This window comes from Arachis stenosperma, chromosome 5 (genome assembly GCF_014773155.1).
Source record: "Arachis stenosperma cultivar V10309 chromosome 5, arast.V10309.gnm1.PFL2, whole genome shotgun sequence".
In the NCBI taxonomy this organism is placed as follows: Eukaryota; Viridiplantae; Streptophyta; class Magnoliopsida; order Fabales; family Fabaceae; genus Arachis; species Arachis stenosperma.
Genome location: NC_080381.1, coordinates 64,462,333 through 64,534,421, shown reverse-complemented (window position 1 = coordinate 64,534,421; position 72,089 = coordinate 64,462,333). Strand labels below are relative to the sequence as shown.

General features: G+C 38.7%; 2 non-coding genes across 2 annotated transcripts; both read left to right on the top strand.

Moving 5' to 3' along the window:
- Window positions 1-26,346: 26,346 nt before the first annotated feature.
- LOC130983420 (small nucleolar RNA R71) lies at window positions 26,347-26,450 on the top strand. Its single transcript, XR_009087412.1, has one exon. It is a non-coding gene; the product is annotated as a small nucleolar RNA R71 (small nucleolar RNA).
- Window positions 26,451-50,203: 23,753 nt separating this feature from the next.
- On the top strand, window positions 50,204-50,307 carry LOC130984360 (small nucleolar RNA R71). The gene has a single exon (XR_009088300.1). It is a non-coding gene; the product is annotated as a small nucleolar RNA R71 (small nucleolar RNA).
- Window positions 50,308-72,089: the final 21,782 nt, after the last annotated feature.

Below are 72,089 nucleotides of genomic sequence, written 5' to 3'. Positions count from 1 at the left end.
ATTAAATGATGCGCAGTAAAACTATACTACTACAGAAAAGGAGTTACTTGAAGTGCTTTATGCCATTGACAAGTTCAGATCCTACCTAGTAGGATCTAAAGTCATCATCTATACCGACCATGCCGCTCTAAAGTATTTTTTTTCACTAAATAGGATTCTAAGCCCAGAGTCATAAGATGGGTATTACTCCTGCAAGAGTTTTGATATAGAAATTAGAGATAGAAAAGGCACAGAAAATCAAGTGGCTGATCACTTGTCTAGGATTGAACTAGTGGCAGGAACCTCTCCTCCCTCCACTGACATATCAGAATCCTTTTTAGATGAGCAAATCTTCGCCATCCGGACAGCACCTTGGTTTGCAGACATTGTAAATTACAAGGCTATAAAGTTCATTCCCAAGGAGTTTACCAGGCAGCATGCTCGAAAACTCATGCATGATGCAAAGTACTACTTGTGGGATGAATCATATCTCTTTAAGAGATGTTCGGATGGAATGATTCGATGATGTGTGTCTGAAGAAGAGGCACAGAGAATTTTATAGCATTGCCATGGTTGAGACTATGGAGGACATTTTGGAAATGAGCGGACAGCCACCAAGGTTCTCCAAAGTGACTTCTACTGGCCCAATCTCTTCAAGGATTCTAGAGAGTTTGTCCGTAACTGTGATAGTTGCCAGAGAGCTGGTAAGCTCTCTCATGGTCACGGCATGCCTCAGCAAGGAATTCTAGAGATTGAGTTATTTGATGTATGGGGTATAGACTTCATGGGACCCTAAACTTTGAATGTAAAGTAGTAAGAGAGAAACGGCTGCTCAAACTAATGAGTTGGATGAATTCTGCTTAGCTGCATTTGAAAATGCAAAGATCTATAAGGAAAAAGAAAAAAAGGTGGCATGATGAGAAAATATCTTCTAGAGTCTTTGATCCAGGATAGAAAGTCATACTCTTCAACTCAAGACTCAAACTATTCCCTGGAAAACTCAAATCCCATTGGATAGGACCGTTTGTGATTACCAGTGTATCACCTTACGGGCACATAGAAATTCAAGGTAAAGAAAACAGGTTCACTGTGAATGGACAAAGGATTAAGCATTACCTTGAAGCAGATATAGAGCCAGGAGGCTCAACACTATTTTTAATTTAAGTACAGTAGTCCAGCTAAAGATATTAAAGAAGTGCTTATTGGTGGGCAACCCAATGATTACTCATATATTATTAATTGTCTAATTATTTCTATTTTAATTAGTTTTCTTCCTAATTAGTTTTTGATTAAGTTTTAATTAGGTTAATTTTAATGTTAGTGATCAAGAACAGTGTTTAAACAGAGACAGAATGATGCAGAACAGCAAACAGAATACCCTGGAGAAGGGATCTCCCTGGCGTTAAACGCCAGAAAAGGGTGGCAATTCAAACGCCCATGGAGGTAGCAAGCCTAGCATTAAATGCCAGCCAGGGAGCCCTGGCTGAGCGTTTAACGCCCAATGGGGAGCACAAGCCTGGTGTTAAACGCCATCCAAGGAGCCCTAGCTGGGCGTTTAAACGCCAGCAAGATAGCATGGAAATAATTTCAAAATTCTTAGCTTTGCTTTATTCAATCTATCTTTTTCAAATTCAATTTCAAATATTTTTTTTATTTTTAAATCAAATCTTGCTTAAATATTTTCAATTTCAATTTCAAATTTAACATATTTTCAAATCTTTTCAAATCTTTTTCACAATCTCATATCTTTTTCAACTAGTTTTCAAATCCTTTCAAATCTTTCCTGCTCTTTAGTAATTCTTATTCATATATTTTATTAAACTTTAAAGTCTTTTTTTATCTTATCTTTTATATCTTTTATATCTTGTTCATATCTTTTTCTTATCTTTCAAATTTAACAACTTATCTTTTCTAATCTTTTTCAAAACTTTTTTATCTTTATTTAAAGATTATTTTCGAAAATCCCTCCTCCTATCCCTATATATATGTGTTCGTGCCCCTCTCCCTCAGTCACCACCTCTCATTTGAATTCTATTCTCCTCTTCTCTTCTACTTCACTTTTCTTGTTCTTCCTTTCTTACCTTTTGCTCAAGGACAAGCAATTCTTCTAAGTTTGGTGTGGAAGGAGCCCTGTCTCTCATAAAAATTTCAAATCCCATGACTCCAAGAAGTGGCAAGATCGCCCCAAGAAACAAGAAAGAAGATAACTCAACAGTTATTTTCAAACCTGTTCAATTCCTTACCAAGCAACATGAAGAATATTCTCACAAGATAATGAGTAAAAGGCCAGTAATCCCTGAGGTGGGATTCAAATTAGGAGAAGAAGAATACCCAGAGATCCAAGAGCAAATTCGAAGGAGATGCTGGGAAATTCTAACTAATCTTGAGTTTAATATTGGATACAACATGATCCATGAATTCTATGCAAATCTATGGATGACAGATAAGCAAAAGAAAGATGGAACAACATTCCATACCTTTTGCACTATGGTCAGGGGGAAGATAATATATTTTCATCTGGATAGGGTGAGAGAGATCTTTAAATTACTCTTGTAAAGGGATGACCCTGAATCATACAATAGAAGGGTGGTAGCCAACCCAAAGCTGGATCAAGTCCTAGAGGACATATGCTTGCCTGGAACTCAATGGATTGAGAATGCAAAAGATAAGCCAAACCAGCTAAAAAGGGTGAACCTCAAGCCGATTGCTAGAGGATGACTAGACTTCATTGGGTGCTCTATACTCCCCACAAGTAACTGCTTTGAAGTCAGTATTCCAAGAGCTGTGATGATTCACTGCATCATGATAGGGAATGAGGTAGAAGTCCACCAAATAATCCCCCGTGAGATCTATAAGTTGGCAAATAGGATGTCTAATAATGCAATGCTAGCTTATCCAAATCTCATCTTTCGCCTATGCCAAGAGGCCAAGGTTTTGATCCATGTGGACAATTTTATTCTAGTGAAAAGCCCAATCACCAAGCAGGTGATGGAGAGTAACAAGATACAAGAGGATCAACCCAAAAGGAAGGCACCTGAGCCTCCCCAAGAGATCCCTCCAATTGAGTACTGGGACCAGCTGAAGGCGTCTGTGATACACTTACAAAGCACCTTAGATCAACTCAGAGAGGAGCAGAAAGATCAGACTAGCATGATTTGCAAACTGATCAAGGAGCAAGAGAAGCAGGGGCGTGAGATGGAGGAGTTGAAGCGCCAAAAGCTCTCCCCTGAAGAGCACAGCGCCCCTCAAACTGAAGAGCCCAGTGCCCCTCAAGCTGAAGGTTGTTGAGTTTCAACTCTGTAGCTATTTTAATTCCTATTTCTCATATTTCTGTTATTCAAATTCCTATGTCTCATATTTAGGTTTACATGATCACTAGTAGTATTTAAGTCTTTATTTCTTTTGTCTTTTAATTTTTAGAATTAAATAAGCATTAGTATTAATTTTTATTTTTCCAATTAGCTATAAAGTATTCCTCTTATCATCATTAAACATGAATAAAATAGTGGATTTTTTAGAAGAATTAAAGTTGCATAAATTTTCGAGTTCTACAGTAAAGAATAGTCAATTATTTTGATGTGGTGGCATTGCTTTAGTTTTTGAATGTATGGATAAACAGTGCATATTTGAAGTTGAAATTAAGGATGCTAGCTCTTGAAAGAATGAAGAAAAAGGAAAAGTATTATTGATGATTTGAAAAATCTAAAATTTGGTTCTTGAAGCAAGAAAAAACAGCAAAAAGAAAAGCAAAAAGAAAAGAAAATAGAAAAAAAGAAAGAAAAAAGCCATTAGCTCTTTAAACCAAAAGGCAAGATAAAAAAGCCAGTAACCCTTTAAACCAAAAAGCAAGGGTAAAAGGATCTAAGGCTTTAAAAAAATCCTGGCCTAAGCGGCTCAACTAAGCTGTCCCTAACCATGTGATTGTGGCGTGATGGTGTCAAGTGAAAAGCTTGAGACTGAGCGGTTAAAGTCATGATCCAAAGCAAAAAGAGTGTGCTTAAGAACTCTGGACACCTCTATCTGGGGATTCTAGCAAAGCTGAATCACAATCCGAAAGGGTTCACCCAGTTAAAATGTCTGTGACATTTATGTATCCGGTGGTAATGTTGAAAAACAAAGTGCATAGGGTCACAGCCAAGACTCTAAAATCTGTGTTCAAGAATCAAGAAGAACTGAACTAAGAGAATCAATAATATCATCTGGATTCTAAGTTCCTAAAGATGCGAACCATTATGAGTTTCAATGGATAGTGAGATGCCAAAACTAGTCAGAAGTAAAAAGCTACTAAGTTCCGCTCATCTAGTTGAAACTGAGCTTTATTGGAAACTCTGGGATTTATTGTATCTTACTCTTCTTTTCATCCTATTTTCTTTTTAGATGCTTGGGGACAAGCAACAGTTTAAGTTTGGTGTTGTGATGAGCGGATATTTTATAAGCTTTTTAGCATCATTTTCATATAGTTTTTAGTATGTTTTGTTTAAGTTTATTAAGTTATAATAGGTTTTAGTGTTAATTTTATATTTTTGGATTCTACTTTGAGTTTGTGAATTTTTATGCAATTTTAGGTATTTTCTGGCTAAAATTGAGGAGCTGGAGCAAAAGTCTGATTTAGAAACAGAGAAAGCACAATAGATGCTATCTGGATCTGACCTCCTTGCACTCAAAAGAGCTTTTCTAGAGCTACAGAAGTTCAAATAGAGTGTTCTCAATGGCTATGCAAATCTGACTTCTTGAGCTTTCCAGCAATATTTAATAATGCATACTTTGCTTCAAATTAGAAGGCCCACACTGGCGTGCAACGCCAGCCTCCTGTCCCATTTCAAGCGTCCAGCACCCAAAGATAAGAGACCAGTGCCCAAACGCCAAAAGTGGACCCCCTAGCCAGCGTTCAATGCCCTAGAGGCCTCATAGCACGTGGATCTCATCAAAGCTCAACCCAAACACTCACCAAGTGGGCCCGAGAAGTGGATTTTAGCACTAAAATGACTGTTTTACCCTTACTAGTCATTAGTTTAGTATTTAAAGGAGAAGATCAACCTTTTTTAAGGAGATCTACCATCTCTTCCAGCATATTTTGAATTCTATCATTGTATTTTATATCAGTATGAGTTTCTAAATCTCCTAGGTTGAGGGGAGGAGCCCTGCTGAGTTCTATAAATTAATAAAAGTATTACTGTTTCTCTTCAATTCGTGTTTGATTTAATTCTATGATGTATATTCGTTCTTCAACATGGTGAACAGGATAATCCATGACAATCAGCTCCATTCATCATACTAAGACCACGTGCCTGACAACCACCCGTGTCTACTTGGGTTCGTGTGAATACGTGACTGGAAAGCATCGAACCGCCAGCTTGATTATACATCTCTCAGAGGGCTAATCCATGACTTCGTTGGGGACTTCTCGAGACACCAATTCAGCCAATTTACGGGGAGATTATGGTCTCTATGGTAAAGTCTAGAACCCAAAGGAGCAGAATTCTCTGATTTGGAAGATTCGGCCTTATCTGTGGCGTTTTGAATAGGATCACCAAAGAGAATGAACTGCTAGAACTTCACCCTTGTTCAGATTGGATGACCGCGGCCATACGGTGTTTGATCTGAAGCATAGGAGATTAATGACTGCGGCCATACAGCGTTGATCACATACAGCCTGCCATAGAAGAAATCATACACAATTTAAGGAGATAGTAAGACCATAGTTAATTTAGAAAGATAAAGCAACTCCAATCTTTAACCATCTTTTTATCACTGGTTCCAATTAAATTTACAAAGTATTTGATAAACTATTCCTTTTATGCTTTCAACCACATTCAAACCAGAGCTTGCATCAATGCACAATCCTCGGGTTATCAACCCTGATTCACTCAGGTATTACTTGAACGACCCAGTGCAGTTGCTGGTACAGCTACACGAAGTGTGGGGGATTCGTGCACCATTAGCAGATTAATATGATCTCTCAGCACTTGAGTGGGGCATAGAGCTCAGTTACTTATTCTCCAGAGGAAGCACATGGAGGAGGTGAACTACATGGGAAACTCCTCCAGAAACTCCAACAACAATCCCTATTCAAATACTTTCAATCAGGGATTGAGGAACCACCCCAACTTCGGGTGAAGAGAGCAGCAGAGGCCTCAACAAGGCTTCAACAATAATCAGGGTGGAACAAAACAGAACAGGTTCAACAATAGACCATTCCAACCCTCTCAGCAGCAGATGGAAACACCCGCACAGAGCCTCTCTAACCTGGCTACCATAGTCTCTAACCTCTCCAAGACCACTCACAGTTTCATGGCAATAACTAGGTCTTTCATTCGGAATCTAGAGATACAGGTAGGTTAGCTGAGCAAGAGGATACCCGAGGCTTCCTCCAACACTCTTTCGAGCAACACTGAAGTAAACTCAAGGAAAGAGTGAACGGCCTTCACTGTGGAAGCTGAGGCCGAATACAAAGAGGAGTCTGCTACTGAGGAATTGAAGGAGATCAAGGCTCAAGAGGAAACTGGGAGTGTCACTGGTGGACGAAATTGTGATTCATTATTTTCTAACTCGAAACGATCCCCGGTAATGGCTCCAAAAACTTGGTGCTCAATATCACGGTGTCTAAAATTCAATTCATAACTCCGTACAACTAACCAGCAAGTGCACTGGATCGTCCAAGTAATACCTTACGTGAGTAAGGGTCGATCCCACGGAGATTGTTGGTATGAAGCAAGCTATGGTCACCTTGTAAATCTCAGTTAGGCAGATTAAATTGGTTTATGGATTTTCGAATAACTAATAATAAACAAAAAATAAAATAAGATGGAAATACTTATGTAAATCAATAGTGGAAATTTCAGATAGGCGTATGGAGATGCTGTGCTCCTCTTGAATCTCTACTTTCTCATTGCTTTTATCCAATCCTTCTTACTCCTTTCCATGGCAAGCTGTATGTAGGGCATCACCGTTGTCAATGGCTACATCCCATCCTCTCAGTGAAAATGTTCCTATGCTCTGTCACAGCACGGCTAATCATCTGTCGGTTCTCAATCAGGTTGGAATAGAATCCCTTAATTCTTTTGCGTTTGTTATCACGCCCAGCCTTCAAGAGTTTGAAGCTCGTCACAACCATTCAATCCCAGAATCCTACTCGGAATACCATAGACAAGGTTTAGACTTTCCGGATCCTCATGAATGCCGCCATCTATCTAACTTATACCACGAAGATTCTATTGGGGAATCTAAGAGATATGCGCCCGGCCTAAGGTAGAACGGAAGTGGTTGTCAGTCACGCGCGTTCATAGGTGAGAATGATGATGAGTGTCACGGATCATCACATTCATCAAAGTGTTGTGCAACGTATATCTTGGAATAAGAATAAAAGAGAATTGAATAGAAAGTAATAGTACTTGTATTGAAACTTGAGGTACAACAGAGCTCCACACCCTTAATCTATGGTGTGCAGAAACTCCACCATTGAAAATACATAAGTGAAAGGTTCAGGCATGGCCGAATGGCCAGCCCCCAAAACGTGATCAATAGCCTCTTCAGATGAAGAATAAAACAAAACTGAGACCAAAGATGTCTAATACAATAGTAACTTATCCTATTTATACTAGACTAGCTACTAGGGTTTACTTGAGTAAGTAATTAATGCATAAATCCACTTCCGGGGCCCACTTGGTGTATGCTTGGGCTGAGCTTGATCTATCCACGAGCTGAGACTTTTCTTGGAGTTGAACTCCAAGTTATAACGTGTTTTGGGCGTTCAACTCCGGATCATGACGTGTTTCTGGCGTTTAACTCTAGACAGCAGTATGTACTTGGCGTTCAACGCCAAGTTACGTCGTCAATTTCCGAATAAAGTATGAACTATTATATATTGCTGGAAAGCTCTGGATGTCTACTTTCCAACGCCGTTAAGAGCGCGCCATTTGGAGTTCTGTAGCTCCAAAAAATCTATTTTCAGTGCAGGGAGGTCAGATTCCAACAGCATCAGCAGTCCTTTTGTCAGCCTTTATCAGAGTTTTGCTCAAGTCCCTCAATTTCAGCCAGAAATTACCTGAAATTACAGAAAAACACACAAACTCATAGTAAAGTCCAGAAATGTGAATTTAACATAAAAACTAATGAAAACATCCCTAAAAGTAGCTTGAACTTACTAAAAACTACCTAAAAACAATGCCAAAAAGCGTATAAATTATCCACTCATCACAACACCAAACTTAAATTGTTGCTTGTCCCCAAGCAACTGAAAATCAATTAGGATAAAAAGAAGAGAATATACTATAAATTCTAGAATATCAATGAATATTAATTATAATTAGATGAGCGGGACTTGTAGCTTTTTGCTTCTGAACAGTTTTGGCATCTCACTTTTTCCTTTGAAGTTTAGAATGATTGGCTTCTCTAGGAACTTAGACTTTCGGATAGTGTTATTGACTTTCCTAGTTAAGCATGTTGATTCTTGAACACAGCTACTTATGAGTCTTGGCCGTGGCCCTAAGCACTTTGTTTTCCAGTATTACCACCGGATACATAAATGCCACAGACACATAACTGGGTGAACCTTTTCAGATTGTGACTCAGCTTTGCTAGAGTCCCCAATTAGTGGTGTCCAGGGCTCTTAAGCACACTCTTTTTGCTTTGGATCACGACTTTAACCACTCAGTCTCAAGCTTTTCACTTGGACCTTCATGACACAAGCACATGGTTAGGGACAGCTTGGTTTAGCCGCTTAGGCCTGGATTTTATTTCCTTGGGCCCTCCTATCCATTGATGCTCAAAGCCTTGGATCCTTTTTACCCTTGCCTTTTGGTTTTAAGGGCTATTGGCTTTTTCTGCTTGCTTTTTCTTTTTCTTTCTAAATTTTTTTTCGCCACTTTTTTTTTTTTCGCAAGCTTTTGCTATTCACTGCTTTTTCTTGCTTCAAGAATCAATTTCATGATTTTTCAGATTATCAATAACATTTCTCTTTGTTCATCATTCGTTCAAGAGCCAACAATTTTAACATTCATAAACAACAAGATCAAAAATATGCACTGTTCAATCATTCATTCAGAAAACAAAAAGTATTGTCACCACATCAATATAATTAAACTAATTTCAAGGATAAATTCAAAATTCATGTACTTCTTGTTCTTTTGAATTAAAACATTTTTCATTTAAAAGAGGTGAAGGATTAATGGATTTTATTCATAGCTTTAAGACATAGTTACTACATACTAATGATCATGAAGTAGAGACACAAAACATAGATAAACTCAACATATAAAAAACGAAAAGCAGAAAGAAATAAGAACAAGGAATGAATCTACCTTTAGTGGCATCTTCTTCTTGAAGGACCAACAATGTTCTTAAGCTCTTCTATGTCCCTTCCTTGCCTTTGTTGCTCCTCCCTCATTGCTCTTTGATCTTCTCTTATTTCATGGAGAATGATGGAGTGCTCATGATATTCCACCCTTAATTGTTCAACATTGTGGCTCAAATCTTCTAAGGAGGTGTTGAGTTGTTCCCAATAGTTGTTGGGAGGAAAGTGCATCCCTTGAGGCATCTCAGGGATTTCTTGATGATGAGCTTCCTCATGCATCTCTTGAGAACCGTGAAGGGTCTCTCTTGCTTGCTCCATCCTCTTCTTGGTGATGGACTTATCCTCTTCAATGAGAATGTCTCCTTCTATGATAACTCCGGCTGAGTAACATAGATGGCAAATAAGGTGAGGAAAAGCTAGCCTTGCCATGGGTGAGGGCTTGTCGGCTATTTTGTAGATTTCATTGGAGATGACCTCATGAACTTCTACTTCCTCTCCAATCATGATGCCATGAATCATGATGGCCCGATCCACAGTAACTTCAGATCGGTTGCTAGTAGGAATGATGGAGCGTTGAATGAACTCCAACCATCCTCTAGCCACAGGCTTGAGGTCCAGTCTTCTTAGTTGGACTGGCTTGCCTTTGGAGTCTCTCTTCCGTTGAGCTCCTTCCACACATATGTCCATAAGGACTTGGTCCAACCTTTGATTAAAGTTGACCCTTCTAGTGTAGGGGCGTTCATCTCCTTGCATCATGGGCAAGTGGAATGCCAACCTCACATTTTCCGGACTAAAATCTAAGTATTTCCCCCGAACCATTGTGAGATAATTCTTTGGACTCGGGTTCATACTTTGATCATGGTTCCTAGTGATCCATGCATTGGCATAGAACCCTTGAACCATTAAGATTCCGACTTGTTGCACGGGGTTGGTTAGGATTTCCCAACCTCTACTTCGGATTTCATGTCGGATCTCCGGATACTCATTTTTCTTGAGCTTGAAAGGGACCTCAGGGATCACCTTCTTCTTTGCCACAACATCATAGAAGTGGTCTTGATGGCTCTTGGAGATGAATCTTTCCATCTCCCATGACTCGGAGGTGGAAGCTTTTGTCTTCCCTTTTCCTTTCCTAGAGGATACTCCAGCCTTAGGTGCCATTGATGGTAATGGAAAAACAAAAAAGCTTATGCTTTTACCACACCAAACTTAAAATATTGCTCGCCCTCGAGCAATAGAAGAAAGAAGAGAAGAAGAAGAAGAAGAGAATATGGAGGAGAAGGGGAAGTGTAGGTTCGGTCAAGGTATGGAAGAGAGGGTTGTGTTGTGTGAAAATGAAGTAGAATGGAAGGGTATATATAGGGAGAGGGGAGAGTGAAGTTTCGGCCATTTAGGGTGGGATTGGGTGGGAAAATGTTTTTGAATTTTGAAGGTAGGTGGGGTTTATGGGGAAGAGTGGATGGGTGTGAGTGGTGAAGGGGGTGATTGGGAAGAGGAATTGAGGTGATTGGTGAATAGTGTTGGAGAGTGTGACATGGGGAATACAAATCACAAAAATAGGATTAGGAGGTAAGGTGGGAATATAGTAGGTGGGGATCCTATGGGGTCCACAGATCCTGAGGTGATCCTGTGGGGTCCACAGATCCTGAGGTGTCAAGGAATTCCATCCCTGCACCAAATAGGCATGTAAAATGCCTTTGCACACCATTCTGGCGTTTAAACGCCCATTGGTGCACGTTCTGGGCGTTCAACGCCCACATGTAACATGTTTCTGGCGTTGAACGCCAGTTTCATGCTTGTTACTGGCGTTCAGCGCCAGTTTTTCCTCTCTAGGCACATTCCTGAAGTTCAGCACCAGAATGTTGCTTGTTTCTGGCGTTCAGCGCCAGAATGATGCTCTGTTCTGGCGTTGAACGCCGGCCAGATGCATCTTACTGGCGTTGAACGCCAGTCTGTGCTTCCTCCAGGGTGTGATTTTTTTATTCTGCTGTTTTTGATTCTGTTTTTAATTTTTATGATTTTTTCGTGACTCCTCATGATCATGTACCTAATAAAACACAAAATAACAATAAATAGAATAAAATAAAAATTAGATAAATAAAATTGGGTTGCCTCCCAACAAACACTTCTTTAATGTCAATAGCTTGACAGTGGCTCTCATGGATCCACAAGGTGATCAGGTCAATGTTGTATAGTCCCAACACCAAACTTAGAGTTTGGATATGGGGTCTTAACACCAAACTTAGAGTTTGGTTGTGGCCTCCCAACACCAAACTTGGAGTTTGACTGTGGGGGCTCTTCTTGACTCTGAACTGAGAGAAGCTCTTCATGCTTACTCTCTTTTGTCACAGAGGGATGGCCATGTGCCTTAAACACAAGGTAGTCCCCATTCAATTGAAGGACTAATTCACCTCTGTTGACATCTATCACAGCTCCTGCTGTTGCTAGGAAAGGTCTTCCAAAGATGATGCAATCATCCTCTTCCTTCCTAGTGTCTAAGATTATGAAATCAGTAGGGATGTAAAGGCCATCAACCTTTACCAACACGTCCTCTACTATTCCATAAGCTTGTCTCAATGACTTATCTGCCAATTGTAATGAGAACAAGGCAGGTTGTACCTCAATGATCCCCAGCTTCTCCATTACAGAGAGTGGCATAAGATTTATCCCTGACCCCAGATCACACAGAGCTTTTGCAAAGGTCATGGTGCCTATGGTACAAGGTATTAAGAACTTGCCAGGATCTTGTTTCTTTTGAGGTAGAATTTCCTGAACCCAGGTATCCAGTTCACTAATGAGCAAGGGAGGTTCACTTTCCCAAGTCTCATTACCAAACAACTTGGCATTCAGCTTCATGATAGCTCCTAAATATTGAGCAACTTGCTCTCCAGTTACATCTTCATCCTCTTCAGAGGAAGAATAGTGTTCAGAGCTCATGAATGGCAGAAGGAGATTTAATGGAATCTCTATGGTCTCTATATGAGCCTCAGATTCCTGTGGATCCTTAATAGGAAACTCCTTCTTGCTTGAGGGACGTCCCAGGAGGTCTTCCTCACTAGGATTTTCGTCCTCCTCCTCCCTTGTGCATTCGGCCATATTGATTACATCAATGGCCTTGCACTCTCCTTTTGGATTTTCTTCTGTATTGCTTGGGAGAATACTGGGAGGAGTTTCAATGACTTTCTTACTCAGCTGGCCCACTTGTGCCTCCAAATTTCTGATGGAGGATCTTGTTTCACTCATGAAACTGAAAGTGGCCTTTGACAAATCAGAGACTATATTGGCTAAATTAGAAGTGTTTTGTTTAGAATTCTCTGTCTGTTGCTGAGAAGATGATGGAAAAGGCTTGCCATTGCTCAGCCTATTGCGTCCACCATTGTTAAAGCCTTGTTGAGGCTTTTGTTGATCCTTCCATGAGAAATTTGTATGATTTCTCCATGATGAGTTATAGGTGTTTCCATAAGGTTCACCCATGTAATTAACCTCTGCCATGGCAGGGTTCTCAGGATCATAAGCTTCTTCAAAAGCTGCCTTTTTAGTACTGTTGGATGCATGTTGCCATCCATTCAGATTTTGAGAGCTCATGTTGACCTGTTGAGTCAACACTTTGTTCTGAGCCAATATGGCATTCAGAGCATCAATTTCAAGAACTCCTTTCTTCCGAGGTATCCCATTATTCACGGAATTCCTCTCAGAAGTGTACATGAATTGGTTGTTTGCAACCATGTCAATGAGTTCTTGAGCCTCTTCAGGCGTTTTCTTTAGGTGAATAGATCCACCTGCAGAATGGTCGAATGACATTTTCGAAAATTCAGATAGACCATAATAGAATATATCTAATATGGTCCATTCTGAAAACATGTCAGATGGACATCTTTTGGTTAGCTGCTTGTATCTTTCCCAAGCTTCATAGAGGGATTCACCATCTTTTTGTTTGAAGGTTTGAACATCCACTCTCAGCTTGCTCAGCTTTTGAGGAGGAAAGAATTTATCCAAGAAGGCTGTGACCAGCTTATCCCAGGAGTCCAGGCTATCCTTAGGTTGTGAATCCTTAGGAAAGAATTTATCCAAGAAGGCTGTGACCAGCATTCTCCTTGCATTATTATTATTGGGTTCGGCTGCCATCTCCTTCTCTTGTTCGAAATTTTTTGAAAGGTTACTTTTGGATTGTTGTAATTTAGCTTCTCTTAGTTTCCTCTTCAAAGTCCTTTCAGGTTCTGGATCAATTTCAACAAGAGTGCCTTTTTCCTTATTCCTGCTCATATGAAAGAGAAGAAAACAAGAAGAGAAGAGGAATCCTCTATGTCACAGTATAGAGATTCCTTTATGTTAGTAGAAAAAGAAAGGGGGTAGAAGAAATAAAAGTGAAGAATCCAAACACAAGGGATATATTGGGTTCGGATTTTTAGATGAAGAGAGATGAAGAGAAGTGTTAGTAAATAAATAATTAAATAGAATAAGGAAAGAGAAGGGAAATTTTGAAAATAATTTTTAAAAAGGGATTAGTGATTTTCGAAAATTAGAGATAAAATGTAATTAAAATTAAAACATGAAACAATTAGTTAATTAAAAAGAAATTTTGAAAAAGGGGTGAGATGTAATTGAAATTAAAATTTAAAACAATTAATTAATTAAAAAGAATTTTTGAAAAAGAGAGAGGTATTTTCGAAAATTGAAGAGGGAAAAGTAGTTAGGTGGTTTTGAAAAAGATAAGAAGATAAGAAGTTAGATAAGATATTTTGAAATCAATTTTGAAAAAGGTAAAATTTTGAGAAGGATAAGATAAAAAGATAAGATAAAATTTTAAGAAAAAGATATTTTGAAAAAGATTTAATTTTTAAAAAGACTTAACTAACAAGAAACTACAAGATAAGATTCTAGAATTTAAAGATTGAACCTTTCTTAACAAGAAAGTAACAAACTTTAAATTTTTGAATCAATCTCATTAATTGTTAGCATATTTTCGAAAATTTGATATAGAGATAAGAAAAAGATTTTGAAAACAATTTGAAAAATACTTTTGAAATTTTCGAAAATGATAAAAAAAATGAAAAAGATATGATTTTTGAAAAAGATTTTAAAAAGATAAGATTTTTAAAATTGAAATTTTGACTTGACTTGTAAGAAACAACTAATTTTAAAAATTTTTGACCAAGTCAACCCAAAATTTCGAAAATTTGGAGGGAAATAAGGAAAAGATATTTTTTTGATTTTTGAATTTTTTTAATTATGAGAGAGAAAAACAACAAAAATACTCAATGCATGAAGTTTTTAGATCAAAACAATGAATGTATGCAAGAATGCTATGAATGTCAAGATGAACACCAAGAACACTTTGAAGATCATGATGAACATCAAGAACATAATTTTGAAAAATTTTTGATGCAAAGAAAACATGCAAGACACCAAACTTAGAAATCTTTAATGCATGGACTCTAAAAAACGAAAAATGCATATGAAAAACAACAAACAACACAAAACAAGAAAACATCAAGATCAAACAAGAGGACTTATCAAGAACAACTTGAAGATCATGAAGAACACTATGAATGCATGGAATTTTCGAAAAATGCAAGAAAAATTTTTAAAGCATGCAATTGATACCAAACTTAAAAATTGACTCAAGACTCAAATAAGAAACACAAAATATTTTTGATTTTTATGATTTTCTAAATTTTTTTGGATTTTTATTAATTTTTTTTCGAAAATATTTTTGGAAAAACGAAAAAGAAAAGAAAATTTTTGAAAAAGTTTTTGAAAAGAAAATTACCTAATCTGAGCAACAAGATGAACCGTTAGTTGTCCATACTCGAACAATCCCCGGCAACGGCGCCAAAAACTTGGTGGACGAAATTGTGATTCATTCTTTTCTAACTCGAAACAATCCCCGGTAATGGCTCCAAAAACTTGGTGCTCAATATCACGGTGTCTAAAATTCAATTCACAACTCCGCACAACTAACCAGCAAGTGCACTGGGTCGTCCAAGTAATACCTTACGTGAGTAAGGGTCGATCCCACGGAGATTGTTGGTATGAAGCAAGCTATGGTCACCTTGTAAATCTCAGTTAGGCAGATTAAATTGGTTTATGGATTTTCGAATAATTAATAATAAACAGAAAATAAAATAAGATAGAAATACTTATGTAAATCAATAGTGGAAATTTCAGATAGGCGTATGGAGATGCTGTGCTCCTCTTGAATCTCTACTTTCTCATTGCTTTTATCCAATCCTTCTTACTCCTTTCCATGGCAAGCTATATGTAGGGCATCACCGTTGTCAATGGCTACATCCCATCCTCTCAGTGGAAACGTTCCTATGCTCTGTCACAGCATGGCTAATCATCTGTCGGTTCTCAATCAGGTTGGAATAGAATCCCTTGATTCTTTTGCGTTTGTCATCATGCCCAGCCTTTAGGAGTTTGAAGCTCGTCACAGTCATTCAATCCAAGAATCCTACTCGGAATACCATAGACAAGGTTTAGACTTTCTGGATCCTCATGAATGCCGCCATCTATCTAACTTATACGACGAAGATTCTATTGGGGAATCTAAGAGATATGCGCCCGGCCTAAGGTAGAATGGAAGTGGTTGTCAGTCACGCGCGTTCATAGGTGAGAATGATGATGAGTGTCACGGATCATCACATTCATCAAAGTGTTGTGCAACGTATATCTTGGAATAAGAATAAAAGAGAATTGAATAGAAAGTAATAGTAATTGTATTGAAACTTGAGGTACAGCAGAGCTCCACACCCTTAATCTATGGTGTGCAGAAACTCCACCGTTGAAAATACATAAGTGAAAGGTTCAGGCATGGCCGAATGGCCAGCCCCCAAAACGTGATCAATAGCCTCTTCAGATGAAGAATAAAACAAAACTGAGACCAAAGATGTCTAATACAATAGTAACTTATCCTATTTATACTAGACTAGCTACTAGGGTTTACATGAGTAAGTAATTAATGCATAAATCTACTTTCGGGACCCACTTGGTGTATGCTTGGGCTGAGCTTGATCTATCCACGAGCTGAGGCTTTTCTTGGAGTTGAACTCCAAGTTATAACATGTTTTGGGCGTTCAACTCCGGATCATGACGTGTTTTTGGCGTTTAACTCCAGACAGCAGCATGTACTTGGCGTTCAATGCCAAGTTACGTCGTCAATTTCCGAATAAAGTATGGACTATTATATATTGCGGGAAAGCTCTGGATGTCTACTTTCCAACGCCGTTAAGAGCGCGCCATTTGGAGTTCTGTAGCTCCAAAAAATCTATTTTGAGTGCAGGGAGGTCAGATTCCAACAGCATCAGCAGTCCTTTTGTCAGCCTTTTTCAGAGTTTTGCTCAAGTCCCTCAATTTCAGCCAGAAATTACCTGAAATTACAGAAAAACACACAAACTCATAGTAAAATCCAGAAATGTGAATTTAACATAAAAACTAATGAAAACATCCCTAAAAGGAGCTTGAACTTACTAAAAACTACCTAAAAATAATGCCAAAAAGCGTATAAATTATCCGCTCATCAGTCACCATACACGTCCCTATAGAGACCAAAGAACCTGAAGAACAATCCTCTCCAGACATGCAAGAGGAGCCCGAGGAGGAGCAACTTGCCCAGTTCTTGGCAATCCTCAGGACACTGCAAGTCAATGTCTCTTTCGTAGAGGAATTAGAGAAGCAACCCCCCTCTATATCCTGTCTGAAAAATGCCATCTTTGAAAAGAAGGCATTGAGGGAAGATGAGACCATGGTACTAACAAAGGAATACAGCACCTTGGTCTAGAAGAAGCTACCTCCGAAGATGCCAGATCCCAGAGGCTTCTTGATTCCCTACACTATAGCGACCATAACCTTTGAGAGGGCATTGTGCGACCTTGTCTCTAGTATTAACCTGATGTCTCTCTCTATAATGAGGACGCTGGGAATTCAAGACGTACAACCCACTAAAATCTCATTGGAGATGGCAGATAAGTCCCTGAAACAGGCATATAGCTTGGTGGAAAATGTTTTTATAAAGGTTTAAGACCTTTACCTCCCTGTAGACTTCGTGATACTAGACACTGGGGAGGACAAAGACAACTCTATCATCCTTGGAAGTCCTTCCTTAGATACTGTAAAGGCCTTGATTGATGTGGAAAAGGGAGAGCTGATTCTAAGGCTCTAGGAAGATCATATCTTGTTTGAGATTCCCAACCCTCACTCTCTCTCAGATAGAGGAGGTACCACTGTGCAACACTTAGTGTTTCAGCCCTCTCTCTCAGTGTAGAGTCTTATAGAGCCCCATGACATCAAACCTAAGTTTGGTGTTGGGCATTCATCACCAGCTACTAAGGAAGGAGGCACCAAGAAAAAGGTACCCAACGGTTGGAGGAACATGAAGATTCCAACTGAAGACCTATCACCTGGCATGAGAGTGGTCTTCACTAAAAGTCCAGTCATTCCATACAAAATTAACAGAATCCTGTTTCTGGAGCATGTTGATCTAATTCATGAGAGTACAGGAAGAAAGTTCACCATGAAGGGTGAAGATTTGAGCCCCTATCAACCTACGTAAAAGAGCTGTCCATCAAGCTAAAGATGGTAAAGAAGCTCTTGTTGGGAGGCAGCCCAACCATACGTATAATATTTTCTTCCTTTTTGTTGATTTTAGTTTCAGTTCATGTTATTTTATTTTCTATTAATTTCCATAGTTTTTCGTCACTTTTTAACATTTGTGATCCTGTGTAGCACCTAGAGCAGAAGCAGAAATGCTGAGGATTGAAAATAGAACACCCTGGAGAGAGCCCCTCACTGGCGTGAACATCAGAATTGGTGCTCAACGCCAACAAGGGAAGGAGAGCTAGCATTCAACGCCCATTAAGAAGCTCTGGACCATTTTCTTGGTCCCTTTTGGGTGTTCAACGCCCAAACCTGGCATTGAACACCCTATCAACGAAAAAAAAATTTCCCTACCTGGCGTTCAACATCCATACTTGGTGTTGAACGCCCAGGAGGGGGAAAAGGCAGTCGAAGTTCGAAACTTTCTAAGCTTGTGGGTCCCACCGAATCTCCACCTACCGTACTTTTCATTCACTCCTTTCTTTCTCTCTCCTATTTTTTCATCCTTGATTTTCACACCCTACTTTCCTTCTTCCCAATACACACTCATCGATACACAATCATCTATCCTATCAATTCTTTTTCCCACCAACCTACCCACTTCAAATTCAAACCTTCCCCCCATTATTCCCTCCTATATGACCGAACCACACTCTTAACCATCCCTATAAATACCCATTCTTTCTCTTCTTTCTTCTACTATTTTACTTTTCTTTTGCTACTTTTGTTCGAGGATGAGCAAAGTCCTTAAGTTTGGTGTTGAAATTGCACAACACAAATTCCTTCGGCAAGTGTACCGAATCGCCAAGTAATAACTCACTATTGAGTGAGGTCGATCCCATAGGGATTGATGGATTAAGCAATTTTAGTTAGGTGATTTATCTAGTTAAGCTAACATTTGATGATTTTGATGTATTTGAAAGAACAGAATGTAATTGAGAAGGAAAGTAACTATACTAAATTTAAATTACTGAAGAATAAAGCGCTAAAAGTAAATTGTGAAATGTAAATGGTGAAAACTTAGATGACAAGAAACTAAAGAGCTGAAACTTAAATGACAAGAAAATAAAAGCAAGAATTTAAATGGCTAGGAAAAGTAAATTGCATGAATTGTAAACGGGTTCTGAGCATTGGGAATAAAAGAAAACAAGAAATTCATAGCAATTGAGTGAAAGAAAGATAATGGGTATGATTCATTCGGGTTTGGAGATATCATAATCCATCATGAATCAATGTGTCTCAACTTCATTCTCAATCATATGAAGTAGATCTATGGCGAATTATAGTAATTGAATCCCAATCATTTGGAGATTCAATTTCTCTTAAAACAATCAATTGCCAATTCCTTGATCTAATTGTTCATGAGAAAAGGTGAAGTTCAATTCTCTAATCCATAAGCCACACAAGTTCTCAGGATCTCAATTCAAACCAGTAATTTATTGATAAAGAGAGTTGTGAGGGAAAGAGGTTCAAACTGAATTCCATGATCCCTCTTCCAAGGCTCACATGAAGATTCAAGTAGATCTAATCCCCCTTCCGGTAGTGAATAGATCTATTAATCGCAGAAGTTTTCCCTTAGCTACAACAAGCAAATTGAGAAGAAGAAGAATTTTATTAATTCATTTGAATTACAATAGAGCTCCTCTCCCTAATGATTGGGGTTTACTTAATCATCGCTCTAAGAACAATTACAGGAAATTGAAAGTGCATGAAAATAAACTAAGCCTTAATACAAGCAAAATACAAAGTTGCAAAATATAAAAGTGTGTAAAACTAAGAGTCCTAAGCTAAGCTCTCTGAAGTATCCCCCCCAGTGTCCTTTTTTCAAGTTCAAAACTCCTCCTATATATACTACTCTTCTGCTCTTTAAATGAGTTTTCCAGTACTTGGACGTGGGCTCTTGGCTTTAGTTGAAGCAAGTTAGAAGTGGACCTTTCTGAAGTTAACACTAGCGTTAGCTCACTAATGCTCCCATACTTTCATGAGTGCCCCTGGAACTGGCGTTAGTACTGGCGTTAACAGCATTGCTAATGCCACAATTCTCTTCCAAGCTGGCGTTAACACTGGTATTAACACACTAATGTGGCCATTAACGTTGCCTTCAAACCCATTCTGGCGTTGCTACTGGCGTTAATGCATTAAGGTGACCATTAATGCTCTTCTTGTTGTGCGTACGCATACTGCTTCGTGCGTGCGCACACTGGCTAATTTTCCTCTTGTGCATACGCACACTGCTCCGTGCGTATGCACACTAGCCAAATCTTCTAGCCTTAACTTTGTGCAATGATCAAATTCATTATTGTGCTAACATTGGTGGCATTAGCACACTAACGTTGGCACCTTCCTTCTTGTGTAGTGGCGTTGGTTAGTTAACTTTGGTCACTAATGTTGCCTTTCATCTTGAGTCACATTGGTGCTGGCGTTATTGGGCTAACTTGGCAACTAACGCCAACTTCTTCTTTTTTTGGCAGCGTTAGTACTGGTGTTAGTGGGCTAACTTGGCCACTAATGCCAGCTTCTTCTTCTTCAAGCACGTTAGCACTGGTGTTAGTGGGCTAACTTGGCCACTAACGCCAGGACCTCTTCATTGGCAACGTTGGCACTGGCGTTAGTGGGCTAACTTTGCAGCTAATGCTAGCTTTTTCCTCCTTGTAGAGCACGTTAGTACTAGCGTTAGTGGGCTAACTTTGGCCACTAATGCCAGCACCTCTTTATTGAGCCAGCGTTAACCATGGCGTTAGTGGGCTAACTTGGCCACTAACACAACAGCTTCCTTGTTTTCCTCTGCCTCTTCTTTGCTTCTCCTTGCTTATCATCAATCAAACAAGTGCATCAAAGCTTTGCCATAATCATAAGATAATGCATCATTCATTGCATCAAGTAATGTTTTGGTGGACGAAATTGTGATTCATACTTAAATTGTTGTTCGAAATTGATTCCCTGGTAATGACCCCAAAAACTTGGTGCTCAATACCATGTTCTAAACATAATTTCATAACTTCGCTCAACTAACCAGCAAGTGTACTGGGTCGTCCAAGTAATAAACTTTACGTGAGTAAGGGTCGATCCCACATAGATTGTTGGTATGAAGCAAGCTATGGTCATCTTGTAAATCTCAGTTAGGCGGATAATAAATGGTGATAGAGTTTTTGAATAATAATAATAATAAATAAACAGAAAATAAAGATAGAAATACTTATGTAGATCATCTATGGGAATTTCAGATAGGCGTATGAAGATGTTGTATTCCTTTTGAATCTATGCTTTCTTACTGCCTTCATCCAATCCTTCTTACTGCCATGTAAGGCATCACTGTTGTCAATGGCTACATCCCATTCTCTCAGTGAAAAAGGTCCAAATGCTCAGTCACGGCACGGCTAATCATCTGTCGGTTCTCGATCATGTCGGAATAGAATCCCTTGATTCTTTTGCGTTTGTCATCACGCCCAACAATCGCGAGTTTGAAGCTCGTCACAGTCATTCAATCCCGGAATCCTACTCGGAATACCACAGACAAGGTTTAGACTTTCCGGATTCTCATGAATGCCGCCATCAATTCTAGCTTATACCATAAAGACTATGATCTCACGGAACGGAAGGCTCGGTTGTCAGGCGAGGGCAACCATGCATCGTGCATCAGGAATCCAAGAGATACACACTCTAGCTTTCGCTTGTAGAACGAAAGTGGTTGTCAGGCACTCGTTCATAGGTACGGATGATGATGAGTGTTACGGATTATCGCATCTATCAGGTTGAAGTACGAATGGTCTCTTAGAACAGGAATAAATCGAATTGAATAGAAAATAGTAGTAATTGCATTAAAACTTGAGGTACAGCAGAGCTCTACACCCTTAATCTATGGTGTGTAGAGACTCCACCGTTGAAAATACATAAGTGAAGGTCCAGGCATGGCCGAATGGCCAGCCCCCAAAATGTGATATGAATTCAAAAATAGGGAGATGGACCTATGGTCAAAAGACTGAATGATCAAAGACCGAATGGTCAAAGACACTCAATACAATAGTAAAATGTTCTATTTATACTAGACTAGCTACTAGGGTTTACAGAAGTAAGTAATTGATGTAGAAATCCACTTCTGGGGCCCACTTGGTGTGTGCTAGGGCTGAACTTGAACTTTACACGAGCTGAGGCTTTTTTTAGAGTTGAATGCCAAGTTGTAACGTGTTTTTGGCATTCAACTCTGGTTCATGACGTGTTTCTGGTGTTTGACTCCAGAATGCAGCATGGAACTGACGTTGAGCGCCAGTTTACATCATCTAATCACAAATAAAGTATGGACTATTATATATTAGTGGAAATCTCTGGATGTCTACTTTCCAACGCCATTGAGAGCGCGCCATTTGAAGTTTTGTAGCTCCAGAAAATCCATTTTGAGTGCAGGGAGGTCAAAATCCAACAGCATCAGTAGTCCTTTGTCAGCCTTTTATCAGAGTTTTGCTTAGGTCCCTCAATTTCAGCCAGAAATTACCTGAAATCACAGAAAAACACACAAACTCATAGTAAAGTCCAGAAATGTGAATTTAGCATAAAAACTAATGAAAACATCCCTAAAAATAACTATATCCTATTAAAAACTACCTAAAAATAATGCCAAAAAGCGTATAAATTATCCGTTCATCACAACACCAAACTTAAATTGTTGCTTGTCCCTAAGCAACTGAAAATCAATTAGGATAAAAAGAAGAGAATATACTATAAATCCCAAAATATCAATGAATATTAATTCTAATTAGATGAGCGGGACTTGTAGCTTTTTGCCTTTGAACAGTTTTGGCATCTCACTTTCTCCTTTGAAGTTTAGAATGATTGGTATCTATAGGAACTTAGAATTTCAGATAGTGTTATTGATTCTCCTAGTTAAGTATGTTGATTCTTGAACACAGCTACTTTTATGAGTCTTGGCCGTGGCCCTAAGCACTTTGTTTTCCAGTATTACCACCAGATACATAAATGCCACAGACACATAGCTGGGTGAACCTTTTCAGATTGTGACCCAGCTTTGCTAAAGTCCTCAGTTAGAGGTGTCCAGAGCTCTTAAGCACACTCTTTTTTGCTTTAGATCACGACTTTAACCACTCAGTCTCAAGCTTTTCATTTGGACCTGCATGCCACAAGCACATGGTTAGGGACAGCTTGATTTAGCCGCTTAGGCCTGGATTTTATTTCCTTGGACCCTCCTATCCATTGATGCTCAAAGCCTTGGATCCTTTTTACCCTTTCCTTTTGGTTTTAAGGGCTATTGGCTTTTTCTGCTTGCTTTTTCTTTTTAATTTCTAAATTTTTTTTCGACATTTTTTTTGCAAGCTTTTGCTATTCACTACTTTTTCTTGCTTCAAGAATCAATTTTCATGATTTTTCAGATTATCAATAACATTTCTCTTTGTTCATCATTCTTTCAAGAGCCAATAATTTTAACATTCATAAACAACAAGATAAAAAATATGCATTGTTCAAGCATTCATTCAGAAAACAAAAAGTATTGTCACCACATCAATATAATTAAACTAATTTCAAGGATAAATTCGAAATTCATGTACTTCTTGTTCTTTTGAATTAGGAATATTTTTCATTTAAGAAAGGTGAAGGATTCATGGAATTATTTATAGCCTTAAGACATAGTTACTAAATACTAATGATCATGTAATAAAGACACAAAACATAAACAACATATAGCATAAAAATAAAAAAACAGAGAGATAAGAACAAGGAAGTTAAGGAATGAGTCCACCTTAGTGGGGTGGCACATTTTGAAGGACCAATGGTGCTTTTTAAGCTCCTTTATGTCTCTTCCTTGCCTCTGTTGCATGATCCCTAGTGATTTTGGTGCTCCTATCCTTAGTTGCTCCCAATAGTTGTGGAGGAAAATGTATCCTATGAGGTATCTCAGGAATTTCTTGATGAACAGTCAAATGCTCTACTACTGAGCTATGGACCCTTGAGATGAATCTCTCTATCTCCCATGACTCAGAGGTGGAAGCTTTTGTCTTCCCTTTTCTCTTCTTTTTTTTTTTTTGAGGTTTCTCTGGCCTTAGGTGCCATCAATGGTTATGGAAAAACAAAAAAGCTATGCTTTTACCACACCAAACTTAGAATGTGCTCGCTCTCGAGCAAAAGAAGAAAGAATAGAAGAAGGAGAAGAAGATATGGAGAAGAAGGATGGATGGATGTGAGTGGTGAATGGAAAACAGAAGGGATGACTGTGAATAGAGAGAGGGTGAGGTAGGTGGGATCCTGTGGGGTCCACAGATCCTGAGGTGTCAAGGATTTACATCCCTACACCAATTAGGCATGTAAAACGCCTTTGCATACAATTCTGGCGTTTAAACACCGAAGTGATGCTTATTTTGGGCGTTCAACGCCCAATTGCAGCTTGTTTCTGGCGTTGAACGCCAGTTCCATGCTTGTTTCTGGCGTTCAGCGCCAGCTCTCCTCAGGACATATTCCTGGCGTTTAGACGCCAAAATGCTGCTTGTTTCTGGTGTTCAACGCCAGATCCATGCTCTATTCTGGCGTTGAACGCCAGCCAGATGCTCCTTACTGGCATTTAAACGCCAGTAAGTCCTTCCTCCAGGGTGTGATTTTTCTTCTGCTATTTTTGATTCGGTTTTTAATTTTAGTAATTTTTCATGACTCCACATGATCATGAACCTAACAAAACATTAAAGAACAATAAAAGAAAAATAAAATTAGTTAAAATAAAAATTGGGTTGCCTCCCAATAAGCACTTCTTTAATGTCAATAGCTTGATAGTGGGCTCTCATGGAGCCTCACAGGTGATCAAGTCAATGTTGTAGACTCCCAACACCAAACTTAGAGTTTGAATGTGGGGATTCAACACCAAACTTAGATTTTGGCTGTGGCCTCTCAACACCAAACTTAGAGTTTGATTGTGGGGGTTTTGTTTGACTCTGTACTGAGAGAAGCTTTTTATGCTTCCTCTCCATTGTTAAAGAAGAAGATCCTTGAGCCTTAAACACAAGGTAGTCCCCATTCAATTAAAGGACTAATTCTCCTCTGTTAACATCTATCACAGCTCCTGTTGTGGCTAGGAAGGGTCTTCCAAGGATGATGCACTCATCCTCCTCCTTCCTAGTGTCTAAGATTATGAAATCAGTAGGGATGTAAAGGCCTTCAACCTTCACTAATACGTCCTCTACTAATCCATAAGCTTGTCTTACTGACTTGTCTGCCATTTGTAATGAGAACATGGCAGGTTGTACCTCAATGATTTCCAGCTTCTCCATTACAGAGAGTGGCATAAGATTTATACCTGACCTCAGGTCATACAGAGCTTTTTCAAGGATCATGGTGCCTATGGTGCAAGGTATTACGAATTTGCCAGGATCTTGTCTCTTGTGAGGTAAAGTTTGCTGAACCCATGTATCTAGTTCACTAATGAGCAAGGGTGGTTCACCTTCCCAAGTCTCATTACCAAATAACTTGGCATTCAGCTTCATGATAGCTCCTAAATATTGAGCAACTTTGTCTCTAGTTACATTTTCATCCTCTTTAGAGGAAGAATAGTCTTCAAAGCTCATGAATGGCAGAAGGAGGTTTAATGGAATCTTTATGGTCTCTATATGAGCCTCAGATTCCCTTGGATCCTCAATAGGGAACTCCTTCTTGCTTGAGAGACGTCCCATGAGGTCTTCTTCATTGGGATTCATGTCCTCTCCTTCCTCTCTAGGTTCGGCATATTGATTATATCAATGGCCTTGCACTCTCTTTTTGGATTCTCTTCAGTATTGCTTGGGAGAGTACTAGGAGGAGTTTTAGTGATTTTTTTACTCAGCTGGCCCACTTGTGCCTCCAGATTTCTAATGGAGGACCTTGTTTCACTCATGAAACTTAAAGTGGCCTTAGATAGATCAGAGACTAAGTTTGCTAAGTTAGAGGTGCTCTGTTCAGAATTCTCTGTCTGTTGCTGAGAAGATGATGGATGAGGCTTGATACTGCTGAGCCTATTTCTTCCACCATTATTAAAGCCTTGTTGAGGCTTTTGTTGATCCTTCCATGAGAAATTTGGATGATTTTTCCATGATGAATTATAGGTGTTTCCATAAGGTTCACCCATATAATTTACCTTTGCTATTGCAAGGTTCTCAGGATCATAAGCTTCTTCTTCAGAAGATGCCTCTTTGGTACTGTTGGAAGCATTTTGCCATCCATTCAGCCTTTGAGAAATCATGTTGACTTGCTGAGTCAACATTTTATTCTGAGCCAATATGGCATTCAGAGCATCAATTTCAAGAACTCCCTTCCTTTGAGGCATCCCATTATTCACGGAATTCCTCTCAAAAGTGTACATGAACTGGTTATTTGCAACCATGTCAATAAGTTCTTGAGCTTCTGCAGGCGTTTTCTTTAGGTGAATGGATCCACCTGCAGAATGGTCCAGTGACATCTTAGAGAACTCAGATAGACCATAATAGAATATATCTATCATGGTCCATTCTGAAAACATGTCAGAAGGACATCTTTTGGTCATCTGCTTGTATCTTTCCCAAGCTTCATAGAGGGATTCACCATCTTTTTGTTTGAAGGTCTGAACATCCACTCTAAGCTTGCACAAATTTTGAGGAGGAAAGAACTTAGCTAAGAAGGCCATGACCAGCTTATCCCAGGAGTCCAGGCTATCTTTAGGTTGAGAGTCCAACCATGTTCTAGCTCTGTCTCTTACAGCAAAAGGGAAAAGCATGAGCCTGTAGACTTCAGGATCTACTCCATTAGTCTTAACAGTCTCAAAGATCTGCAAGAACTCAGTTAAGAACTGGTAGGGATCTTCTGATGGAAGTCCATGAAACTTGCAGTTCTGTTGCATTAGAGCAACTAATTGAGGTTTCAGCTCAAAATTGTTTGCTCCAATGGTAGGAATTGAGATGCTTCTTCCATCAAACTTGGAAGTAGGTGTAGTATAATCACCAAGCATCCTCCTTGCATTATTATTGTTGGGTTCGGCTGCCATCTCCTTTTCTTGTTTGAAAATTTCAGCAAGGTTATCTCTGGATTGTTGTAATTTAGCTTCTCTTAGTTTCCTCTTCAGAGTCCTTTCAGGTTCTGGATCAGCTTCAACAAGAATGCCTTTTTCCTTGTTTCTGCTCATATGAAGGAGAAGAGAACAGAAAGAAAGAGGAATCCTCTATTTCACAGTAAAGAGGTTCCTTTTTGTTAGTAGAAGAAGAAAGGGAATAAAGAAAGGAGAATCCAAACACAAGGGTGAGGATAGGGGCAGTGATTTGAGATGAAGAGAAGTGTTAGTAAATGAATGAATAAATAGAGTAAGATGAGAGAGAAGTTTTCGAAAACAATTTTGAAAAGGAGTTAATTATTTTCGAAAATTAAGATAAGAAATAAAATTAAAATTAAAATTTAAAACAATTAATTAATTAAAAAGAATTTTTGAAAAAGAGGGAGGTATTTTCAAAAATTAGAGAAAGAAAAGTTGTTAGGTGGTTTTGAAAAAGATAAGAAACAAACAAAAAGTCAAATAGTTAGTTGAAAAAGATTTGAAAATTAATTTTGAAAAGATAAGAAGATAAGAAGTTAGAAAAGATATTTTAAAATCAAATTTTCGAAAAAGATAAAATTTCGAAAAAGATATAATATAAAAGATAAGATAAAAAGATATGATTAAAATTAAAATTGACTACTTTACTAACAAGAAGCTAAAAGATAAAATTCTAGAATTTAAAGATTGAACCTTTCTTAACAAGAAAGTAACAAACTTCAAATTTTTTAATCAATCATATTAATTGTTAGCATAATTTTTGAAAATTTGAAATAAAATTAAGAAAAAAATTTTGAAAAATAGTTTTAAATTTTTGAAATTCATAAGATAAAAGTAAAAGATTTAATTTTTGAAAAAGTTTTGAAAAAAGATAAGATTTTTAAATTTTGAAACTTTGACTTGACTTACAAGAAACAACTAATTTTAAAAATTTTTTTGACTAAGTCAACCCAAATTTTCGAAATTTTGAGAGAAAAAAGGAAAAGATATTTTTTTGATTTTTGAATTTTTAATTATGAGAGAGAAAAACATAAAAAAAATGACTCACAACATGAAAATTATGAATCAAAACACATGATGCATGCAAGAACACTATGAATGTCAAGATGAACACCAAGAACACTTTGAAGATCATGATGAACATCAAGAACATATTTTTGAAAAAATTTTGATGGAAAGAAAACATGTAAGACACCAAACTTAGAAATCTTTAATGCTTAGACAATATGAATGAATAAATGCAAATGAAAAACAACAAAGAACACAAAACAAGAAAACATCAAGATCAAACAAGTAGACTTACCAAGAACCACTTGAAGATCATGAAGAACACTATGAATGCATGAATTTTTTGAAAAATGCAAGAACAATGCAATTGACACCAAACTTAAAACATGACACAAGACTCAAACAAGAAACACAAATTTTTTTTATTTTTATGATTTTATTTTTTTCTTATTTTTTTCGAAAAACATATAGGAAAAAGAAAATAAGAAATTCAAAATTTTTAATAAGAATTCTAGGAATCTTTCAATGTTAGCTTAAAGCTCCAATCTAGGGGTTGGACATGGCTTAATAGCCAGCCAGCTTTAAGATATAAATCAGGCATGCAACAGCTGATACTTCATCCAACTCCATATACATGCCTTTTATGTTGACAAGTGGAAGCCTCAATCCAATTGAGTTAGACATGGATTTACAGCCAGCCAAGCTTCAACATGCTTCATGAAACACTAGAATTCATTCTTAAAAATTTAGAATAATTTTTCGAAAACAGAAGTAAAAATATTTTTTTTGAAAGATTTTTGAAAAATTTTTGAAAATAAAACAAAAAGAAAATTACCTAATCTGAGCAATAAGATAAACCGTCAGTTGTCCATACTCGAACAATCCCTGGCAATGGCGCCAAAAACTTGGTGGACGAAATTGTGATTCATACTTAAATTGTTGTTCGAAATTGATTCCCTGGTAATGACCCCAAAAACTTGGTGCTCAATACCATGTTCTAAACATAATTTTACAACTTCGCTCAACTAACCAGCAAATGTATTGGGTCGTCCAAGTAATAAACCTTACGTGAGTAAGGGTCGATCCCACAGAGATTGTTGGTATGAAGCAAGATATGGTCATCTTGTAAATCTCAGTTAGGCGGATAATAAAGGGTGATAGAGTTTTCAAATAATAATAATAAATAAACAGAAAATAAAGATAGAAATACTTATGTAGATCATCTATGGGAATTTCAGATAGGCGTATGAGGATGCTGTATTCCTTTTGAATCTCTGCTTTCTTACTGCCTTCATCCAATCCTTCTTACTTTTTTTCATGGCAAGCTGTATGTAGGGAATCACCGTTGTCAATGGCTACATCCCATCCTCTCAGTGAAAAAGGACCAAATGCTCTGTCACGGCACGACTAATCATCTGTCGGTTCTCGATTATGTCGGAATAGAATCCCTTGATTCGTTTGCATTTGTCATCATGCCCAACAATCGCAAGTTTGAAGCTCGTCACAGTCATTCAATCCCGGAATCCTACTCGGAATACCACAGACAAGGTTTAGACTTTCCGGATTCTCATGAATGCCGCCATAAATTCTAGCTTATACCACGAAGACTCTGATCTCATGGAATGGAAGGCTCGGTTGTCAGGCGGGGGCAACCATGCATCGTGCATCAGAAATCCAAGAGATACACACTCTATCTTTCGCTTGTAGAACAGAAGTGGTTGTCAGGCACGCGTTCATAGGGACCGATGATGATGAGTGTCACGGATCATCACATCCATCAGTTCGAAGTACGAATGGTATCTTAGAACAGGAATAAATCGAATTGAATAGAAAATAGTAGTAATTGCATTAAAACTTGAGCTACAGAGCTCCACACCGTTAATCTATGGTGTGTAGAGACTCCACCGTTGAAAATACATAAGTGAAGGTCTAGGCATGGCCGAATGGCCAGCCCCCAAAATGTGATATGAATTCGAAAATAGGGAGAAGGACCTATGGTCAAAAGATCGAATGGTCAAAGACCGAATGGTCAAAGACACTCAATACAATAGTAAAATGTTCTATTTATACTAGACTAGTTCTGAGGCCCACTTGGTGTGTGCTTGGGCTTAGCATGAACTTTACACGAGCTGAGGCTTCTTTTGGAGTTGAACGCCAAGTTGTAACGTGTTTTTGGCGTTCAACTCTGGTTCGTGACGTGTTTCTGGCGTTTGACTCCAGAATGCAGCATGGAACTGGCGTTGAACGCCAGTTTACGTCATCTTATCACAAATAAAGTGTAAACTATTATATATTTCTGGAAAGCTCTGGATGTCTACTTTCCAACGCCGTTAAGAGCGTGCCATTTGGAGTTCTGTAGCTCCATAAAATTCGTTTCCAGTACAGAGAGGTCAAAATCTAACAACATCAGCAGTCCTTTGTCAGCCTTTTATCAGAGTTTTGCTCAAGTCCCTCAATTTCAGCCAGAAATTACCTGAAATCATAGAAAAACACACAAACTCATAGTAAAGTCCAAAAATGTGAATTTAGCATAAAAACTAATGAAAACATCCCTAAAAATAACTATATCCTATTAAAAACTACCTAAAAATAATGCCAAAAAGCGTATAAATTATCTGCTCATCATGTTTGCATAAATCTCATGAAAATAATTATAATTCACTTATGTTTGATGAATCAAGACATGCATAGGTAAATCATCCAAATGGTTGCTTATTGATGAAAATAATGCATGAATGCAAGTAAAAACTATAGAAAATGGCTTGTAAAACTAACCAAATATGCCCAGGCATAAGAAAGCTCCGCTTGTTTCTTTCTATTCCCATTCTCCATGGCACCAAAAAAGGGAGAATTCTCAAGGAAGAGAAAAGGAAAGCTCCCACTTCTGCCTCCGAATCTTGGGAAACATGGAGATTCCTCAGCAAGGCACATAAAGATCACTTTTATGTCCTGGTAAGGCATAAAAAGGTGATTCCTGAGGCCACTTTCAGGCTCAAAGAAGATGAGTATCTGGAGATCCAACAAGATGTCAAAAGAAGAGATTGGGAAATTTTGGAGAATCTAATTTTAGCAGTTGGAACATTAATAGTGCAAGAATTCTATGCTAATGCCTGGGTCACCAAGAAGCATGACACTAGTGTGAATCGAGTGCCTAAAAACTAACGCACCATGGTCAGAGAGCAAATCATAGATTTTAGCCCTGAAAGTTTGAGATTGGCACTGCAGTTGCCTCCGATGCAAGGTGACCCACACTCTTACAAACGAAGGGTCAACTCTGACCAAAGTCTAGAGCAAGTGCTTGCAGATATTTGTGTGGAAGGAGCCCAATAGAGGAGGGATGCACAAGGCAAACCCTACCAAATAGGTAGGCTTGACCTCAAGCTCGTGGCTAGAGGATGGCTGGAGCTTATCCAATGCTCCATCATCTCCACAAGTAACTGATCTGAGGTTACCATTGATAGAGAAATAATGATTCATTACATCATGCTCGGAAATGAGGTGGAAGTACACGAGGTAATTCCTCAAGAGATCTACAATGTAGCTGAGAAGGTTTCTACCCAAGCAAGGCTAGCATTCCCTCACTTCATCTATCGCCTATGCAATTTAGCTGGAGTTCGCATAGGAGGAGACACCCTCATTGAGATGGACAAACCCATCACAAAAAGGAGAATGGAGCATGTCAGGAAGCCTGCACATGGACCACAGCACGAACCTATTCAGCTGATGCACGAAAACCAAGTAATTGGGAATTGGGATTGAATCGGATTCAAACAGAAAAGTAAATGAACAAGTAAAGCAAGAGCAGAAAATTTAAAATGGGAAATTGGATCTCAGGACCCAGAGACTAGAAAACCAAGTCTAGATCTCAATGCCTTCCTAGATCCAACAAGAACAATAGAAAAGGAATTGTAAATTGCAGGGAAATTAAATGAGAAAGCAAGTAGCAGAAAATGGAAATTCAATTTGCAGTGAAAGTAAACAAGATCCAAGGTGAGATTGAAACAGAATTCCTTCAATTCTCCAACCCAAGATCCAAGACAAGAGTAATTGAAAGTGAAAGCAATTAAACTCAGAAAATAAAGATCACTCAAGCTCCCAAAACATGAAAAGAAAACTCTCTAAAAATTCTAAAAAGGGAAGCTCCCCGATAAATTGAATTCTAGTCTATTTATACACTTTCTTCAAATGATCTTCAAGCCTTGAGTTGGGCCTTTGCTCTTGGTGGATTTGGGTTGAAAGAGGCCTTGGTTGATTGCTCTTGAAGTTTGGAGAGGAACCCAAGTGAACCAATTGAACCGGATGTGAGTTTTGCAAAGTTGGATTCAAAGTTAGCCTCAAAGTTAGGGGGCTAACTTTGAGGCCAACTTTTCATATCAGCAAAGTGGGTTTGCTGCATCTCACGTTGGTGCCAACGTTAGGGGGCTAACTTTGACCCTAACGTTGGCCTTGCTTTGTGTTGGAGTGGCGCCAACGTTAGCCTCCAAGTTAGGGGGCTAACGTTGGCGCAAACGTTGGCAGCCCTGGAGGAGAGTTCTCATGCCAACGTTAGCCTCCAAGTTAGGGGGCTAACGTTGGCGCAAACGTTGGCACCCTGGGAAGCAAATCTTCATGCCAACGTTAGCCTCCAAGTTAGGGGGCTAACGTTGGCGCTAACGTTGGAACCCCTGGGAGACATTTTCAATTCCCAACGTTAGCCTCCAAGTTAGGGGGCTAACGTTGAGGCTAACCTTTCATTCAAAAGTTTGTGCCAACGTTTGAGGGCTAACTTCAACTCCAACTTCATTCTTCCTGGTTCAATTTCACTTGTTTCATTGTCTTCTCTTAGCTTCTAGCCATTCCTTCTCACTTCAATCCTTTTCCCAAGCTTTCTTCACCTATCATAAATCAACCAAACACATCAAAGCTATGCTTGAAATCATGAGATGATCATTCTATCCTAATATGCACCAATTATGGCATCAAACCTCATGAAATTGCATGAATTCATACATGGTTGATTCAATCAAAGGAAGCATGAAAATCTACCTAAATTGGCTTGCTTAAGCCTCAAGAAAGTGCATAATTCAAGTGAAAACAAAAGAAAAAGACTAGTGAAACTAGGCTAAGATGACTTGTCATCACAACACCAAACTTAAAGCTTGCTTGTCCCCAAGCAAGAAATGAATTATTAGGAAGAAAGAATGAATTGGAAAAAGATATTCATGCTAGCAGAATGTTATTGATAGTTCATGGGATTTTATGTTGATATGCACATACTCACTTCTTATTGATTCTTAGGCTTTAGAAAGTCTCTTTCAAGCTTCAAGTGTCATACTGCTATGACCTCTCATTATTCCTTTATCCTTGGCTATTACTTTGTTCAAAGCTTTATTTGAGTGTCATGTGTAGCAAGTTCATTTTCTTTTCTTTATACTTGACACATTATTCACCATGGACACTTGGCTCACCTTTCCCTTTAAACATTGATGCCCAGCACCTTTTTGGTTACTAAATGCCTTGTAGTTAGGTTGCTCTTGATAGTGGATTTTCAGCTGATGATCCCGGATTAGTTAATCCAAGTCACCGAGTGTTGAAGCACTCCAAAGAGCTTAGTAGTCCAAGCAGATCCTAATACATAGACACCACAGGCATATATTTTTAAGGTTCAAGCTATTGGTGTCCAGCTTTGTTTTCTTTTTTTTTTCTTTGATTCTGCCATCTTTTGGCTATCTCTTTTCTTTCTTTCTTTTTATTTTTCTTTTGAACCAAGGATTTTCTTATTGAGATTCATAGACAGTAGATCACTCTATTCTTAGAAAAAGACATCCTAGCCCTTTATTCACTAAAAGTGAGTTTTTATACAATCACACACATACCACCACTTACTATTATTCTACTTCTTTCTAACAGAGAACTATCTCATGCCACATTCAAACATTTCTTTTATTGATTTAAAGATGCAGGGAACAGAACATGCTCTTAGTCAAGTGAAAGTGAACACACAAGCACAAACTTAAACTAGCTTACTTATTTTATGATGAACACACATAATGCAAAGACTATTAATTAAAATAACTTCTCAAAGATGCAAAGACACTTCAAACAGATAGAATGCATATTTTTTTGTAGTGATGATTAAGGAGCAAGTCCACCTTTCATTTGTCATGCTTTTTCTTTCTTCTATCATATACTTGGTTGCTGGTATTCCCTGTGTCCATGTTTGTTGTCTGTTGACCCCTCCAAAACCCAGCTTTGTTCATCGTCTCCTCTACTCTATCTTCAAGCATCATGGCTTTGTTTGCATCTATTTCACTTTTCTTTTTGAAGAACTCTTCATATGTTGGAAATGCTGGATCCATGTTGTGCAGATGTTCTTCAATATAGTTCAGTTTGATTTGACTATTAATGTTGTAATCGGCTTGGACTTCATATCTTGCATCTTGGAGAGTCGTAAACTCATTGAGAGCTCTCATGGTTTCGGCCTGCATTTGTGCTAACTTCCTAAATGCCTCATGAGATTGAAAGGCATGCTCCTCTTGCATTGCAACAAATTTTGACTCAAACTCATTTTGTTGGTTCATCATTTTCTGCTGCCATTCTTGTTGTTCTTGGTGATGCTTCAAGTATTGTGAATGGTACTCTTGTTGCCTTTCTTGAATTCTTGTGTATTGGTGTGACAGTCTTCCAATTGCTTCTTGCATTTGGGTCATATCCATATTGCCATGTGGGAAAAAGTGCGGCTGTTCCTCCTCTTCTTGTGGTTCTTCTTCTTGGTGTAGCTCATCTTCTTCCATTGGTTCTTCTCTTTGCCTTCTTGGTCTTCGGCCATGATGTGCTTCGGGAGTTATTGTCATTCTTTCAATGGTTATGGGCAAGCCTTGGCCTATCCACTTTGGATTCTCATCTTCCAGTGGTACTTTAGCCTTCACACATAACCTCCAAATGGTACTTGGATAGTACAACCAAGATCCGGCCGCATTCTTCTCGGCAATCCGTTGGATATCTTTTGCAAGAATCTCATGGACTTTGATCTCTCCTCCTACCATGATGCAATGCAACATCACAGCTCTCTCCTTGTTAACTTCTGATGTGTTTACTGTGCCCAGAATTGATCTTTTCATCAGCTCATACCATCCTTTGGCTTCCGGGGTGAGATCACATCTCTTCAAATACTTATATCGGTTCTTGCCATCTCCTTCCCATTCGGAGTCCTCTAAACAAATATCTCTAGCAATCTCATCATAATCCTGATCCTCATTCAACCTTTGTTGGTATCCTGGTTCATTAAAGCGGACTGACTTTAGCCCCAAGACTTTCTTGATTGCATTCGAGCTAAAATCTACTTCCACTCCCCGCACATAGCTCTTGTATGTTGGTGGCTCACGCATGTTAAGCCTCGGGATGTTGGCATAGAACTCTCTTACAATATTGGCATTGATTCGGGTATCTGGTGATGTAAGCTCCTCCCACCTCCTCTTTTGAATTTTGTTCTTCATTTCTTGACATCCATCATCCGGAAATAAGAATGGGATTTCTGGATAGATCTTCTTGTTGTTCATCCACTCCATTTGAAATTGATGGTATGAAGACTTGAACCTCCATCGGTCATATTCAGGGGTGCTCTCCTCCACCATAGGTTCTTTTCCTTTTCTTCGTTTGGTTCTTGATGAGGAGGCCATGATCACTTAGTTGGTGGAGTTTTGTAAGGTTAAAGGGGGTGTGAAGAGTGTTAGAGAGTTTGATGTGAGTTTGGAGCACAAAGAGGTGAGACCGAATTGGTTGGGGTAAGAATTGATGAAGGGAGGTTTAGATTGTTGGAAAGAAGTGTAGCTTATGATGAAGGATGAAAGAATTTAGGTTTCAAAGCTACAAGGATTCGGTTATGTGCATGGCTAAAAGGTGGTGAGCTTTTTTAAATGAGCAATGAAAGGCTAGGATGCACTTGGACTTAAGGGAATCAAAGGTATGTATGTAAGGATGAATGAAGACAAAATATGCTCATTGCCTTGCCTTTGCCGTGACCATCTTCTGAGGAATGGCAGATTCTCTTTTTGATGTGATGATATTTTGTCCTTATGCTATGCTTTCCTTTGTCTTGTCTCTTTCATTGAAGATTCTTTGACTACCTAATCATCACAACAAGACAACACACATTAGCTTATCCAACCGTAGCTAGAGTTGTTCTTTTTATAACAAAACAATTAATGAAACCGTGACATTCTCTTAGGAGGACACCAAACTTAGTGTTTGGTCATGTATAAAGAAAATAAGTCTCCTCCTCCAATTAGTGTAATTCCAATGTCAAATGTTCATAAGAATTGTTTTTGTTACACTTTCTTTTTCTCTTTTTTTCATGAAGGATCAATTGTGTCTCTAAATTGGTATATCAAAGTTTGGTGGACACCAAACTTGTTTCTTGACAAAAGGTGCCTCACAATTGATGCCTTCATTACCGAAAAGGATTTTTCTATTTATGAGATTTTGGAAAATAACAATTGTATGATTATTGATGCATGAATTCCCAAGTTTCATGAAGTTATGTGAACACCAAACTTAGTGTTTGGCTATATGCTTTATCAAGACACTTTAAGCATGTAAAACGGAATTATTGCTTGAAAGCATACTAACTTCAGACAATGCATGCAGTTAATGATCCTGTTCATGAAAGGAAAGGGAGTTCATGCTCAAATGATCATAACTTATTGAATTTAAAATGACATGAATTTTAAAGCATGGGTTGCCTCCCATGAAGCGCTCTTTTATTGTCATTAGCTTGACATTGAGGCTCTCTTTTATGGTGGTTGGTGCTTGTAGGGCCTCAATTTGTCTCCCCTGACTGTGATCCTCTTCCTTGTTTTCTGATGTTCAATCTCAGCGTGCTCTAAAGAGAGTATGTTGCTGACAGTGTAGTAGTCCTCATTTTGTTGATTTGACCCCAGCTGTTGATATATCAGCTGTACTTTGTCACCTTTGGAAAGCCCCTCTGTTAGAATCTTCCTATTCTTCCAACCCCTTTTTGTCTTGTTCCTGCTTTTCATCCTTCCTTTTGTTGATCTTTCTTTTCTGGCCATGGGCTTCTCTTGGGGACCTCTCTTCTTTGTGGCTAATATTCCAATATCTTCTTGAGCTTCTTTATTAATTTGCACAATCCTTGTCCTTGGGGTGTTGCTGTGACTTTCCTTGTCATTTTCTTCCTTCAGCTGTGATCCTCCCTTATCAATTTCCATAGAGTCTTTCTTCTTTTCACTAAACTGTGCTTCTGGTAAGACCTTCAGAATGACCCTCTGATCATGCATCCTGCGAGTTAACTCCCCTTTCTCTATGTCTATGATGGCTCTAGCCGTGGCCAGGAATGGCCTTCCTAGTATAACAGAGTCACCATCATCCTCGTCTGACTCTAGAACCACAAAGTCAGCAGGGTATATAAAGCTGTCCACCTTGACCAACAGATTTTCAACTACACCCCTAGGGTGCACCATTGATTTATCTACAAGCTCCAGTGACATCTGTACTGGTTTGACTTCTTCTATATGCAGCTTTTTCACCAGGGAGGATGGTATTAAATTAATACTTGCTCTGAGATCGCACATTGCTTTAGTGATGGTCACTTCCCCAATGGTGCAAGGTAACAAGAAACTCCCTGGGTCCTCAAGCTTAGGAGGCAGCCCTTTTTGAATCAAGACTCTGCATTCCTCAGTGAGTGATACGATTTCCTTCTCATCCCAACTTCTTTTCTTATTGATAAGCTCCTTCATGAACTTGGCATACAAAGGCATTTGCTCAAGTGCTTCAGCTAGAGGGATATTAATTTCCAGCTTCTTGAAGGTCTCAAGGAATTTGTGGAAATGTTGGTCCTTAACCTCTTTGTTGAATCTCTGAGGATATGGCAGTGGAGGTGTGATGTTCTTTCCTATTTGCTACTGTCCTTGAGTCTTTTCCTTTGAGCTATGTGGCTGGTTCTCCTGTTCTTTGAGTTTCTCATTGCTTTTGGTTGGCACCACAATTTGCTCCTTAGCTTGATCTGCTTTTGTTTGCTTTTCATCCTCTGTTGGTTCTTTGATGCTCTCTTTTTGTTTCTTTGTAGTGTCATTGTTGCTCATCAATATTCTCCCACTTCTCAATTGTATTGCCTTACACTCCTCCTTGGGATTTGGGATTGTGTCACTGGGCAGTGAGCTTGAAGGTCTCTCAACAGACATTTACTTAGAGATTTGCCCGATCTGCCTTTCTAGGTTCTTTATGGAGGCCTCATGGTTTTTGTTTGTCATTTCTTGGAGTTTCATCATTTTTTCTATCATGGTTTCCAAGTTGGTGATTCTTTGGGGTTCAGGTGGTGCTTGTGGTGGGTTATGAGCTGTGGTTGGTGGATGATAGGAATTTTGGTTAGTGGATTGGTATTGGTTGTGAGTGGGGTAATTGTTTTGAGGTTTTCTATAGGTATTTTGGTTGGTTTGCTGCTGGTTGAAATTTTGATTGTGTCTTGGGTTGTTTTGGTTTGAGTTTCTCTGCCATGGTTGTTGGTTTTGGTTGTGAGTATCTCCCCATCTGAGGTTGGGGTGATTCTTCCATGAGGGGTTGTATGTATCACCATAGACTTCATTTGGATTAGAGTGCATGTACTGAACTTGTTCTTGCTGCTGCTCTTCTTGAACTTCTTCATTTTGTCCCCATGTGCCTGATGGTTGGCTAGTGTTGACTGCTGCAACTTGGAGGTTGTCAATCCTCTTGGTCATTTGCTCAAATTGTTGTTGAATTTGCTGCTGCATTAATTTGTTTTGAGCCAGGATTGAATCCACTCCTTCTAGCTCCATTACTCCTCTTCTCTGTGATGGTTGGCGACTTCTTTGATGAGCAAAGAAGTATTGGTTGTTGGCCACCATATCAATAAGTTCTTGAGCCTCCTCTGCAGTTTTCATGAGTTGCAAGGAACCTCCAGCTGAGTGATCCAAGGATTCCTGAGACTTCAGTGTTAAGCCTTCATAGAAGTTTTGCAGCTTCTCCCATTCATTAAACATGTTGGAAGGGCATTTTCTGACTAGAGCTTTGTACCTCTCCCATGCCTCATAGATGGGTTCATTCTCCATTTGTGTGAATGTTTGTACCTCGGCCTTCAACCTTATGACCCTCTGTGGTGGATAAAACTTGGCAAGGAACTTGGTTACCAAGTCATCCCAGTTGTTGATGCTGTCTCTTGGAAAGGATTCTAACCATTGAGTGGCCTTGTCCCTGAGAGAGAATGGAAATAGCATCAATTTGTAACTGTCAGGAGGTACCCCATTAGTTTTGACAGTGTTGCATATCCTCAGGAAGGTGGATAAGTGTTGATGTGGGTCTTCAAGTGATCCTCCACCAAAAGAGCAATTATTCTGAACCAAAGTGATGAGTTGTGGCTTAAGTTCAAAATTGTTTGCATTGACATTTGGAGCCAAGATGCTGCTTCCACAATGTCTAGGATTGGCAAAGGTATAGGAAGCCAAAACTCTCCTCTGAGGTGGGTTGCCATTGTTGTTGTCTACTCCACCTGGTGGATTAGTTGAATGTTCCTCCATCTCATGAAATTCTTCTTCTGATTCCTCTTCTCCAACAATATTTTTTCCTCTTTCAGCTCTCCTTAACCTCCTGAGGGTCCTCTCATCTTGTTCATGAAGGTTTAGTGTGGTTCTTCGTGTACCTGACATACAAGCATATCATAAGAAATGTACACACCAATGATACTTCAATTTACTGCTAAATTGAAGTTTTAGTTAGTTTAAGCAAAAAGTCAAACAGTTAGTGGGTTAATCGAAAATTAAGAAAAAGTGCTTGATCTAAATAACCACCTCACTTAATCATTGTCAATCTAATCAATCCCCGGCAACGGCGCCAAAAACTTGATGGGATATTTTGGTGGAAAAATGAATTTCTCCCAAAACAACACCAATCTAACCGGCAAGTGCACCGGGTCGCATCAAGTAATAAAACTCACGGGTGTGAGGTCGATCCCACAGGAATTGAAGGATTGAGCAATTTTAGTTTAGTGGTCGAATTAGTCAAGCGAATCAAGATTTGGTTGATTGAGTTGCAGAATTTGAATTGCATTGAAAGTAAAGAGAACAAGAATTAAAGTGCTGAATCTTAAAGGACAAGAAATTAAATGGCAGAAACTTAGATTGCAAGAAATGTAAATTGCAAGAATCTTAAATGACAAGAAATGTAAATGGCTTGAAATGTAAAGGGGATTGGGACTTAGATTTGCAGGAATTAAACCAAGAGAAATTAAATTGCATCAAACAGAAGAGTAATTGGGAATTGGGATTGAATCGGATTCAAACAGAAAAGTAAATGAACAAGTAAAGCAAGAGCAGAAAATTTAAAATGGGAAATTGGATCTCAGGACCCAGAGACTAGAAAACCAAGTCTAGATCTCAATGCCTTCCTAGATCCAACAAGAACAATAGAAAAGGAATTGTAAATTGCAGGGAAATTAAATGAGAAAGCAAGTAGCAGAAAATGGAAATTCAATTTGCAGTGAAAGTAAACAAGATCCAAGGTGAGATTGAAACAGAATTCCTTCAATTCTCCAACCCAAGATCCAAGACAAGAGTAATTGAAAGTGAAAGCAATTAAACTCAGAAAATAAAGATCACTCAAGCTCCCAAAACATGAAAAGAAAACTCTCTAAAAATTCTAAAAAGGGAAGCTCCCCGATAAATTGAATTCTAGTCTATTTATACACTTTCTTCAAATGATCTTCAAGCCTTGAGTTGGGCCTTTGCTCTTGGTGGATTTGGGTTGAAAGAGGCCTTGGTTGATTGCTCTTGAAGTTTGGAGAGGAACCCAAGTGAACCAATCGAACCGGATGTGAGTTTTGCAAAGTTGGATTCAAAGTTAGCCTCAAAGTTAGGGGGCTAACTTTGAGGCCAACTTTTCATATCAGCAAAGTGGGTTTGCTGCATCTCACGTTGGTGCCAACGTTAGGGGGCTAACTTTGACCCTAACGTTGGCCTTGCTTTGTGTTGGAGTGGCGCCAACGTTAGCCTCCAAGTTAGGGGGCTAACGTTGGCGCAAACGTTGGCAGCCCTGGAAGAGAGTTCTCATGCCAACGTTAGCCTCCAAGTTAGGGGGCTAACGTTGGCGCAAACGTTGGCACCCTGGGAAGCAAATCTTCATGCCAACGTTAGCCTCCAAGTTAGGGGGCTAACGTTGGCGCTAACGTTGGAACCCCTGGGAGACATTTTCAATTCCCAACGTTAGCCTCCAAGTTAGGGGGCTAACGTTGAGGCTAACTTTTCATTCAAAAGTTTATGCCAATGTTTGAGGGCTAACTTCAACTCCAACTTCATTCTTCCTGGTTCAATTTCACTTGTTTCATTGTCTTCTCTTAGCTTCTAGCCATTCCTTCTCACTTCAATCCTTTTCCCAAGCTTTCTTCACCTATCATAAATCAACCAAACACATCAAAGCTATGCTTGAAATCATGAGATGATCATTCTATCCTAATATGCACCAATTATGGCATCAAACCTCATGAAATTGCATGAATTCATACATGGTTGATTCAATCAAAGGAAGCATGAAAATCTACCTAAATTGGCTTGCTTAAGCCTCAAGAAAGTGCATAATTCAAGTGAAAACAAAAGAAAAAGACTAGTGAAACTAGGCTAAGATGACTTGTCATCAAGGCCATTTGGGTAAATGAGCTATTTGAAATGAAGGCCTCAATCATATAAATGCATTCATACACAAAATAATGGACATAAAGAATCAAACAAATCAAAGATTACAATCATAGAAAGAGAATAATACACACAAGAAGGAAAATAGTGGTTATATGATGTAACCACACCATTAGGCTCAAAACTCACAAAGTTGTATGTTCTTAGCTCAAAAACATATTCCACACTGGAATGGAGTGGGTGAATTAGTGTGACATTAAGGAAGAATAGTACGTGAGTTCTAAGTTGCATGCGGTTTAGAACATACACTAGCATAGAAAGCTATGTCACAATTACACAAAAGAAGTAAGCACTTCACTCATTCTAGTGTGCTTGAGATTCTTGAGAGAAACCTTGTAGGTTAAGACAACCAAACAAGTAATAAAGAAGTATAAAAGCATTCAAGCAATAAATGAGGAATTGTGAAATGGATAAGGTATGGACATAGATTAATGTTCAAGGTAAATTTAATGAACAAAATGGAATATGAAACTTCCACATCAATCAATGACATACTTTGAATTTTATTTGCAATACCTAATTGAGATATAAGTGGAAGACATTGGTGCTATGGAACTTAGGAAAAGAGAGATAGAAATTAGAATCAATTGCATAGCAAGAATGGTCTACAAAGCTTAGAAGGCTAAAAAATATGTCACTAGGTAAGCATACTATCTGATTTCACAATTTCAAAATCTCATTTCATGAAATAGGTGACGTAAATAAGGGTCAATCATAAGCAAACATCACCCAAAAAAATGCATTGATGATACACAATTGCCATAACAGATAATGAACTCAAATTACATGATGGCCAAAACATGTAATTCAAAAGATTTAGAACATCTTGGAGGCAATGGTATAGGTACTTGGTATTCAAAAATGTTAAGCATGAAGGGTTCAAAATCAAGTAACATAAGTAGCCTCAATAAAGAGATCCAACAATGAATATCAAAAACAATTATGCTAAAATAGCATCAAGTTAATAATAAGCAGCAATAAACAGCAAACGAAATTAATAATCCAACACTTATTGTCTAAAACAAAAATTAAGAAAATTAACTAACTAAATAAGGTGATGGTGGATGGTGATTGATATTGTTGGATGATGGTTGAAGGAGGGAAAGAAAAGAGGAGAAGGGAAAAGAAGAAAAGAAATGGAGAGAAGAGAAGAAAAGAAATGAGTGAAATAGGGCAGGGGGTCACGCGTACGCATCATGTCACGCGTACTCGTGAGTGGCAGACATGCGGTGCGACACGCACGTATCTTTGACGCACACGCGTGATGGGAGAGAAAACAAGATGACGCGTACGCGTGGAGCACGCGTACGCGTGAGGCAAAATTGTGCTAAATTTACAATTTCAGCACTCGTTTCGCACAACTCTCTGTTTTTAGTTCTGCACCTGGAAATTTTAGGGGCTACGCGTACGTGATGAGCGGATATTTTATACACTTTTTGGCATCATTTTCATATAGTTTTTAGCATGTTTTATTTAATTTTTATTATATTTTCATAGGTTTAAGTGTAAAATTCACATTTTTTGATTCTACTATGAGTTTGTGTGTTTTTATGCAATTTCAGGCTGAAATTGAGAAGCTGGCGCAAAAGTCTGATACAAAGGAAAAGAAAGCACTGCAGATGTTGTTAGGATCTGACCTCCTTGCACTCGAAAGAGCTTTTCTGGAGCTACAGATATCCAAATAGAGTGTTCTAAACAGTGTTGGAAAGCTAACATCCAGCGATTTCCAGCAATATATAATAGTTTATACTTTTGTTCGGAATTAAAGTCCCAAAAATGGCGTTCAACGCTAGCCATCTACCCCATTCCAGGTGTCCAACGCCCATAGAGAAGTGGTGGTGGACGAAATTGTGATCCTCAAAGTTGGTCTCTTTGTACTTGTATGAAATTTAAATATTGGCTCTATCAAAAATACCCCAAAGAGATCATGGTATGATGAATTGGGATCTTAATAATCCCTGGTAATGGCACGTGTGATCACAACTCCGTTCAACTTAACCAGCAAGTGTACTGGGTCATCCAAGTAATACCTTACGTGAGTAAGGGTCGATCCCACAGAGATTGTTGGTATGAAGCAAGCTATGGTCACCTTGTAAATCTCAGTCAGGCAGATTAAATGGTTTATGATAAGTTCGAAAATAAATAATAAACAGAAAATAAAATAGTAAATAGATACTCATATAATTCCATGGTGGGAATTTCAGATAGGCATGTGGAGATGCTGTGCTCCTCTCGAATCTCTACTTTCTTATTACATTCATCCAATCCTTCTTACTCCTTTCCATGGCAAGCTGTATGTAGGGCATCACTGTTGTCAATGGCTACATCCCATCCTCTCAGTGAAAATGGTCCTATGCTCTGTCACAGCACGGCTAATCATCTGTCGGTTCTCAATCAGGTTGGAATAGAATCCCTTGATTCTTTTGCGTCTGTCACTAACGCCCAGCCTTCAGGAGTTTGAAGCTCGTCACAGTCATTCAATACCAGAATCCTACTCGGAATACCACAGACAAGGTTAGACTTTCCGGATTCCCGGAATCCTACTCGGAATACCATAGACAAGGTTAGACTTTCCGGATTCACATGAATGCTGCCATCTATCTAGCTTATACCACGAAGATTCTGTTGGGGAATCTAAGAGATATGCGCCCGGCCTAAGGTAGAACGGAAGTGGTTATCAGTCACGCACGTTCATAGGTGAGAATGATGATGAGTGTCACGGATCATCACATTCATCAAGTTGAAGTGCAAGGTATATCTTGGAATAAGAATAAAAGAGAATTGAATAGAAAATAATAGTAATTGTATTGAAACTTGGGGTACAGCAGAGCTCCACACCCTTAATCTATGGTGTGTAGAAACTCCACCATTGAAAATACATAAGTGAAAGGTTCAGGCATGGCCGAATGGCCAGCCCCCCATGATCTGAGAACTAATCGTCCCCTTAGATGTCTCTTACACTAGTGAAAAGTTCTATTTATAATAAACTAGCTACTAGGGTTTACATGAGTAAGTAATTGATGCATAAATCCACTTCCGGGGCCCACTTGGTGTATGCTTGGGCTGAGCTTGATCTATCCACGAGTTTAGGCTTTTCTTGGAGTTGAACGCCGAGTTATAGCGTGTTTCTGGCGTTCAACTCCGGGTTGTGACGTGTTTCTGGCGTTTGACTCCAGACAGCAGCATGTACTTGGCGTTGAGCGCCACTTTACGTCGTCAATTCCCGAATAAAGTATGGACTATTATATATTGCTGGAAAGCTCTGGATGTCTACTTTTCAACTCCGTTGAGAGCGCGCCATTTGAAGTTCTGTAGCTTCAGAAAATCTATTTGAGTGCAGGGAGGTCAGATTCCAACAGCATCAGCAGTCCTTTTGTCAGCCTTTTTCAGAGTTTTGCTCAAGTCCCTCAATTTCAGCCAGAAATTATCTGAAATTATAGAAAAACACACAAACTGATAGTAAAGTCCAGAAATGTGAATTTAACATAAAAACTAATGAAAACATCCCTAAAAGTAGCTTGAACTTACTAAAAACTACCTAAAAACAATGCCAAAAAGCGTATAAATTATCCGCTCATCACAACACCAAACTTAAATTGTTGCTTGTCCCCAAGCAACTGAAAATCAACAGGATAAAAAGAAGAGAATATACTATAAATTCCAAAATATCAATGAATATTAATTCTAATTAGATGAGCGGGACTTGTAGCTTTTTGCTTCTGAACAGTTTTGGCATCTCACTTTTTCCTTTGAAGTTTAGAATGATTGGCTTCTCTGGGAACTTAGAAGTTTAGATAGTGTTATTGATTCCCCTAGTTAAGCATGTTGATTCTTGAACACAGCTACTTTTATGAGTCTTGGCCGTGGCCCTAAGCACTTTGTTTTCCAGTATTACCACCGGATACATAAATGCCACAGACACATAACTGGGTGAACCTTTTCAGATTGTGACTTAGCTTTGTTAAAGTCCCCAGTTAGTGGTGTCCAGAGCTCTTAAGCACACTCTTTTGCTTTGGATCACGACTTTAACACTCAGTCTCAAGCTTTTCACTTGGACCTGCATGCCACAAGCACATGGTTAGGGACAGCTTGATTTAGCCGCTTAGGCCTGGATTTATTTCCTTGGGCCCTCCTATCCATTGATGCTCAAAGCCTTGGATCCTTTTTACCCTTTTCTTTTGGTTTTAAGGGCTATTGGCTTTTTCTGCTTGCTTTTTCTTTTTTTTTTTGCCATTTTTTTTCGCAAGCTTTTGCTATTCACTGCTTTTTCTTACTTCAAGAATCAATTTCATGATTTTTCAGATTGTCAATAACATTTCTCTTTGTTCATCATTCTTTCAAGAGCCAACAGTTTTAACATTCATAAACAACAAGATCAAAATTATGCACTGTTCAAGCATTCATTCAGAAAACAAAAAGTATTGTCACCACATCAATATAATTAAATTAAATTCAAGGATAAATTCGAAATTCATGTACTTCTTGTTCTTTTGAATTAAAAACATTTTTTATTTAAGAAAGGTGATGGATTAATGGAATTATTCATAACTTTAAGACATAGTTACTAAATACTAATGATCATGAAGTAGAGACACAAAATATAGATAAACATAACATAGAAACCGAAAAACAGAAAGAAATAAGAACAAGGAATGAATCCACCTTAGTGGCGTCTCCTTCTTGAAGGGCCAACAATGTCCTTAAGCTCTTCTATGTCCCTTCCTTGCCTTTGTTGCTCCTCCCTCATTGCTCTTTGATCTTCTCTTATTTCATGGAGAATGATGGAGTGCTCATGATGTTCCACCCTTAATTGTTCTACATTGTGGCTCAAATCTTCTAAGGAAGTGTTGAGTTGTTCCCAATAGTTGTTGGGAGGAAAGTGCATCCCTTGAGGCATCTCAGGGATTTCTTGATGATGAGCTTCCTCATGCATCTCTTGAGATCTGTGGAGGGTCTCTCTTGCTTGCTCCATCATCTTCTTAGTGATGGGCTTATCCTCTTCAATGGAGATGTCTCCTTCTATGATAACTCCAGCTGAGTAACATAGATGGCAAATAAGGTGAGGAAAAGCTAGCCTTGCCATGGTGGAGGGCTTTTCGGCTATTTTGTAGATTTCATTGGAGATGACTTCATGAACTTCTACTTCCTCTCCAATCATGATGCTATGAATCATGATGGCCCGATCCACAGTAACTTCAGATCGGTTGCTAGTGGGAATGATGGAGCGTTGAATGAACTCCAACCATCCTCTAGCCACAAGCTTGAGGTCCAGTCTTCTTAGTTGAACTGGCTTACCTTTGGAGTCTCTTTTCCATTGAGCTCCTTCCACACATATGTCCATGAGGACTTGGTCCAACCTTTGATTAAAGTTGACCCTTCTAGTGTAGGGGCGCACATCTCCTTGCATCATGGGCAAGTGGAACGCTAACCTCACATTCTCTGGACTAAAATCTAAGTATTTCCCCCGAACCATTGTGAGATAATTCTTTGGACTCGGGTTCATACTTTGATCATGGTTCCTAGTGATCCATGCATTGGCATAGAACTCTTGAACCATTAAGATTCCGACTTGTTGCATGGGGTTGGTTAGGACTTCCTAACCTCTTCTTCGGATCTCATGTCGGATCTCCGGATACTCATTTTTCTTGAGCTTGAAAGGGACCTCAGGGATCACCTTCTTCTTTGCCACAACATCATAGAAGTGGTCTTGATGGCTTTTGGAGATGAATCTTTCCATCTCCCATGACTCGGAGGTGGAAGCTTTTGTCTTCCCTTTTCCTTTTCTAGAGGATTCTCCGGCCTTAGGTGCCATTGATGGTAATGGAAAAACAAAAAGCTTATGCTTTTACCACACCAAACTTAAAATATTGCTCGCCCTCGAGCAAGAGAAGAAAGAAAAGAAGAAGAAGAAGAAGAGAATAATGAGGAGAAGGGGGAGTGTAGGTTTCGGCCAAGGTATAGAAGGGGGGGTTGTGTTGTGTGAAAATGAAGTGGAATGGAGGGGTTTATATAGGGAAAGGGGAGAGGATAGGTTCGGCCATTTTAGGGTGGGTTTGGGTGGGAAAGTGTTTTTGAATTTTGAAGGTAGGTGGGGTTTATGGGGAAGAGTGGTTGGATGTGAGTGGTGAAGAGCTGATGGGCAAGAGAGATTGAGGTGATTGGTGAAGGGTTTTGGGAAAGAGTGTTTATTGGGAGGAGAGATTCAGAGATTGAAGTTGTTGGGAAGTGTGACATGGGGAAGAGTGTTATAGGATTAGGAGGTAAGGTGGGAATATGTTAGGTGGGGATCCTGTGGGGTCCACAGATACTGAGATGATCCTGTGGGGTCCACAGATCCTGAGGTGATCCTGTGGGATCCACAGATCTTGAGATGTTAAGGAATTACATCCCTGCACCAAATAGGCATGTAAAATGCCTTTGCATACCATTCTGGCGTTTTAACGCCGAGGTGATGCACGTTCTGGGCGTTCAACGCCCATGTGAAGCATGTTCTGGGCGTTCAACGCCCATATGTAGCATGTTTCTGGCGTTGAACGCCAGTTCCATGGTTGTTACTGGCGTTCAGCGCCAGCTTTTCTCAAGGCACATTCCTGGCATTCAAATGCCAGAATGTTGCTTGTTTCTGGCGTTCAGCGCCAGATTCATGCTCTGTTCTGGTGTTGAATGCCAGCCAGATGCTCCTTACTGATATTGAACGCCAGTCTGTCCTTCCTCTAGGGTGTGATTTTTCTTCTGCTGTTTTTGATTCTGTTTTTAAATTTTTATATTTTTTTCGTGACTCCACATGATCATGTACCTAATAAAACACAAAATAACAATAAAATAAAATAAAATAAAAATTAGATAAATAAAATTGGGTTGCCTCCCAACAAGCGCTTCTTTAATGTCAATAGCTTGACAGTGGGCTCTCATGGAGCCACAAGGTGATCAGGTCAATGTTGTATAGTCCCCACACCAAACTTTGAGTTTGGATATGGGGTCTTAACACCAAACTTAGAATTTGGTTGTGGCCTCCCAACACCAAACTTAGAGTTTGACTGTGGGGGCTCTTCTTGACTCTGAACTGAAAGAAGCTCTTCATGCTTACTCTCTTTTGTCACAGAGGGATGGCCATGTGCCTTAAACACAAGGTAGTCCCCATTCAATTGAAGGACTAATTCACCTCTGTTGACATCTATCACAGCTCCTGCTGTAGCTAGGAAAGGTCTTCCAAGGATGATGCATTCATCATCTTCCTTCCTAGTGTCTAAGATTATGAAATCAGCAGGGATGTAAAGGCCTTCAACCTTTACTAACACGTCCTCTACTATTCCATAAGCTTGTCTTAATGACTTGTCTGCCAATTGTAATGAGAACAAGGCAGGTTATACCTCAATGATCCCCAGCTTCTCCATTACAGAGAGTGGCATAAGATTTATCCCTAACCCCAGATCACATAGAGCTTTTTCAAAGGTCATGGTGCCTATGGTACAAGGTATTAAGAACTTGCCAGGATCTTGTCTCTTTTAAGGTAAAATTTTCTGAATCCAGGTGTCTAGTTCACCAATGAGTAAGGGAGGTTCACTTTCCCAAGTCTCATTACCAAACAACTTGGCATTCAGCTTCATGATAGCTCCTAAATATTGAGCAACTTTCTCTCCAGTCACATCTTCATCCTCTTTAGAGGAAGAATAGTCTTCAGAGCTCATGAATGGCAAAAGGAGATTTAATGGAATCTCTATGGTCTCTATATGAGCCTCAGATTCCTTTGGATCTTTAATAGGAAACTCCTTCTTGCTTGAGAGACGTCCCAGGAGGTCTTCCTCACTAGGATTTTTGTCCTTCTCCTCCCTTGTGCATTCGGCCATTTTGATCACATCAATGGCCTTGCACTCTCCTTTTGGATTCTCTTCTGTATTGCTTGGGAGAATACTGGGAGGAGTTTCAATGACTTTCTTACTCAACTGGCCCACTTGTGCCTCCAGATTTCTGATGGAGGATCTTGTTTCACTCATGAAACTGAAAGTGGCTTTTGACAAATCAGAAACTAAATTTGCTAAATTAGAGGAGCTTTGTTCAGAATTCTCTGTCTGTTGCTGAGAAGTTGATGGAAAAGGCTTGTTATTATTGAGCCTATTTCTTCCACCATTATTAAAGCCTTGTTGAGGCTTTTGTTGATCCTTCCATGAGAAATTTGGGTGATTTCTCCATGATGAGTTATAAGTGTTTCCATAAGGTTCACCCATGTAATTAACCTCTGCTATTGCAGGGTTTTCAGGATCATAAGCTTCTTCAGAAGCTGCCTCTTTAGTATTGTTGGATGCATTTTGCCATCCATTCAGACTTTGAGAGATCATGTTGACTTGCTGAGTTAACACTTTGTTCTGAGATAATATGGCATTCAGAGCATCAATTTCAAGAACTCCCTTCCTCTGAGGTGTCCCATTATTCACGGAATTCCTCTCAGAAGTGTACATGAATTGGTTATTTGCAACCATGTCAATGAGTTCTTGAGCTTCTGCAGGTATTTTCTTTATGTGAATGGATCCACCTGCAGAATGGTCCAATGACATTTTTGAAAACTCAGATAGACCATAATAGAATATATCTAATATGGTCCATTCTGAAAACATGTCAGATGGACACCTTTTGGTCAACTGCTTGTATCTTTCCCAAGCTTCATAGAGGGATTCACCATCTTTTTGTTTAAAGGTCTGAACATCCACTCTAAGCTCGCTCAACTTTTGAGGAGGAAAGAATTTATCCAAGAAAGCCGTGACCAGCTTATCCCAAGAGTCCAGGCTATCCTTAGGTTGTGAATCCAACCATATTCTAGCTATGTCTCTTACAACAAAAGGGATAAGCATGAGTTTGTAGACTTCAGGATCAACTCCATTCGTCTTAACAGTCTCACAAATCTGCAAGAACTCAGTTAAAAACTGGTAAGGATCTTCAGATAGAAGTCCATAAAACTTGCAGTTCTGTTGCATTAAAGCAACTAGTTGAGGTTTAAGCTCAAAATTATTGGCTCCAATGGCAGGAATGGAGATGCTTCTTCCATCAAATTTGGACGTGGGCTTAGTAAAATCACCAAGCATCCTCCTTGCATTATCATTATTGGGTTCGGCTGCCATCTCCTTCTCTTGTTCGAAAATTTCTTAAAGGTTATTTCTAGATTGTTGTAATTTAGCTTCTCTTAGTTTCCTCTTCAAAGTCCTTTCAGGTTCAGGATCAGCTTCAACAAGAGTGCTTTTGTCCTTGTTCCTGCTCATATGAAAGAGAAGAAAACAAGAAAAGAAAGAGGAATCCTCTATGTCACAGTATAGAGATTCCTTTATGTTAGTAGAAAAAGAAAGGGGGAAAGAGTGAAGAAGAATGAATAGTCTGTATAAGGAGTTAGTGATTTTCGAAAATTAAAGATAAGATAGAATTAAAATTAAAATTTAAATTAAAAAGAATTTTTGAAAAAGGGATGAGATATTTTCGAAAATTAGAGAGGGAAAAGTAGTTAGGTGGTTTTGAAAAAGATAAGAAACAAACAAAAAGTCAAATAGTTAGTTGAAAAAGATATTAAAATCAAATTTGAAAAGATTAAAAGATAAGAAGTTAGATAAGATATTTTGAAATCAAATTTTGAAAAAGATAAAATTTTTGTAAAAGATATGATAAAAGATAAAAAGATTTAATTTTTAAATTTAAAATTACTTACTTCACTAACAAGAAACTACAAGATAAGATTCTAGAACTTAAAGATTGGACCTTTCTTAACAAGAAAGTAACAAACTTCAAATTTTTGAATCAATCACATTAATTGTTAGTGAGTTTTCGAAAATTTGATATAAAGATAAGAAAAAGATTTTGAAAATAATTTGAAAAAGAATTTAAAAAGATAAGATTTTTAAAATTGAAATTTTGACTTGACTTGTAAGAAATAACTAATTTTAAAAATTTTTGACCAAGTCAACTCAAAATTTCGAAAATTTGGAGAGAGAAAAAAGGATAAGATATATTTTTGATTTTTGAATTTTTAATTATGAGAGAGAAAAACACAAACATGACCTAAAACATGCAAATTTTGGATCAAAACACAAGATGCATGCAAGAACACTTTGAATGTCAAGATGAACACAAAGAACATTTTGAAGATCATGATGAACATCAAGAACATAATTTTTGAAAAATTTTTGATGCAAAGAAAACATGCAAGACACCAAACTTAGAAATCTTTAATGCATGGACTCTAACAAACGAAAAATGCATATGGAAAACAATAAACAACACAAAACAAGAAAACATCAAGATCAAACAAGAAGACTTGTCAAGAACAACTTGAAGATCATGAAGAACACCATGAATGCATGAATTTTCGAAAAATGCAAGAAAAAATTTTAAAAGCATGCAATTGACACCAAACTTAAAATTGACTCAAGACACAAACAAGAAACACAAAATATTTTTGATTTTTATGATTTTATTATTTTTTTTGGATTTTTATTAATTTTTTTCGAAAATATTTTTGGAAAAACGAAAAAGAAAAGAAAAATTTTGAAAAAGTTTTTGAAAAGAAAATTACCTAATCTGAGCAACAAGATGAACTGTTAGTTGTCCAAACTCGAACAATCCCCGGCAACGCCGCCAAAAACTTGGTGGACGAAATTGTGATCCTCAAAGTTGGTCTCTTTGTACTTGTATGAAATTTAAATATTGGCTCTATCAAAAATACCCCAAAGAGATCATGGTATGATGAATTGGGATCTTAATAATCCCTGGTAATGGCACGTGTGATCACAACTCCGTTCAACTTAACCAGCAAGTGTACTGGGTCATCCAAGTAATACCTTACGTAAGTAAGGGTCGATCCCACTGAGATTGTTGGTATGAAGCAAGCTATGGTCACCTTGTAAATCTCAGTCAGGCAGATTAAATGGTTTATGATAAGTTCAAAAATAAATAATAAACAGAAAATAAAATAGTAAATAGTTACTCATATAATTCCATGGTGGGAATTTCAGATAGGCATGTGGAGATGCTGTGCTCCTCTCGAATCTCTACTTTCTTATTACATTCATCCAATCCTTCTTACTCATTTCCATGGCAAGCTGTATGTAGGGCATCACCGTTGTCAATGGCTACATCCCATCCTCTCAGTGAAAATGGTCCTATGCTCTGTCACAGCACGGCTAATCATCTATCGGTTCTCAATCAGGTTGGAATAGAATCCCTTGATTCTTTTGCGTCTGTCACTAACGTCCAGCCTTCAGGAGTTTGAAGCTCGTCACAGTCATTCAATACCAGAATCCTACTCGGAATACCACAGACAAGGTTAGACTTTCCGGATTTCCGGAATCCTACTCGGAATACCACAGACAAGGTTAGACTTTTCGGATTCCCATGAATGCTGCCATCTATCTAGCTTATACCACGAAGATTCTGTTGGGGAATCTAAGAGATATGCGCCCGGCTTAAGGTAGAACGGAAGTGGTTGTTAGTCGCGCGTGTTCATAGGTGAGAATGATGATGAGTGTCACGGATCATCACATTCATCAAGTTGAAGTGCAACGTATATCTTGGAATAAGAATAAAAGAGAATTGAATAGAAAATAATAGTAATTGTATTGAAACTTGAGGTACAGCAGAGCTCCACACCCTTAATCTATGGTGTGTAGAAACTCCACCGTTGAAAATACATAATTGAAAGGTTCAGGCATGGTCGAATGGCCAGCCCCCCATGATCTGAGAACTAATCGTCCCCCTAGATGTCTCTTACATTAGTGAAAAGTTCTTTTTATAATAAACTAGCTACTAGGGTTTACATGAGTAAGTAATTGATGCATAAATCCACTTCCGGGGCCCACTTGGTGTATGCTTGGGCTGAGCTTGATCTATCCACGAGCTGAGGCTTTTTTTGGAGTTGAACGCCGAGTTATAGCGTGTTTCTGGCGTTCAACTCCGGGTTGTGACGTGTTTTTGGCGTTTGACTCCAGACAGCAGCATGTACTTGGCGTTGAGCGCCACTTTACGTCGTCAATTCCCAAATAAAGTATAGACTATTATATATTGATGGAAATCTCTAGATGTCTACTTTCCAACGCCGTTGAGAGTGCGCCATTTGAAGTTCTGCAGCTCCAGAAAATCCATTTTGAGTGCAGGGAGGTCAGATTCCAACAGCATCAGCAGTCCTTTTGTCAGCCTTTTTCAGAGTTTTGCTCAAGTCCCTCAATTTCAGCCGGAAATTACCTGAAATTACAGAAAAACACACAAACTCATAGTAAAGTCCAGAAATGTGAATTTAACATAAAAACTAATGAAAACATCCCTAAAAGTAGCTTGAACTTACTAAAAACTACCTAAAAACAATGCCAAAAAGCGTATAAATTATCCGCTCATCAAGTGGCCAGCGTCCAATGTCCATAAAGGTGTCCCTAGCCAGCGTTCAACGCCCAAGGAGCATTCTAGCATGTGGGAGATATTAAAGCTCAGCACAAACACTCACCAAGTGGGCCCCGAAAGTGGATTTTTGCACTACAAGCCTAAGCCTATCATATTTCTGTAATCCTTAGTTATTAGATTAGTATATATATACAAGAGTTCATCCATGTTACAGAGGCTCTTGCTCACTTTTACGTTTCCTTTGTATTTTTCTATCAGCATGAGTAACTAAACCACCTAGGTTAAGGTTAGAAGCTCTACTGATTTTTATGGATTAATAAAAGTACTACCGTTTTATTTTAATTCGAGTTTGATCCTCTCCTAAGATTTATCTTCGTTCTTCAACCTTATAAATGAGTTGAACTGGCACAAGGTAATCTCTATTCTACATGGGTTCAGCGAGCATCTTCATCGGATATCAATGAACCACTAGCTTGAGAATACCTCTTTTAGATGGCTAATCCACGACTTCGTTGGGGACTTCTCGAGACATCAGTTCAGCCGAGGTATGGGGAGATTAGGGTTTTGTGGTAAAGGCTAGAACTAAGGCACAGGATTCTCTGATCCGGAAGATTCGACCTTGTCTATGGTGTTTTGAGTAGGATCACCAAGGGAATGAACTGCAGGAGCTTCACCATCATTCATACTGGATGCACACTAAACCTGGTGTTAAGCCTAGACGAAGATTAACGGCTTCTCAAATCAGCATTGATCACATACAGCCTACTATAGAAGAAATCATTCACAGTTGGAGTAGATAGTAAGAAAGTATTAATCCAGAAGAACAAAGCATCTTTAAAGCCTTAACCATCTTCTTATCATTAGATTCACAACCGCTGAGCAACGTTATCTTTATTTTACTTTTATGCACTTTAAGCAATCAAACAACTTTTTTATCCACCTGACTAAGATTTACACAATAACCACTGTTTGATCCAAGCCAACAATCCTCGTTGAATCGACCCTGACTCACCTCAGGTATTACTTGGACGACCTAGTGCACTTGCTGGTTCAGTTGTATGGAGTGTGGGAATTCATACACCAGTACGCGTGGGTGACGCATGCGCATGGGAGGTTGGAATTCTTGGGGTCACGCGTACGCGTGGCTGGGTGCTCTGTTTTTAAAATTTTTCACGTTCTAGCACCAACCCAAGCATTCCAAACATCCAAAGAGCTACCAAAACACCATCAAACCTTATTTAACATACTAGACTCCCAAATAAACTCAACTAACCAAACAAAACATGAAATTAAACTAATTTACCAATATGTACAAAAAGAGAAAACAAAAAGACTTTACCATAGTGGGGTAACTCCCACCTAGTACTTTTATTTATTGTCCTTAAGTTGGACTTATGGGAAGCTCTCATCAAGGTGGCTTGTGCTTGAATTCATCTTTGAACTTTCACCAATGCTTGAATCTCCAATAAGCTCCAACATTCCAAATCATTTGCATCAAGCCTTTATAGAGTTCTTCACAAGCTTGGAGCTTCCAAAATTGATCCACATCTTGTAATCTGGGATCCCACACTTTTTTTTACACCCATCTTCTAATTGATCATCATGATTCCATCCATGTGGTTTAGCCTTGGAGTTCTCATTTAGGCACCAAACTATCCTCCTAGACCATTTAATTGAGCACTAGTCCAACCCTTGCATCTAATCCGTGAAGTCTCAACCATAATGAGCCTAGATTTACAACACCAACCACTAAACATCCTTCTCTTATGCTTCATTCCACAAAGCATCCTAAGTTGACCATCTGTTTCTAGCAAACCATATTCAAGCAGAATGAGAAAACTAAGAGATGAGAGATTTACCCACTTGAATGATGTAATAGATTATGGTGACCAAGGGAAAGACGCTTCCAATGGTCTTGATAGAGCAGTTTCTACTCCTGTCCACCCTCTTTGAAGGGTTTCCAACACTTGACAAGATTCTTCATGCTCCACCTCTTGCCAAGCTTCCTCAAGTTCACATTCTTTGTCACCAACTTCTTCTAGCTCTTCCCCATCACTCAAATCATATCTTGGAGGTTGAGTGAAATCTACCTCGACATCAACTTCAAATTCAATGGGGAAGGATTAATCAAGCTCAAAAGGATCATATGTTGATACGGAATCATCATAGATAGGAGGGTTTGTTACTTGTCCCATTTCTTCCAATTCTTCACTAGCAATATGCCTTGGAGGCTGTGCACTATTGTCCTTAACATCACTTTCAAACTCCATGGAAGAAGGATCTTCAACTTGAGATTCCTTTTTGCATTCAACATCACTTAAATCTTCAACCACTTCTTCCGATTCAGTTGTTTTTACTTCCTCCTCTTGTTGAAATTCTTGCTTCAAATCCTCTTCTATACCTTGAAGCTCCAAATTCACTCCCTTATTACACTCCTTAACTAATCCTCCATATTCAACATTGGGAGTGTCTATATTACATGAGCTTAGATAGGAGGCCATGTGGTTAATGGCTTTCGCCATAGTAGCAACCATGATTTCAAGCTTCTTTAACGCTCCTCATCTTGCCTTTGGATAGAAGAGTTAATATCTCTTTATTGTTCTTGCCAGAAGGTATGGAGAAATGCATCAAATGAAGGAGGAGGTGGAAGAGAAGGTTCATTATTTGAGAGAAAGGTATTGTAGTTGGAAGGTGGTTCATATTGGTGAAAGTCTTGAGGTGTTATATATGGAATCGGTGGTTCTTGGGAGTATTGGTGTTGGAATGGGGGTGGCTCTAGGTATGGTTCACATGATTGTCAGTGTGGCAGGTATGGGTTAGGATCATATATGGATGTGAATGGTCGAATGGTGCTTGTGAATAGGGTTGTTGAGAGCTATATTTAGGACAATGAGGATCACTACATCTATTAGGTTGGTAAGTGGTGTGGTACACGAAATCGTGATTCACACTTTTCACAACTCCGTCCAGCTGACCAGCAAGTGCACTGGGTCGTCCAAGTAATACCTTACGTGAGTAAGGGTTGATCCCACGGAGATTGTCGGCTTGAAGCAAGCTATGGTCATCTTGTAAATCTCAGTAGGTGAATTCAAATGGTTATGAAGCTTTGATAATTAAAAGATAAATAAACATAAAATAAAGATAGAGATACTTATGTAATTCATTGGTGGGAATTTCAGATAAGCGTATGGAGTTGCGTTATTCCTTCTGAATCTCTGCTTTCCTACTGTCTTTATTAAATCATTCATACTCCTTTCCATGACAAGCTGTATGTTGGGGATCACCGTTGTCAATGGCTACCTCCCGTCCTCTCAGTGAAAATGGTCCTATACAGTTTCTGTACGGCTAATCAACTGTCAGATTTCTCATCTCAGATGAAAAATACCAAGCACAGCTACCACATGGTTAATCAGCTGTCGGTTCTCGATCATGTTGGAATAAGATCCAATGATCCTTTCGTGCACTGTCACTGTAACCCACAGTCGCGAGTTTAAAGCTCGTCACAGTTATCCCTTCCCAGATCCTACTCGAAATACCACAAACAAGGTTTAGACTTTCCGGATCTCAAGAATGCTGCCAATTGTTTCTAGCCCATACCGCGAAGATTCTAATCTCAGATTCAGATGCCCCATTGTCAGAGGAAAAACGATGTCAATCGTTGATTAGAGTCCCAAGAGATATGCATTCAAGCTTGATTTTATGTAGAACAGAAGTGTTTGTCAGGCACGCGTTCATAAGTGAGAATGGTGATGAGTGTCACTTGATCATCATATTCATCATGTTCTTGTGTGTGAATGAATATCTTGGAATAAGAATAAGTTTGAATTGAATAGAAGAACAATAGTACTTTGCAGTAATACTCGAGGAACAGCAGAGCTCCACACCTTAATCTATGGTGTGTAGATACTCCACCGTTGAAAATACATAAGTGATGAAGGTCCAGGCATGGCCGAATGGCCAGCCCCCATAAAAGTCTAAGATAGCATAAAACTGATCAAAGATCTTAGATGATCAAAAGATCTCTAATACAATAGTAAAAGGTCCTATTTATACTAAACTAGTTACTAGGGCTTACAGAAATAAGTAAATGATGCTGAAATCCACTTCCGGGCCCACTTGGTGTGTGCTTGGGCTGAGCATTGAAGTTTTCATGTGTAGAGACTTTTCTTGGAGTTGAACGCCAGCTTTTATACCAGTTTGGGAGTTTTACTCCAGCTTTTATCCTGTTTCTGGCGTTTAACGTTAGAATAGGGCAAGAAATTGGCATTTGAACGCCAGTTTGCGTCATCAAAACGCGAGCAAAGTATGGACTATTATATATTTCTGGAAAGCCTAGGATGTCTACTTTCCAACGCAATTAAGAGCGGACCAATTGGGTTTCTTTAGCTCCAGAAAATGCATTTTGAGTGCAGGGAGGTCAGAATCCAATAGCATCTGCAGTCCTTTTTCAGCCTCTCAATCAGATTTTTGCTCAGGTCCCTCAATTTCAGCCAGAAAATACTTGAAATCACAGAAAAACAAAAAAACTCATAGTAAAGTCCAGAAATGTGAATTTCGCTTAAAAACTAATAAAAATATACTAAAAAGTAGCTAGATCCTACTAAAAACTACCTAAAAACTATGCCAAAAAGCGTATAAATTATCCGCTCATCACAACACCAAACTTAAATTGTTGCTTATCCCCAAGCAAATGAAAGCAAAATAGGATAAAAAGAAGAGAATATACAATGAATCTCACAATATCAATGAAACTTAGTCCCTATTAGATGAGCGGGGTGGTAGCTTTTTGCTTCTCAATAGTTTTGGCATCTCACTCTATCCTTTGAAATTCAGAATGATTGGCATCTATAGGAACTCAGAATTTTGGATAGTGTTATTGATTCTCCTAGTTCAGTATGTTGATTCTTGAACACAGCTACTTTATGAGTCTTGGCCGTGGCTTTAAGCACTTTGTTTTCCAGTATTACCTACCGGATACATAAATGCCACAGACACATAACTGGGTGAACCTTTTCAGATTGTGACTTAGCTTTACTAAAGTCCCCAATTAGAGGTGTCCAGAGTTCTTAAGCACACTCTTTTTGTTTTGGATCATGACTTTAACCACTCAGTCTCAAGCTTTTCACTTGGACCTTCATGCTACAAGCACATGGTTAGGGACAGCTTGATTTAGCCGCTTAGGCCAGAATTTTATTCCTTTAGGCCCTCCTATCCATTGATGCTCAAAGCCTTGGATCCTCTTTACCCTTGCCTTTTGGTTCAAAGGGCTATTGCCTTTTTCTGCTTGCTTTTTCTTTTTCTTTCTTTCTCTTTTTTTTTCTCTTTTTTTTTTTCGCTACTCTTTTTTTTCACTGCTTTTTCTTGCTTCAAGAATCAATTTCATGATTTTTCAGATTATCAATAACATTTCTCTTCGTTCATCATTCTTTCAAGAGCCAACAATTTTAACATTCATAAACTTCACTATCAAAAATATGCACTATTCAACCATTCATTCAGAAAACAAAAAGTATTGCCACCACATCAAAATAATTAAACTAATTTCAAGATAAAATTTGAAATCCAAGTACTTTTTGTTCTTTAGTAATTAGGCACATTTTTCATTTAAGAGAGGTGAAGGATTCATGGAATTATTCATAACTTTAAGACATAGACACTAGGCATTAATGATCATGTAATGAAGACACAAACATAGTAAAACATAAAGCTCAAAGCCGAAAATAGAAAGACAAATAGACAAGGAGATTAAGGAACGGGTCCACCTTAGTGAGGGTGGCGTCTTCTTCCTCTTAAAGAACCAATGGTGCTCTTGGTGCTCCACCCTTAGTTAGTCCATGTTGTAACTCAAGCCTTCCAAAGAGGTGTTGAGTTGCTCCCAATAGTTGTGTGGAGGAAAGTGCATCCCTTGAGGCATCTCAGCGATTTCATGAGGAATTTCCTCATGCTCTTGTTGAGGTCCATGAGTGGGCTCTCTTGTTTGCTCCATCCTCTTTTTAGTGATGGGCTTGTCCTCTTCAATGAGGATGTCTTTCTCTATGACAATTCCAACTAAATTGCATAGGTGATAGATGAGATGAGGGAAGGCTAACCTTGCCAAAATGGAGGACTTGTCAGCCATCTTGTAGAGTTCTAGAGGTATGATCTCATGAACTTCCACTTCCTCTCCAATCATGATGCTATGGATCATGATAGCCCTATCTACAGTCACTTCAGATCAGTTGCTAGTAGGAATGATGGAGCGTTGGATGAACTCCAACCATCCTCTAGCCACAGGCTTAAGGTCCGGTCTTCTCAATTGAACCGGCTTGCCTCTTGAGTTTTTTTTTCATTGAGCTCCTTCCACACATATATCCATGAGGACTTGGTCCAACCTTTAATCAAAGTTGACCCTTCTAGTGTAGGGGCATGCATTTTCTTGCATCATTGGCAAGTTGAACGCCAACCTTATATTTTCTGGACTGAAATCTAAGTATTTCCCCCGAACCATTGTAAGCCAATTCTTTGGATTTGGGTTCATACTTTGATCATGGTTCCTAGTGATCCATGCATTGGCATAGAACTCTTGAACCATTAAAATTCCGACTTGTTTAATGGGGTTGGTGAGAACTTCCCAACCTCTTCTTTGGATCTCATGTCGGATCTCCGGATACTCATTCTTTTTAAGCATGAAAGGGACTTCAGGGATCAACTTCTTCTTGGCCACAACTTTATAGAAGTGGTCTTGATGGACCTTTGAGATGAATCTCTCCATCTCCCATGACTCGGAGGTGGAAGCTTTTGCCTTCCCTTTCCTCTTTCTAGAGGTCTTGATGAGCGGATAATTTATACGCTTTTTGGCATTGTTTTTATATAGATTTTAGTAAGTTTAAGCTACTTTTAGGGATGTTTTCATTAGTTTTTATGTTAAATTCACATTTCTGGACTTTACTATGAGTTTGTGTATTTTTCTGTGATTTCAGGTAAATTCTGACTGAAATTGAGGGATTTGAGCAAAACTCTGAAAAAGGCTGACAAAAGGACTGCTGATGCTGTTGGATTCTGACCTCCCTGCACTCGAAATGGATTTTCTGGAGCTACAGAACTCCAAATGGCGCGATCTCAACGGCGTTGGAAAGTAGACATCCAGGGCTTTCCAGCAATATATAATAGTCCATGCTTTATTCGAAGATTGACGACGTAACTTGGCGTTAAATGCCAAGTTCATGCTGCTGTCTGGAGTAAAACGCCAGAAAAACGTCATGATCCGGAGTTAAACGCCCAAAACACGTCATAACCTGAAGTTTGACGCCAAGAAATGCCTCTACACGTGGATTGATCAAGCTCAGCCCAAACACACACCAAGTGGGCCCCGGAAGTGGATTTATGCATCAATTACTTACTCATGTAAACCCTAGGAGCTAGTCTAGTATATATAGGACATTTATCTATTGTATTAGACATCTTTGGTCTCAGTTTTGTTTTATTCTTCATCTTAGGAGATCATTGATCACGTTTTAGGGGGCTGGCCATTCGGCCATGCCTGAACCTTATGCTTATGTATTTTCAACGGTGGAGTTTCTGCACACCATAGATTAAGGGTGTGGAGCTCTGCTGTACCTCAAGTATTAATGAAGTTCTATTTTCTTTTATTCAATTCCTCTTTTATTCTTATTCCAAGATATTCATTCGTACCCAAGAACATGATGAATGTGATGAGTCAGATAACCCTCATTACTATTCTCACTTATGAGCGCGCGTGATTGACAACCACTTCCGTTCTACATGCAACAAGGCTTGAATGTGTATCTCTTAGATTCCCCAACAGAATCTTCGTGGTATAAGTTAGATAGATGGCGGCATTCATGAGGATCCGGAAAGTCTAAACCTTGTCTATGGTATTCCGAGTAGGATTCTGGGATTGAATGACTGTGACGAGCTTCAAACCTGTAACCTGCTGGGCGTAGTGACAACGCAAAAGAATCAATGGATTCTATTCCAGTAGGGGAGGGAACCAACCGGTGATTGGCCGTACTGTGACAGAGTGCGTGAGCATTAGCTTTCACTGCGAGGATGGGATGTAGCCACTGACAACGGTGATGCCCTATACAAAGCTTGCCATGGAAAGGAGTAAGAAGGACTGAGTAGAAGGAATAGGAGAGCAGGCGTCCGTGAGCTCTACAGCATCTCCATTCCGCTTATCTGAAATTCCTACCAATGAATCTACATAAGTATTTCTATCCCTTTTATTATTCCTTTTTTATTTAATGATAATCACAATTACCCTTTAATCTCCCTAACTGAGATTTGCAAGGTGACCATAGCTTGCTTCATACCAACAATCTCTGTGGATTCGACCCTTACTCACGTAAGGTTATTACTTGGACGACCCAGTACACTTGCTGGTTAGTTGAACGGAGTTGTGAAGAAAATAAACAGTGCCCTAAGGGTATATGCCAAAGCTCAAAAGATAGAATAAAATTTATACAACTTAAGAATGTTGAATCACAATTTCGTCCACCAAGTTTTTGGCGCCGTTGCCGGGGATTGTTCGAGTATGGACAACTGACGGTTCATCTTGTTGCTCAGATTAGGTACTTTTCTTTTCAAAAATCTTTTTCAAAATTTTTTTCTTTTATTTTTCGTTTTTCTAACTTTATTTTCGAAAATATTAAATAAAAATACAAAAAAAAAATTAGAAAATCATAAAAATCAAAAATATTTTGTGTTTCTTGTTTGAATCTTAGGTTAAATTTTAAGTTTGGTGTCAATTGCATGTTTTAAAAATTTTTCTTGCATTTTTCGAAAATCTCATGCATTCATAGTGTTCTTCATGATCTTCAAGTTGTTCTTGACAAGTCTTCTTGTTTGATCTTGATGAATTCTTGTTTTGTGTCTTTTCTTGTTTTCCATATGCATTTTTGCATTCATAATTTACATGCATTAAAAATTTCTAAGTTTGGTGTCTTGCATGTTTTTTTTGCATCAAAATTTTTTCAAAAATACGTTCTTGATGTTCATCATGATCTTCAAAGTGTTCTTGGTGTTCATCTTGACATTCATACCATTCTTGCATGCATTCATTGTTTTGATCTAAAAATTTCATGCATTGAGTGTTTTTGTTGTTTTTCTCTCTCATAATTTTCGAAAATCAAAAATAAAAAAAAATATCTTTTCCTTATTTCCCTCCAAAATTTCGAAATTTTGGGTTGACTTGGTCAAAAATTTTCAAAATTAGTTATTTCTTACTAGTCAAGTCAAAATTTCAATTTTAAAAATCTTATCTTTTCAAAATCTTTTTCAAAATCATATCTTTTTCAATTTTTTTTATTATTTTCGAAAATTTCAAAAAATATTTTTCAAATTATTTTCAAAATCTTTTTCTTATCTTTATATGTAATTTTCGAAAATTAGCTAACAATTAATGTGATTGGTTCAAAAATTTGAAGTTTGTTACTTTCTTGTTAAGAAAGGTTCAATCTTTAAGTTCTAGAATCTTATCTTGTAGTTTCTTGTTAGTTAAGTTATTTTAAAAACTAAATCTTTTTCAAAATATCTTTTTCTTAAAACTTTTATCTTATCTCTTTATCTTATTCTTTTTAAAATTTTATATTTTTCAAAATTTGATTTTAAAATATCTTATCTAACTTACTATCTTATCTTTTTCAATTTTGATTTCAAATCTTTTTCAATCAACTAACTAACTTGTTGTTTGTTTCTTATCCTTTTCAAAACTACCTAACTACTTTTCCCTCCTCTATTTTCGAAAATATCTCTTCCCTCTTTCAAAAATTCTTTTTAATTAATTAATTGTTTCATGTTTAAATTGTAATTATAATTATTTTTAATTTTCGAAAATCACTAACTCCTTTTTAAAAATTATTTTCGAATTTTCTCTTCTCTTTTCTTATTCTATTTAATTAATTAATTACTAACACTTCTCTTCACCTCTCTTCATCTAAAATCCGAACCTCCCTCTTCTTTCTTATACCCCTTTCATCTTCTACTAACATAAAGGAATCTCTATACTGTGACATAGAGGATTCCACTTTCTTTTCTTGTTTCTTCTCCTTCATATGAGCAGGAACAGGGATAAAGGCACTCTTGTTGAAGTTGATCCAGAACCTGAAAGGACTCTGAAGAGAAAATTAAGAGAAGCTAAATTACAACAATCCAGAAGAGACCTTCTAGAAATTTTCGAACAAGAGAAAGAGATGGCAGAAGAAAATAATAATAATAATGCAAGGAGAATGCTTGGAGACTTCACAAAGCCAACGTCCAAGTTTGATGGAAGAAGCATCTCCATTCCTGCCATTGGAGCCAATAACTTTGAGCTTAAGCCTCAACTAGTTGCTTTAATGCAACAAAACTGCAAGTTTTATGGACTTCCATCTGAAGATCCTTACCAGTTTTTAACTGAGTTCTTGCAGATCTGTGACACTGTAAAGACAAATGGAGTTAATCCTGAAGTCTACAGACTCTTGCTTTTCCCTTTTGCTGTAAGAGACAGAGCTAGAGTATGGTTGGATTCACAACCCAAGGATAGCCTGGACTCATGGGATAAGCTTGTCACTGCATTCTTAGATAAGTTCTTTCCTCCTCAAAAGCTGAGCAAGCTGAGAGTGGATGTTCAAACCTTCAAACAAAAAGATGGTGAATCCCTCTATGAAGCTTGGGAAAGATACAAGCAGCTGACCAAGAGATGTCCATCTGACATGTTTTCAGAATGGACCATATTAGATATATTCTATTATGGTCTCTCTGAATTTTCGAAAATGTCATTGGACCATTCTGCAGGTGGATCTATTCACCTGAAGAAAACGCCTGAAGAGGCTCAAAAACTCATTAACATGGTTGCAAACAACCAGTTTATGTACACCTCTGAGAGGAATTCCGTGAACAATGGGGTACCTCAGAAGAAAGGAGTTCTTGAAATTGATGCTCTGAATGCCATATTGGCTCAGAACAAAGTGTTGACTCAACAGGTCAACATGATCTCTCAAAATCTGAATGGATTGCAACATGCATCCAACAGTACTAGAGAGGCAGCTTCTGAAGAAGCTTATGATCCTGAGAACCCTGCTGTGGCAGAGGTTAATTACTTAGGTGAACCTTATGGAAACACCTATAACTCATCATGGAGAAATCATCCAAATTTCTCATGGAAGGATCAACAAAAACCTCAACAAGGTTTTAACAATGGTGGACGCAACAGGCTGAACAATAGTAAGCCATATCCATCATCTTCTCAGCAACAGACAGAGAATTCTGAACAAAACAATTCTAATTTAGCAAATATAGTCTCTGATCTGTCAAAGGCCACTTTTAGTTTCATGAATGAAACAAGATCCTCCATTAGAAATTTGGAGGCACAAGTGGGCCAACTGAGTAAGAAAGTTATTGAAACTCCTCCCAGTATTCTCCCAAGCAATACAGAAGAGAATCCAAAAGGAGAGTGCAAGGCCATTGATTTAATCAAAGTGGCCGAATGCACAAGGGAGGAGGAGGACGAAAATCCTAGTGAGGAAGACCTCCTGGGACGTCCCTCAAGCAAGAAGGAGTTTCCTATTACGGATCCTGAGGAATTTGAGGCTCATCTAGAGACCATAGAGATTCCTTTAAATCTCCTTCTGCCATTTATGAGCTCTGATTCATTCATCCTCTGAAGAGGATGAAGATGTGACTGGAGAGCAAGTTGCTCAATACTTAGGAGCTATCATGAAGCTGAATGCCAAGTTATTTGGTAATGGGACTTGGGAAAGTGAACCTCCCTTGCTAATTAATGAACTAGATACTTGGATTCAGAAAACTCTACCTCAAAAGAAACAAGATCCTGGCAAGTTTCTAATACCTTGCACCATTGGCACCATGAGCTTTGAAAAAGCTCTATGTGATCTGGGGTCAGGGATAAATCTTATGCCACTCTCTGTAATGGAGAAGCTGGGAATCATTGAGGTACAACCTGCCTTGTTCTCATTACAATTGGCAGATAAGTCCATAAGACAAGCTTATGGGTTAGTAGAGGACGTTCTAGTAAAGGTTGAAGGCCTTTACATCCCTACTGATTTCATAATCCTAGACACTAGGAAGGAAGATGATGAATGCATCATCCTAGGAAGACCTTTCCTAGCCACAGCAGGAGCTGTGATAGATGTCAACAAAGGTGAGTTAGTCCTTCAATTGAATGGGGATTACCTTGTGTTTCAGGCACATGGCCATCCCTCTGTGACAAAAGAGAGTAAGCATGAAGAGCTTCTCTCAGTTCAGAGTCAAGAAAAGCCCACACAGTCAAACTCTAAGTTTGGTGTTGTGAGGCCACAACCAAACTCTAAGTTTGGTGTCCAAACCCCATATCCAAACTCTAAGTTTGGTGTTGGAAATATCACACTTAAGTTGACCTGATCACCTTGTGGATCCATGAGAGCCACTGTCAAGCTACTGACATTAAAGAAGCGCTTGTTGGGAGGCAACCCAATTTTATTTATTTTATTTTATTTTGTTTCTTTGTTATTTTTGTATTTTATTAGGTACATGATCATGAGGAGTCACGAAAAAAATCAAAAAAATTAAAAACAGAGTCAAAAACAGAAGAAAAAAAATTTTCACCCTGGTGGACGCACGGGCTGGCGTTCAACGCCCAGAAGGTGCATCTGGCCGGCGTTCAACGCCAGAACAGAGCACCATTCTGGCGCTGAACGCCCAAAACAAGCAACAACCTGGCGTTAAACGCCAGGATGCGCACACAGAGGACAATCTGGCGCTGAACGCCAGAAACAAGCATGGAACTGGCGTTCAACGCCAGAAACATGCATTACATGGGCGTTTAACGCCCAGAACATGCACCAATGGGCGTTTGAACGCCAGAATGATGCATGAAGGCATTTTACATGCCTATTTGGTGCAAGGATGGAATTCCTTGACACCTCAGGATCTGTGGACCCCCACAGGATCACCTCAAGGATCTGTGAACCTCACAGGATCCCCACATACCTCGCCCTATCTCTCTATATTCATGGTCATCCCTTCTGTCTTTCATTCACCACTCACCCTTTCCCATAAACCCCACTCACCTTCAAAATTCAAAATTCTTTCCCACCCAATCCCACCCATATAGCCAAATCCATCTCCCCTCACTCTCCTCCATTTTCTTCTTCTTCTACTTTTCTTTTCTTTCTTGCTCGAGGGCAAGCAATATTTTAAGTTTGGTGTGGTAAAAGCATAGCTTTTTTGCTTCTCCATTACCATTAATGGCACCTAAAGCCAGAGAAACCTCAAAGGGAAGACAAAAAGCTTCCACCTCCGAGTCTTGGGAGATGGAATAACTCATGTAAGCTGGAATAGCTCAGTTGGTTAGAACATGTGGCTGCAAATCAAGAGATCCCTGAGATACCTCAGGGGATAAGTTATCCTCCACACAAACATTGGAAGCAACTAAGGGTGGAAACACTAAAATTATTATGGATCATTCAACAGAAGCAAGGAAGAGACATAAAAGAGCTCAAAGAGCACCATTGGACCTCCAAAAAGGCGCCACCTTTACTCAGGTGGATTCATTCCTTGTTCTTTATTTCTTTCTGTTTTCGGTTTTTAATTATTGTGTTTATATATGTTTTGTGTCTTTATTTCATGATCATTAGTATGTAACCATGCCTTAAAGCTATGAATAAAATCCATTAGTCCTTCACCTCTCTTAAAAGAAAAATGTTTTAATTCAAAAGAACAAGAAGTACATAATTTTCGAATTTATCCTTGAATTTAGTTTAATTATATTGATGTGGTGGCAAATGCTTTTTGTTTTCTGAATGAATGCTTGAACAGTGCATATGTCTTTTGATCTTGTTGTTTATGAATGTTAAAATTGTTGGCTCTTGAAAGAATGATGAACAAAGAGAAATGTTATTGATGATCTGAAAAACATCATGAAAATTGATTCTTGAAGCAAGAAAAAGCAGTGAAAAAAAAAAAAAAGAGGTGCGAAAATTTTAAAGCAATGATCCAAGGCTTTGAGCATCAATGGATAGGAGGGCCCAAGGAAATTAAATCCAGGCCTAAGCGGCTAAATCAAGCTGTCCCTAACCATGTGCTTGTGTCATGAAGGTCCAAGTGAAAAGCTTGAGACTGAATGGTTAAAGTCGTGATCTAAAGCTAAAGAGTGTGCTTAAGAGCTCTGGACACCTCTAACTGGGGACTCTAGCAAAGCTAAGTCACAATCTGAAAAGGTTCACCCAGTTATGTGTCTGTGGCATTTGTGTATCCGGTGGTAATACTGGAAAACAAAGTGCTTAGGGCCATAGCCAAGACTCATAAGTAGCTGTGTTCAAGAATCAACATGCTTAAATTAGGAAATTCAATAACACAATCCAAAATTCTAAGTTCCTAGAGATGCCAATCACTCTAAGCTTCAAAGGAAAAAGTGAGATGCCAAAACTGTTCAGAAGCAAAAAGCTACAAGTCCCGCTCATGTAATTAAATTAATATTCATTGATATTTTGGACTTTATAGTATATTCTCTTCTTTTTATCCTATTTGATTTTCAGTTGCTTGGGGACAAGCAATAATTTAAGTTTGGTGTTGTGATGAGCGGATAATTTATACGCTTTTTGGCATTGTTTTTATATAGATTTTAGTAAGTTTAAGCTACTTTTAGGGATGTTTTCATTAGTTTTTATGTTAAATTCACATTTCTGGACTTTACTATGAGTTTGTGTGTTTTTCTGTGATTTCAGGTAAATTCTGACTGAAATTGAGGGATTTGAGCAAAACTCTGAAAAAGGCTGACAAAAGGACTGCTGATGCTGTTGGATTCTGACCTCCCTGCACTCGAAATGGATTTTCTGGAGCTACAGAACTCCAAATGGCGCGCTCTCAACGGCGTTGGAAAGTAGACATCCAGGGCTTTCCAGAAATATATAATAGTCCATGCTTTATTCGAAGATTGACGACGTAACTTGGCGTTAAACGCCAAGTTCATGCTGCTGTCTGGAGTAAAACGCCAGAAAAACGTCATGATCCGGAGTTAAACGCCCAAAACACGTCATAACCTGAAGTTTGACGCCAAGAAATGCCTCTACACGTGGATTGATCAAGCTCAGCCCAAACACACACCAAGTGGGCCCCGGAAGTGGATTTATGCATCAATTACTTACTCATGTAAACCCTAGGAGCTAGTCTAGTATATATAGGACATTTATCTATTGTATTAGACATCTTTGGTCTCAGTTTTGTTTTATTCTTCATCTTAGGAGATCATTGATCACGTTTTAGGGGGCTGGCCATTCGGCCATGCCTGAACCTTATGCTTATGTATTTTCAACGGTGGAGTTTCTGCACACCATAGATTAAGGGTGTGGAGCTCTGCTGTACCTCAAGTATTAATGAAGTTCTATTTTCTTTTATTCAATTCCTCTTTTATTCTTATTCCAAGATATTCATTCGTACCCAAGAACATGATGAATGTGATGAGTCAGATAACCCTCATTACTATTCTCACTTATGAGCGCGCGTGATTGACAACCACTTCCGTTCTACATGCAACAAGGCTTGAATGTGTATCTCTTAGATTCCCCAACAGAATCTTCGTGGTATAAGTTAGATAGATGGCGGCATTCATGAGGATCCGAAAAGTCTAAACCTTGTCTATGGTATTCCGAGTAGGATTCTGGGATTGAATGACTGTGACGAGCTTCAAACCTGTAACCTGCTGGGCGTAGTGACAACGCAAAAGAATCAATGGATTCTATTCCAGTAGGGGAGGGAACCAACCGGTGATTGGCCGTACTGTGACAGAGTGCGTGAGCATTAGCTTTCACTGCGAGGATGGGATGTAGCCACTGACAACGGTGATGCCCTATACAAAGCTTGCCATGGAAAGGAGTAAGAAGGACTGAGTAGAAGGAATAGGAGAGCAGGCGTCCGTGAGCTCTACAGCATCTCCATTCCACTTATCTGAAATTCCTACCAATGAATCTACATAAGTATTTCTATCCCTTTTATTATTCCTTTTTTATTTAATGATAATCACAATTACCCTTTAATCTCCCTAACTGAGATTTGCAAGGTGACCATAGCTTGCTTTATACCAACAATCTCTGTGGATTCGACCCTTACTCACGTAAGGTTATTACTTGGACGACCCAGTACACTTGCTGGTTAGTTGAACGGAGTTGTGAAGAAAATAAACAGTGCCCTAAGGGTATATGCTAAAGCTCAAAAGATAGAATAAAATTTATACAACTTAAGAATGTTGAATCACAATTTCGTCCACCAGGTCTCTTCTGCAATAAATGGTTATGAGAAAACAAAAAGAAATGCTTTTACCACACCAAACTTAAAAGGTTTGCTCGTCCTTGAGCAAAAGAAGAAAGAAAGAAGAGGAAGAGATATGGAGGTGATTGGTGAAGGGTATTTGGGGAAGAGTGTTATGAAAAGGTGTGAGAGAGTGAGAGAATGTGTTGAGGTTAGTGGGGATCCTGTGGGGTCCACAGATCCTGAGGGGTCAAGGACTTATCATCCCTGCTCCATTTAGGCGTGCAAAAATGCCTTTAGAGTGCAATTCTAGCATTTAACGCCAGACTGCTGCCTGTTTCTGGCGTTAAATGCCAGCTTTTATACCTTTCCTGGCGTTTAACACCAAGCTGTAGCCTATTTCTGGCGTTAAACGCTAGTCTGGTGTCCATTTCTGGCGTTAAACGCCCAGAATGGTGCCATACTGGGCGTTTAACGCTTATCCTGCTACCCTTATTGGCGTTTAAACGCTAGTAAGTTCTTCCTTCAGGGTGTGCTGTTTTTAATTCTATTTTTGAATTTGTTTTTATTTTTGCAGTTGTTTTTGTGACTCCACATGATCATCAACCTAAAGAAAACATAAAATAATAATGGACAATGGAAATGTAACATATATAAATAAAAATTGGTTGCCTCCCAATAAGCACTTCTTTAATGTCAATAGCTTGATAATGGGCTCTCATGGAGCCTCACAGATAATCAGAGCATGCTTGTGGCCTCTCAACACCAAACTTAGAGTTTGAATATGGGGGCTTTCTTTGATTCTATATTGAGAGAAGCTTTTCATACTTCTTCTCCATGTATATAGAAGGAGAACCTTGAGTCTTGAATACAAGGTAGTCCTCATTCAATTGAAGGACCAACTCTCCTCTGCTAACAACAATCACAGCTTTTGTTGTGGCTAGGAAAGATCTACCAAGGATGATGGATTCATCCCCATCCTTTCTAGTGTATAGGATTATGAATCAGCAGGGATGTAAAGGCCTTCAACCTTCACTAGCACGTCCTCTACTAGTCCATAAGCCTGTTTTATTGATTTGTCTGCCATCTCTAGTGAGATTCTTGCAGCTTGTACCTCAAGGATTTCTAGTTTCTCTATTACAGAGAATGGCATGAGGTTAATACCTGACCCTAGGTCACACAGAGCCTTTTCAAAGGTCATGGTGCCTATGGTACAGGGTATTAAGAATTTACTAGGATCCTGTTTCTTTTGAGGTAAAGTTTGCTAAACCCAGGTATTCAGTTCATTAATGAGCAATGGAAGTTCATCCTCCTAAGTCTCATTACCAAATAACTTGGCATTCAACTTTATGATTGCTCCTAAATACTGAGCAACTTGCCCTTCAATAATATCTTCATCTTCTTTAGAAGATAAATAGTCATCAGAGCTCATGAATGGTAATAGGAAGTTCAATGGAATCTCTATGGTCTCTGTATAAGCTTCAGATTCCTTTGGTTCCTTAGTGGGGTACTCCTTAATGGCTAGTAGATGTTCCCTGAGGTCTTCCTCACTGGGAATCACTGCCTTTTCACTCTCTCCAGGTTCGGCCATGTTGGTCACAATTATGGCCTTGCACTCTCTTTTAGGATTCTCTTCTGTATTACTTGGGAGAGTGCTAGGAGGAGTTTCAGTAACCCTTTTACTCAGCTGACCCACTTGTGCCTCCAAGTTTCTGATGGAGGACCTTGTTTCATTCATGAAACTGAGAGTGGCCTTAGATAGATTAGAGACTATATTTGCTAAGCTAGATAGATTCTGCTCAGAATTCTCTGTCTGTTGCTGAGAGGATGATGGAAAAGGCTTGCCATTGCTAAACCTGTTTCTTCCACCATTATTATTATTAAAGCCTTGTTGAGGCTTTTGTTG